The following is a 63,120-nucleotide window of genomic DNA, read 5'->3' as shown; positions in this document are numbered from 1 at the left end:
ATCAAACGGCACCCTTATGAAAATAGAATCACTATGTTAAAATATTTCTAAAAAATCAGTCGTTTTCCCAAAAGAGCTAGGACTTTTGGAATATATTCCTCTAATCGCTACTTGTTTGATGGTAAACACAGCATAGCTCTTCTTAAAAGTCCGTCACTCTGATGTTTCAAAAGTTTGTGTTAACAGGAAATTGCTGTATCTCAAAAAGTTTTATAGCAATCCAAGCCAAATTCGGAACAGTTATTTATCCTTTGATTATAGAAAAGACTGCCAAGTTTGACGTGAATCTATGCATGTTTGAGCATCTTATGGGGTTTTCAACTGCCGCAGTATATGGCATTCAAGTTTAAAGATTTTTCTTTCTTTAAATTATTTAATAAATCATCTAAAAAAAATCTAGGACATGCAAGATGTGTTCCTTGACATTTGTGATTTTTTCGGGATTTTATTGCAAACTATGGATTTTTAATGATTTTTTTTGTTTTGAGTAGGGTGTATTAACGCTAACCGTGGAGTTTGGCGGTGCTGTTTCTCCATCTTTTGAACATATACTTTTGACCCACCACCTGAGATGGCCGCAGCATCTATCTCACAGATGAGATTCATCCCAGATATTATATTTTATCCCTAGTTTAACCCTTCTTGACCAAAGCTGTGGTTTTCTCCGGCTGGTCCAGAGGTGAAGCATGGCGCCTTTTCTGCTGGCTGGGAAGGAGCAAGGGGATGGCAAACTTGTAACTTGCTGAGCTTCCACTTAAGACATAAGGCGTCAAAAGTAATCAAAAGATTTTTGCTGTGACAAACCATGTGGGAGTGGCCAAGCATCAAAATCAGACTTCTCGCCATTAGAGTATGACTAGACTGCCTCAGGCCCTGCTTTTATTAAGGATTATTAAATTTGTATAAACCAACAGGACGCACAAAAAAGTCAATTGGAGCCATGGTCCAAACCCAACAAGAACAACATTTTCTTTTTTTAAGTCATGACATATCTGAGTGAAGGGCTCTTGGTTTTTTTTTGAGTTAGAGAATTCAAATTAACTTTTCATGGACTATAGTCATAGCCGATTAAAAGTTATCAAAATTATTATTCTACATAAAAGCATGTGGGTGTGGCTATGCATCAAACTGTTAACTCCAGTCATACAAAGCCATGCTTTTATAACCTCAATATGGAAGCTCAACATAGTACCAGGAGGAGGAGGAGAAGGAGGAGAAGAATGAAGAGGATTAGAAACAGCAGAAGGAGTGGGAGAAGGAGACGCAGAGAGAGCAGCAGCAGGAGGAGGAGCCTGAGAAACAGCATTAGCAGGAGGATGAGGAAGATGAGGAGAAGCTACTGGAGGAGGAGGATGTGAAACAGTGGCAGCAGGGTGATGAAGAGGATCAGGAGAAGCCGCAGCAGGCATAGGCTGAAGAGCAGGAGCATAGGCTGGGAAGAAGCGTGGAGGTGGAGGTCGCTTGGTTCCAGCGATCGCAACATACCAGGCGGTGCGAGCTGCGAGGGCCGCTCAATGCCACTTGTGGCTTTAATTGAGTTTGAAATTGTTGTTGAAGCTCTAGTTCATGTTCTCCTTCTTGGGGGCCAGTGGTTAGAGAGGGTTTTAGAGTTTGGTAGTGTTCCTGATTTGCTGATCATGTTCTGTCTCTTATCCACTAAGTGTGCCCTGTTCCTGTCTTGGCTCAGCAGAGAGAGCAAGTTTTTAGCGTATCATAGTGTTCCTGTTGTCCTGACCTGTTCTGCCTCTCTTCTACTGAACTTGCCTGTTCCCATCTGAATGCTCTGCCTGAACTCTCTGTTGGACTCCTGGTCCCTGGACCAGCCTTTTCCTGTTCTGTTTTGAATCCCTGATTGGGCTTTGGACTCCTGGACCTCCTAGCCTTCCCGTTCTGATCTGTTTCTGTGACCTGGCTCAGGGTTGAGCTTGTCCTCCAGGACTGAAGCATTGGGAACACTCTAGGCAACGCCTGCTAGTTGGCAGCCCACCATGTAGATCAAACCACGTTAAATGGAGATTGACTGAACTGATAAACCAGGTAAGTGAGTCAAACGGATAATCATCTTCCGTCAGATTATTATTGTCACTTACTTATGTTTTTCTCCACCAGAGTTTCCAGTGATAAGCGGTGCTACTCAAGCCGCTGCAGATCCACAGCTCAGCGTCGGTGTCAATAAAGGCCTTTTAAGTAATCACTGTCTGTCTCACCGGGAATTCTGAGTCCTACGTTCTGAGATTTATAACAGCTTTTTATGTTGGATATTTGTTGGATTAATTGTACAAGTTATTCTACTTTAATCATATTATTATGCTTACACACTGGGATCATATAATTATGCTCACACATTTTGTTATCCTTATTTTACTTATATCATAAAGAGTGTTGAAGTATTTTACTTGCTTGTTCTGTACTAATGTTTTAAGTCTGTGCAGAAGGAGTGCTGAATGTGAGAGCTGGCTGCTCAAGGTCAGACGGTTCAAGGAGAGAACACAGGGAAATGCACGCACTAACACCGGAGAAAGGAGTGAAAGCTTTCCTTATCTCATGATACTGTATGATGTTATGCAGACTTCTGGTTCCGACTGGGTTTCACCCCCTCCTCCTCCCTTTTAGCAGTCGGAACCAACATTGTAGCTAGGGCGTTCCTTAATAAAGGCTTGGAGGGCAGAGCTGTTTCAGAGTGGTTTGGAGAATTGTAACTGAACAGTCTCTGATCACTCTCCTTGCAAGTAAATCATACTAAAATTCTCTGTGTCTTTATTTTTACAGGTTACTGCATAAAATGTTTGGTGTTTAAACCTAACATTATTATTTAAACAGAAAATTTAGAATACATTCATTTAGTTTCTTTCTGTAGTAATCAATAAACAAAGAAAATATACACAAGTATCTATAATTTTACGATCAGGTAATTTTCATGCATGGAAAACACTGGAATGTTCTGTTGCTACACTCACATTTAAAAAAGCTTTTTTTCCTCATAGCACTCACAGACTACCGCCTCCATATCTCCAACATCACTAGGAAAATATAATCTCTGTTGATAATCCGTTTAAGAAAGCTAATGCAATTTACCACAATAGAAAATACTGTGGCTCTATTACATATGTACATTTTTCTCTGTGCAGATTTCTTCTGCTTCCTCCATTCCTAACCAGCAGAAAATCAAATGCAGTGAGACATGGTACAGACAGGAGGGGAAATTACTTCTGGACTGATCACGTTCTGATCTGATTATTTTACACGCCAAACAAGGAACCAGTAAACCTGACTGCAACTGCCCTGAGCAGGAGAATACATAAAATAAAGCTAAATGTTAATATGAGCTTTAATGACAAAGCAAATTAAACACAGTTTTACTTTATGGTGTCACCAATCTCAGAATTGAATTGTAAGTGAAAAGTGAGAAAGATAACAATTTTCTGCGTTTTTAAAACTAATGTGACCAAATCATGTCGACCCTGTGGCAGTCCTTTAATCTAGCTAGAGCACTAGGGTGTCAGAATGAAAACCGCCACTAAGGGTTATTCTGCATACATTGCATTTCTAAATCCAATTATTTTAAAGCTCAAAAGCTCTTAGAAGGCTTGTAAATAGAAGCAGGGACTTTAAAAAATCTACTACTAGGGTACTGATGGTCTTTTACAATACGTGTTACCAAATTAAAAAAAATGCATTTGTAAACCAATTTCAGCTTTGTGTGTCTCTTATAGCAGATCACCAGCTGAAGCAGGCTATTGAATGCAAATAAATCCAATGCTAACGCCTGCCTATCAAATGCTAACACAAGCCTATCTTGACCTCCGATCTGATGAAGACCGTGGAACACCTCATCCTCGCACACCTCCACGCCGTGGTGAGCCCCACCCTGGACCCGCTGCAGCTTGCCTACTGGCCCAACATCAGAGTGGAGGATGCCATCATCTACCTGCTGCAGCGGGCGCCAATGGTTCATCCAGAAATGTTTCATAGGGGTGGCCAGATGGGGCCACAAAAACCTTGGAGTGGCACACTGAAACTAAAATCCCTAATTTAATGCTTTGAATCTACTATTGTGGTAAACCTGCCTGTAGAAGTAATAAAGACTTAAGTAAACGCCAACTCATATCTTGGTTTATTGTGTGATTTTTATTGTTACATTGCTGGCTGTGCATAATGGGATGAAATATTAAACAGATGGTAATACATTTACCACGGCCACCCTGGCCAATGCCCTGGCCACCCCCTGGTGGGGCAACTGGCGGGCGCTCACCCACCTGGAGACCACCTGCAATTGCTGTGCGAGTCATGTTCTTTGACTTCTCCAGCGCTTTCAAAACCATCAGACCAACACTGCTAAGGGGGTAGCTGGAAGACGCTGGAGTGGACAAACATCTGGCTGCCTGGACTATCAACTACCTCACCAAACGCCCTCAGTACGTGCAAATGCATGACTGCCATTTTACTTTTTACCTCACTGTGTTGTGACTGTCACTATGTGTAAACCTGCTGCTACACTGCAATTTCCCAGCATGGGATAAATCGTCTGTCTGTCTGTCTGTCTATATATCTACATGTATCTATCTATCTATAAACACAAATAAGGTCATTTATATTTTTTTTTAAATACACAACTAACCCCTAAATCATTAGTGCTCTTCTGTAGATTTAAGTTATCAACATGTTTTATTCCAGACACAGCAAACATGCTGTGTCTGGAATGATAATACTATGGACTGGCCCAATCAGAGTCCCTTCAATTTGACAATCAAACTGCAGCAAAAGCTGATGATTAGGTCAAAAGGTCCATTAGTTATATTTTTAGAAGACTTTATAAAAGCATTTAGATATACATAAAAAGTTAGATATGGTGTGTTCATTAAACAATATTACTAAAATTAACTAAAATGTCTGTTTTCTTAGTTTAATACAGATCACACCAGTTTTTAGTGCTTCTTTCATCAACCTTCTCTACATAACTGATGAAGAAACTGAACATTATGAAATTCAGGAAAATGACATTTTCTTAGTTTGGTATTGTCACCTGGGGTTCCTGGGATTCTTGTCAGCTTGACCAGATTCTCAGCCTTTCGAACCATCACTTTGATGCGCTGAGCCAGGCTCTGGTACTGCAGCAAAATTAAGAGTTGTCCTAACATCCGTGGAATGCCGACTGAGCTTTTCCTGCGTCCAACAGTCTCCCGATAGCTAAAATTCTGAAGACAAGGAACAGTGAGAATCTACAGGTTAAAATACTACATTTGGTAGAAGGGAAAGCTTAGTTTTTCACTTGATTTGATTTGGATGATGAAGTATGTATGAGATACTTAAAGGTAGAAGTCGTAACTTTTCACATATTTTTTGTTTTCATTTGACCACTAATGAATAGTAATAGATGTCTATGTTCTTTGTCACTTCAGATAAAAGCAACAGCTGATGTGTAACACTCCCGTTAATTTCCTGTCAACTTTCATCAGCTCAGACTGTGAAAGGTCCAGTGAGTCACATTCTGCCGTCGGCTGAATGAGTGTTAGTCCATCGGGGACTGATGGAAGTTAGAGATCCAAGGCTCATTTATTCAGCATGATTGTTTCAGTTCACTGCCGCTTTCAATACAGCTTCACCTTTAGACAATATTACTCAAATGTACAACACCTTTTTAAGTGATGGTTCCCACTGAGCAAGGAGGGGTTTCCTTTTTCTCTGTGAAAATAAATTATCTTTTAAGAGACATGATTAGCTGAGAGTTTGAAATAATTTTCCAGCAAATTGTCAAAATCATTTGCAGTGACAAAAAAAATAACAATAGCTGGGATAGTGAAAGTGCACAGGTAGATAAGATGATCTCCCAATAGAGTAGGTATTTTTGACCCTAAAGTAAAATAATTGGATAATATGGACCTTTAATATGAAAATTGTGTTTTTATTTTTTCTTATTTTTCAACATTACATTGCAAGTTCTTTCCCTTATTTCAAGTTCTTTCCCAGTTATTTGAAAAAAATGTTGATTTACAAATATTTTATGCTGATGAAGGTTCTCAGTCATCCAGGTCGTAGTCATTCCGTAAAAATTCAAAAAATATCCACTGGACTTGGTTTCCAAGATTTGAAGACGTTTCTCCACCTCTCCGGGAAGCTTTCTCAATTCAAATGTCTGGATCCGCAGTGAGTTTGAGTCTTATATGGACCGTCTATGTAAGACTCAAACTCAATGCCACCTGGCATTAGAACATTGTCACTCAAACAGTACTATGACTTTACGTGATATTTATTGTATATGTCTGCCTTTCAGCAGGTTTCTTAAAAAAAACAAAAAAGAAAAAAATACTTTTTTCTATCCTTGCTGACTGATGTTAACTTGATGTTTGTTCTGGATTATGGATGCTTCATATTAAATATATATTTTTTAAATTATCTATTTTTATTATTGCCTGCAGTGTCAGAGCCTTTCATTCCAACAAAATGTGTAAAGTACAGAAGATTTATTGTCAAAACGCCCACTGATGAAATCACACTGATTAGAAAGACTATGTCAGTCTGTACTGAAAACAATGGTAAATTAAAGCTGTAGCCTAAGGGTCCAGTCTCTGTAGAAACATTATTCTTCCTTTATATCCATGGATGCAGAGCATCCTTGCTTTCTCTGTCCAGCAGCTGCTCCCACTATGACTTTTTTAAGATGATGCTGTGGAATAGGAAGGAAAACCTGTAATTCGACACAAAAATGTCTTCCCCAACAAGAACAGTGCAGCTCGCAACTCAATAAAGTAAAATAAAACCTCTGGTTCACCTCCCTTCAAAAGGCTGTGATTAATGCCTTTTGGCAGAGTTGCAGCTGAGTCACAGAGAGCACCGCGTGGGCGATCATCCAATTTGTTTCACTCGGCCTGCTCGCTCTGCAGTCCCAGACAGCAGTGTGACTAACATCTCAAGAAAACTGGCTAATGGCATGGCTTATTAGACGCTCAATGTGATCATGGATTAAATATATGTTCTCTGAAAGGGTGCAGGAAAACTTTCCCGATTCATTAAATCAAATTATCAAGTCGTTGAGAAGTAACTATTTTAGCGAATCCGTCATGCATTCACTGACACAGAAAGCATATAAATGACAGAAAAACACAAATGAATGAGGTTTACATTTAAAGATGAAGGCATCATAACACATTTAAAAGCTTTGGTCTATATTGTTTTCAAACTGTGATAATTGTCTGGAACTTTAAAGGAAAAACAAGCATGGTAGAACAAAATAAAAAGTATAAAGACGAGAACCAAACTGAAATAAATTATATGTGCACTGGAACTGCAGATCTGAAAACTTTTTAGAGTATAAGTCTCCCTGTGAGCATCTTTTGTTGCTTTGAATGAAGGCTGGACTAAAATTATTTGTGTTTCATTCATTTGTTTGCTTTTGTAATTGGAAACCATAGTTATTATATTAAGAAGTCGGTTTAACATTTATATTTATGATTGTCTACAAAATGTGAGATTAAAGGAGCAACATTTGAAGATAATGTGATAAATATCAGATAAGCGGCCCTTAAAAACTGGTTTGCTAAACTTGTATACATTATGTGTGCATTCAATGTGTGAAACAGAACAGGAAGCAATTAATGGCATGATTTCCAAAAAATGTATGTGTATCAGGCCATCTTCACAATGCCAATAATTCGTACAGTACACATAATAGTAGCATAAAAATGTTCCAGATAAATCTTATTTGGTACTTGCTGAAAATATAAAAATCTTTAGTAGAGATATTCCTTTAGAAAAAATAAAGCATCTTATCCAGCTCTAATCCTCCTCTGCCAATAGAGATATCTTCATGATATTTGTAAACCAACCTCACCAGGTTTTAGGAAAGGAAACTCATGAAAATACTTTCTGAAACAAAAGGGTATGCATGGATTTACCCCAGTACTGACTCTGGATTACCACTAACCCTTCTTTGTGAAACAGGACCCCATTGATATTTAGTTTTGTTTCAGCATCTCTTAAAGAACATTAGTTCAAACTCTGGTTTGGTCTGAATTCAAGTCCTTGAGGTCTGTTTCATGATCTTGGGGCTGATGACTGGCTTAATTACTCATTTCATTCACCTGTTTAATTCCACCCAGTTTCTCATTACTGCTCATCATATCCACATGTTCCAGTTTTTATTTAAACTGCTTGCTCCCAGTCATCAGGGCCTGTTTATTTTTGAGCCTTTGGTGTGAGAGTTTTCTAGCGGTACTGATTGTGTTCGGATTGCCTGATCCTGACCCATTCTGTCTTCGGACCTTTGAACCTGCCTGTCCCTGTTCTGATCTGTTTGCCTGACCTGTTTTCGGACTCCTGTTGGATTGTTCTTGTGGAATGTACCTGGATCTGCCTCTTGACTTTGCCCTCTGAATTATTTTGCTTTTCTTTGTCTGCTTAGATCTGACATCCTGCCAGTTCTGTAGCTTTCAAGGCTTCAGCGTCTGGAACTCTCTGGGCAGCGTCCACTACGTCTTCCCCCCCTACTGGCTGGAATCCTACATGTTCTCTGGGCACAGACTGAACTGTTAGACCAGGTTAATTACTCACGCGTTCATAATCATCCTCCGTCAGATTATGGTCATGTTGAAACTGACTCTAGAGAGATTGCTGAACTTCCTGTACCTACAGCCACAGCAACATTACGGTATCAGCTTCAGCCTTAAAATCCCTCTAACCATCAATCTCTAGTTCACACTTCAGGTCTTGATGCTACATTGTTTTTGCATTGCTGTTCAGATTGTTTACACGTCACATAGCAGGACACTGGTTACAGAGATAAAAACAGATCTGTGTGTTATTGAACAATGTTGATGGTGTGTGAGTTTAACATTTTTGAACAATGTTAGCTGAAAATATCATGATCACTTTATAAAGAGACAGAGACAGGCACAAAAAAACTTAGTTAAAATGCTTCCAAGTTGTTTCTGTGAAGCAAAGATGGCTGCGCTGGAGAGCAAACTGTTTGAATGAGTAGTTAGAGCCTGGATGATGAAGTCAGACATAAGCGTTGAGACTGCAGACGCTTCAGAAACGATCTGACATGTATATCATTTAATACCACATACGGAAGTCGCCCAATTAAAATTTTTTGGGAGGTGAAAAGATCTGAATGTTCTGACTGCCATGTAAAAGTTCGCAAAAAAAATTTGGTTTTGACCAAGATTGTGAACGCACGCATTTTCAGTGCTGAAATTGGTACTGTAACTTTTAATCAACTTCTGTGTTAAACTTTAAAAAATAAAAAGTTTTTCTCACATCTACCTTTTTCAGCTGCAGGAGCTGCTTGGTGTAGGTAATGGTGGAGTCAGGCTCCCACTCTATCTCGTCACAGGCCAGCTCCACTTCCCCCAGAGCAGCCTCTCTTAGCCCTGAGAAATCCCTGCTGTAGACGGCCAGCCTCAGGGTACATGTGCAGAGCTCTTCCACAGAGCCCACCTCCAGAGAGAAGTTCTGGCTAATGAAGTCCTGATTGAAGCTGCGTCTGCGTGGGGCTGTCTGCTGGGGCACAGGGTGAAGTGGAGGAAGGCAGACACGAGCAAACACCCCCCATCCCCTTCTAGTGTCTCCAGACAGTCTCAGGATGTTGACCACCAAGGTGCCAGAGGCAGAGTTAAAGAGGAGGGAAAAGTGCAGAAGGGGAGCTGGCTTGAGTGAGACAGATAGGGAGTTGGAGCCATAATGGGGGAGGCATGGCTCCCCCTGCTGACTGTTAGCACCAGCAGTAAGGTGACTGTTCTCACTGGAAGCCAAACTTTCCCCACTAACAGTTCTGCGTCTCCCGATCACCCGGCTGGATATGGATACAAAGCTGAGCTTGGTGAGGGAAGGTAAAGAGCCCCTGCCATGAGTGGAAGCTTTACTGGGGGAGCAGGGGAGATCAGGAGTACTGAGGCGACGTATCGGGAAGGTAGGCCTGGATGACTGCAACGGCTCAGCCGGTCTGGAAGGACTGGGGTCGAACGGGAGATTGCTGAGGTCATCTTCAGATGGAGAAGAACTGCTTTTAAAAGAAAGGTACTCCAACACGTCCCCGTCCAGCTCTTCATACTGCTGCTCCCCAGGCTGAGCACACTGAGAATGAGTCAAGGTCACAGTCACGCTGTCAGCGGGACGAGGGAGCAGGAAAATGGTCTCTTTTTGCTCAGAGGAGTCTTTTTTCTGTTTGCGACAGCAAAAGATGCAGCAAAGAACCAGACAGTAGCAGAACACAGCCAGAACCACAGCCAGAAGAACCTGCAGGTGGACTAGAAATGAAAAAATCAGATTTACATAAGATGACGTAGGTGCTTCAGGTTTAGCAGTTTAAAGGTATTATTAACTAAAACAAAAACTAGAAAATTTACCTAAATTTACCTTCTACCTAAATTTACCTAAATTTACCTTCTCCGAAACACTTACAGAAAAATTCCATGTGATTCACATGTGCACAACAATTGAAGCACATGTAAAAGGACTTCAAATGTAATGGACATCTTTTTACATGTTAATACCGTAAATGAATCACATGATGCACATATTTTCATATTTGAATCACCTGTGAAATAAGAAACATATGAAACATGTGATTTAAACATGAAACCCTTAAAATAAAAACATATAAATGGACTATATGCGTCTTAAATGGGAATCACATGTGAAGCACATACATACATGTATGGATGGATTTTTGACTGTGATTCACATGTGAGATTTTTCCATATTTTCCCCATATTTTTCGCATGTGATATGTATGTGCCTCAAATGTGAATTATATGTAAATTCAAATGGGAATATGTGTATCACATGTGCTTTTAAATTTAAATGTTCCAAATTCACATATATACAACCATTTGCGCTTATACATGAAGATTTGATAACCAGTTTTTCAAGTGATCCCCATATTTTTCACATGTAATACACATCTGCTTTATATTAAAATGGGAATCACATGTAAAAATATGTCCATCACATGTGGGTTTAACATGAAATGTTCCAATTCATACGTACGTATTAGCGCTCAGATGTAAAACCTACGTGATACAGATTTTTCACATGTGATTTACATCTTTTTTATTTTATGTGGGAAACTGGAACCATGTGAAATTTGTGGGATTTTTTTTGTATTGGAAAGCCCACCACAGCAAACCTTAACTGTGTTTTGTAGGACTAATTGCTGCAGGAAAGGAAACACAAGCAAAAGGTTAATCAGAGACTGTCTAATGAAATCGTAGTTAGCGTTTGACTCCGAATGAAGATGAATTTATCAGAAAAAGGATCCTGCTGTAAACTGTTATCTTGTTTCTTCTGCAATCTGTGGGCTTGATGTAATTAACGAGGAAATGCTGAGATAATTGCAGAAATGATATAGCTAGAGTTACTCTGTCTTTCCAGTTTACACATTTAAAATAAAAGCTGTATTTTGTCATAAAACATGTTTTGCATCATGTTTCCTAACCCAGTGTTTATCATTTTTCACAGCTCTCTGAATTAGCATCTAGTTCTTGATGAGTTTTCAGAACAGAAATTGATCGGAGCCACAGTAGCTGTGGTGGAAGTGCAGGGATGACTCATCCACCATCATTTTTTATGTTAAATTAATAAAAGAAAATATGAGGAAGTCAACAAACTATTAAAATGTTTACTCTGTAAACATTAAAGTACATCTTCATCAAGAAGAAAAGATTGAGCACAAAGCTGGTGTGACCTGAAGGGTTTTGCTTCTATAAAAAGATCGCCTCATCAGAGCATAAAAGCTTTTAAGCATGAAACCCACCAAGATCCATAAAGATGAGATCAGTATTCATCAAGAGAGCTACAACACTCCCAGTACAGAGCCAGTACTCCCATCAGAGAGTAGCTGGGAGCTCTCCTCCATTAAGAGATGTATCTATCCAGAAGCAATATATTTAAAATGATTGGAAAATACAGAAGGAACAAAAATGGACATAAATTACATATTCTATTGTGGAAAATTTAAGCTATATTAATAGTTAAAGTTAAACATATTCTAAACCATTTTTGACATCAGTGTTAAAGTCAACTAAACCAGTCAAAGCTTGACATGAACATAAACATACCAGAATCACATTGATCACATTTTTTTTTTTTACTTATTTCCTATACTTTTTAAAAATACAACCTATTTATTACAGCGGATTATTTTGTTGTTTTATTTTTTTAACATAATTAAACTGGATTAATCTAACCCTTTTAAAAAATGAACTCCTGTGTTAAGTTCAGGTCAGGATAATGTCACAGAGGCTCTTATTATTTGCCTCGTGCAGCTTGGGCTCTCAGAGAACATTCTTAATGGAGTCATAGAATGAAAAACCGAGTTTACATTGTCATAGATGAATAATGGACATACAGAGAAGTTCAAACTCCATTGACACCTCCTTTCTCTGCAAATTTCACATTTCTAAACTTCCACCTTAAAGCGGGACGAAGCCCTGAGTTGACATAAACTCTGGGATGTTGCCTTATTTGGTTCTGGCCTGTACTTTTGTCCCCCGCTGGCTCCCTGCCCCACCGGGGTTCCTGAACCAGTCCCAGAGCTGATGGATCTCTTCAAGTGCCTTGCGTGTTTCGACTACGTGCTGCACTGTAGTCGACCAAAATCCCGGACGATTTTAAAATTCCCCCCGGACATTTTTTTTAGGTATGAAGAGTAGGACACGTCTGGGAAAAAGAGGACGTCTGGTCACCCTACCACATCAACACTTTGGTGTTTCAGTGAGTGAGTGCTTGTTGCTATGATGCGTCTTTGCTCAGCTTGTTGTAAACCAACCAATCAGTGCACAGCTTATCTAAATATTCATAAGCATACCATAAAAGGAAGAAAACCTGTTGTTTCATTCTAGGGCTTTTACCCAGGCTCACATTAGGGCTTATAGAACAGCAAATATGTCATTTTCAGCCCAACTAATGTTACACACCCTATTCAGAGACCTTAAGGACCAGATACCCTATAGAATCATTCTATGACCCCTTTAAAATAAGTACTCCTCAAAGTACATTTATTAGAGAGCCTGTTTGTGTTTGGTTAAATTTATTCTTCAGTGGTTTGCAAATACAAATGTCAGAGTCAATTTCCATATGTCTGAATTCTCCCTGTCAGATCATTTCTCTACTCTCAGTATAAATATCCTTCATTCTGGGTGAAAATAAGTCAGAATCTAAGCATCATCCAGCAAAGATGTTCACAAAAGTTGAAAGAAAAAAAAGACACTCAACCCTTTTTTATTTCAAATCTTTGAGTTAATTGTTTATCTTTGGTTCATTCAGATCAGGTTGTCCAGACTTGATCCCTTTTTTTTTCCTTTTAATCTTTTCTAAAACTTAAAATCATAATAATGTTACATTGAAAAATGCATTTTTTTTTCTTTTATGATTGACTAGTAAATGCATCATTGGCCAATTCCTTCTTTGCTCCAGCACGACAACCCTCTCCAACAAAAATCTTTATGTTTTCTTAACTTTGGTGCACATATTCGATCATTATACAGCTATAAAAAATAAACTATATGGCTCACTGCTGCCTGCCTGTAGAATCAGATTTGTTTACCATGTTTGTGCACAAACAAGGAATCTAATTGTTTCACACGCCCATAGCGTAGATATAAACTCTACTGTTCACAGGGATTATTTTTTTGCTGATTTTATTATTTCAACTATTTCTATATTTATAATCCTACAAATCACAATTTATATATACTTCTGAATGGTTGGTTAATTACTTAATAATGATTAGAAATCATTATAAAACTACTGCACTGGTCTGATGAAACAAGTATTGATTGGGAACACAATTTTGCTTTCTTTAATTTTGCTGTTGTAGACAGCAAAATTAAAATAATAAGTTAAAATAATAAAAATCTTTATTTTATGTAAATCTTTATTTACATGCAAAAGTATTTGTTTGTTTTTTTTATCAAAGAAATTGGCTAAGAGTCTGATTTCAATATTTTTAACTGAATACTTTTCTGAATAAAACGGATGATTAAATCCGACGATATGGCGTGAAAATATGAGTTAAAGTCAGGGAACATTTCCTACCTCCCAGATAAATTTGCGACATCTTTAGCGTCTGTTAAAAAACTGGATCAGTGAGAAGGAAACATCCCAGATGTGAGCAAACGATCTAACCTTCCAGAAGAAGCTTCATGTGCCTGGGGAGGGTTTGGATTTTAATCCCAGAATATGAGGCGTTGGAGGGATCCCCAAAAGCCCCGCCTTCTTCCTAACAGCTGCTACAGGCTGGCTGCTATGGAGTGAACTTTGGTCCATTATTTTTGAAAAACAAAGAACACCTTTTGTTAATGTAAATATTATTAAATACTATTTTAAATAAAAGACATACAAATTATATATATATTTTTTCATTTTTATTATCGAAAGTACAAAAAATAAAAATAACTAAGAAAAATCAAACACAATAATAAATCAGTCAAAATGACAAATGAAAAGAGAAATACAAAATAACTAATTGAGCACAAATTAACCTGCAAAAAGAAACCAGAACAAAGGATCAAGCAAAAATTTAGTAAATCAAGGAACACAAAAACCTGTAAAGGAAAGCAACAAACAAAACGCAAATCAACAATATAGACACAAACAATACAAACTAGAGCAGGAAAGTGATCTTCATAACGTTTGTAACCAGATACAATAGAAAACAGTGACCAATTAGAAATAAAAAAAACTTTCAAAATCAAAATCAGGCAAAAAGTTAACAAGCCTATAAATATTTCTTTTTACGAGACCTTTAAAAACCTTTGCAGTCTCTGGTTTATTTATTTCAAAATGGGAATAGTTTTTTCTAACAGCTATCCTGGCAATACTTAGAACAAAATCAAAGATTATACAGGTGTTATAATACTTTAAAATCATTTTTTCCTAATTTTCCTTTTTTTTTTTTTTATAGATTTTATATATTACTTTTTCCTCAAGGTTTAATTTTTATTTTATTTTAAAAAAATCAAATTTCACTTTTTTTTCCCTTTCATTATTTTCAAATTTCATTTGACAAATCACATTCTATTTTTATCTGTCTGTCTGTCTGTCAACCATCCAAGGTTATCAAAAGCATTTATATTATTTTGTAATTAATCTTATATAAGACCAGCTTTGCTACTAACATCAGTTGTGGACCACAAACCGTCTTTTTCAGGGTTGGTTTCATATTTCTGGCTATTTGATGCTGCACTGTTGTGTTTTGTTTTGTTTGTTTGTTTAGTTTTTTTTTATGGTTGCTCTTACCTTAGGAAGACAACAGATGGCACAAGTGTGCTTCCCACAAATTCATTAACAGCCTGTTGGCAGGACGAGGAGTTTTATTAAAGCGGTTTTATTGAAGTGGATTTATGAACGCCGCCTTGCTTTGGTACAAATGTTCTATATATGATCTCAGTTAAATATAACTCAGATTATTTCAGTTTTATCTTTGGTTCAACAAACAAAAAGGTGACAAAACACAGTGTCATGTTGGGGTCTAATCTTCTAACCCACATGCAGAAACACTCCAGAGACAGGGGAAAAGTTAAAAGGTTTATTGACAATGTTTTCAGAGAAATGTAAACGTCGTCTTGGTTCATCAGGCTGGTCACGGGAGGGAAGCAACTAGAGGAGGACAGATTGGTTAGAGAGGATCCAAGAAACTTGCTGTTTAACGGCGGTTTGGGTTAATACCTGCTATTCTGGGGGGGTATTCTGACCGGCAGGGGGGGGAACCTTGAGGGCCCAGAGGCTGATCGGTAGGCTGAGGGCTGAGGGCAGAGGCGGAGACAGAGGCTGAGGCGGAGGGCAGACAGTAGTGATGGGTCGGGCAACACCGATGCGTCGGCGCATGTGTCGGTCTCATAGAGCGAAACCTGTGTCGTCGTGTGTATCGCTACGGAAAAGTCACGTGACCGAAACAGTTCCTGTATCGGTCACATGACCGATGTTTCGAACTGATTGACAAGCCCTTATAAGGCAGCGCATCTGCCAACCAGATGCATCTGCCAAAACAATCTTGCGTGTTTTGCAAATATAAAATTCATCAAAAATTATGGAGCTTCCTCAAGGAAAAAGAAAGGTTTCTGCTGTGTGGGACCACTTTGATGTCATTTCCTCTGTTCCTCTCAGAGTTTCCACTTGATTTTCTGAGTAGAAATTCATTTCAAAGTGACCTTTAGTTTACTGTTCGTGTTATTTTCTGCAGGTTAAATGTCGCAATTGCTCAACAGAGCTTGCATATTTAAATAACAGCACCTCCTCAATGCTGAGGCATTATAAGGCCAAGCATGAGAGTGAAATCCATGATACACCCATGATGAACTCAGGTATACAGGTATTTTACAACTTACTGACTTTATTTTATTGATAATTCTGAATAATTTACACTTTCTCATTTTTAACCATCAAGCTTCCAGGAAGCAGATGCTTGATGAGGCTGTGCTTAATTTCATTGTAAAGGACTGCAAGCCCCTCGCTGTTGTGGAGAATGAAGGCTTCAGGGAGCTGGTTCAGCTCCTTGAGCCCTCATATGTTTTGCCAACCAGAAAGGTTTGTGTGGAAATTATCTAAAGTGGTAGTTTATTCATCAAATTTATTTTAAATATATTGATTTTCTTTTGGTTTGACTTGGTGTGGTTTTCAGACCATCAAACAACTGTTGGCCAAAAAGTGCGAGGAGGAACGGGAACGAGTGAAAATGGAAGTACAGCAGGCTGCGGACAGAATGTGCCTCAATAGCTGGAAGCTCAAATGAGCCCCAGCCGGGAACATCTTCACAACAGCTGTCTGCCCCCACTTCAGGCATGATATTGAGCATCATTTCTTTGTTGTTTGTAAATCATGTACTAAAATACTATTTTTTTTTTTTTTTTTTTTTTAGATGACCTTTGGGAACATTTTGATCTCGAAGTGGGGAGGCAGACCAAAAGTGCCACAGCTGATGCCATCCTTGAGGTGCAGAGATACATGGCAGAGGGCAATATTGCGAGGTCCCAGGATCCTCTCGTATATTGGAAAAACCAAAGGACAGTTTATCCAAACCTCTTCCGCCTGGCCTTAAAATTTTTGTGCACTCCAGCTTCATCTGTGCCGTGTGAGCGGGTGTTTTCCACAGCTGGAGAACTAATATAAAAAAAGCACAACAGACTGAATTTCAAAACGTTGCAACAACTTATTTTTTTGAATAAAAAATTTTTAAAAAAAATACCAGTGAACAAGCATCTTCATTTACTACATGTTTACTTAGAGATTATTACATTATGATGCAGGTTCTCATTATTCATTGACTGTGTCTAAAATATCAAATATGTTTTAATAATAATACAATGCATCATACAATGAATTGCATCATATTAGTGTATATAATAGGTCATCAAATCAGTGTCAGTTAACTCTGTCAACTAGGTTGCCTGTAGGGATTTTTAATGTCCAGCAGGTGTCAGTATTCAGTGACACAGTATCGACACAGTATCAATACAGTTTAGTAATGTGTCGAAACGTTTCATGACGCCTCATCAACCCATCACTAGCAGACAGGCAGGTTCCAGGCAGCGAGAGTTTTCTCCAGGAGTTGACTGATCACCAGATATGTCAGGATCTGAGAGGCAGAAGAACACAGAGTCAGAGAGGTTCTCAAAAAATCAGGAAAACAGATCAGAATTAGCTGGCTCAGGTTTGCTGGTACCATTACTGGCAAACACTCTGGCAGGGAAGTGTCAGCCTCCTCCTCCTTAAGAAAGCTTCCAGATGAGCAGATGGGAAACAGGTGTGCAGAAGTCAGCTCAGCCCTCAGGAGGAAGATCTCAGGCTCCCTCTGGTGGAGAAAGGTGACAAGCCTCCAGATTCCAACACTGATATAATTTTTTTCTTGGAAATACTGTAGTGGTATTTTATTAACTACTGAATAAACGTGATCACTAAAAATGTTAGACAAGCAAAGTTAAAGTTTGTTTACTTTTAGAGTTCCATAAGCCCTTTAACCCTACCATAGTCTTGTATGCACTCACAATCCTGCTCAAAGCTTTGGGATGTTTAATCATTTATACTTGGGTCACCAAATGCCCATTTTTGCTCATTGTTCCACTTTAACTGAGGAACATCTTAACTGGTGACTGTCATGCAAATGCTCCTGCTTTAGTCTCTAAAACAGAATAGCTTTTTTAAATAAATTATCCACTGAAAAAAATGATGTCTCATTTGGAGAAAATTTACTGCAGATGACTGCAAATTCCTCATGAGGTGCTCAGTGGAGCAGTGGGTAGCACTGCTGCCTTGCAGCAAGAAGGTTCCAGGTTGGATTCCCAGCCTGGGGTCCTTCTCTGTGAGCATGCATGGGTTCTCTCTGGGTACTCTGGCTTCCTCCCACACTCCAAAATCATGACTGTTAGGTTAATTGGCTTCTCTAAATTCTCCTTAGGTGCGAGTGTGTGCATGAATGGTTGTTTGTCCTGTTTGTCTCTGTGTTGCCCTGCGATGGACTGGCGACCTCTCCAGAGTGTCTCTCCCTTATAGACAGATGGAGATGGGCACCAGCACCCTGCTGGGGATAAGTGTGATGAAAAATGGATGGATAGTTTTCCTCATTATTTCTTTTTAGATTTTTTATTCTTTCTCTGAATTGGTGTCTTTGACAGATTTATTTTTCCTTATGAAACCATTATTTATGGCATGTAATTCATATTTGATAAAGCACACTCACTTGATCTCTAAAAGCCTGGCAGAAAATAACATTAAAACAAAGATTTTATTCAAGTGAAAAGTGTCACTTTTACCTCCCTGTAATGTATCTGGCTGCTGAGTTTCTGGTTAGAACATTTCCGTTCTTTGTTTGCTGGAGTTACTCATGGTGGGTAGAGCAGCCTGACATTTTATTCAGCTTAGAGTATCAGTACTTCTCAGTAATATGAGTAATAATTGTGTTTTTATGGACCTACTTGTGTATTTAATAAAGTGACAGTATCTATAACTGAAGTCAAACTAGTTTACAAAGGTAAGGTAAGAGTAATTATCCTCACCTGCTGTTTTATTATTCTATCCATTCAGAAGTACAGCCACGTATATCTTTCATCCGCCAGCAGATGGCGCTAGTGTTTCCATGATCAGACGTCAGATTTAAAGGTTTAAAGTGAATAGGTTTTACATTTCCTCTACACAGACTTAGTGACGGTTTTTGTTGGAAATTAGCTCAGTTGTAGAATAATTGTTATTTTGTTTTGTTTGTTAAACTCATCTTGGTTTTAAAACGCATAAAACTTCGCACATAGCCTACATGCTTGTATTTCATTGGTCTATTCAGGTCTAGGAAGTGTCAATGAGGCTACGTTCACACCGCAGCCTGAAGTGACCCAATTCCGATTTTTTTGCCCATATGTGACCTGTATCTGATCTTTTTATGACAGTCTGAACGACACAGATCGGATTTTTTCAAATGCGACCCAGGCCACTTGGATATGTGGTCCTGAATCCGATACGTACCTGATCTTTTCAAATGCGACCTGTGTCTGTACGGCCAGGTCGCATTCATCCGACCTACACGTCATTGATACTTGACAAATATTACTAAACGTTACTAATCTGCGTCCTACTAAGCGGAGGCGGGAAAAACTAACAACCATGGCGGAAGATAACACAGAGAGCAGTCAATGGAGAGAAAGTGAGGTTGCTGACTTAATTCATATTTAGAAAGCTCGATTCAGACCAAACTCGAAGGGTCTTACCGGAACCGGGGGAGGGTCTTTCTTTTTGATCTTCTTAAAAAGATTTCGTTCGTAATGTGCCTGCTCCTGTTGGAGAAGAACTTAAAGAACGCAATATACGCTGCGGTATTACGAGTCATGTTTACTTCCGCAAACACTGAGGACGCTTGCTACGTGTGACGTCATCGCGTCCTCGAGTGCGCATGCGGGACACTTCGGTTGGACGCATTCAGTTCACACAGTAGATCACATACAAGTCGCATATACTTGGAAGTGTGAACGGACACGCAAAAAAATCCGATTTCACAAAAAAATCGGAATTGAGCATTAAGGCCTGCAGTGTGAACGTAGCCTTAGAGGGAGGATAAGATCCACTGCATCTGTTCAGCGTCTGCATTGACAACATGCGGCCTTTAATGCTGCTGAATATATTTCATTTATTCGTTTATTGTTGGACTGAAGGGAACTTGCATTCTCCTAGGATGGTGTTTACAGCCAAAGGTAAGACTTCAGAACCTCCGTAGATTAAATTTGGGAGTATTTTTACTTTACAGTAATGAAACAGCAAGTTTATGTCTAAGTAATGAATAAAATGTTTCTTTTTGTTGTTGTTGCAAAAATGTATTATTTGTGTTCACATCAAACGGTTAATATTTACAACATACTCTAAATGTTTTAAACTCAAAATGTTCAATCGGGTTATTTGAACTAAACTGAAGTTACACTTATCAATCTTATTGTCATTGTCTTGGTTCTGTTGGGTTTTCTTTTGAGTGTTCAGTTTTACTTTGCCCCAAGTTTTCTAGTTTTATTTGTATTTTGTTGTGTTTTCTGGACATATTTGATTTCTTAGCGTTTTTTTTTTTTTTTGCTGCCCTCTGGTGTTTGTCCCCTCTAGAGTCCTCTTCACACCTGCTCCCAATCTGCTCGTTAGTCCACCTCTGATAGCAGTCACTACATACTACTTCTACAACATAAGCCCGAGTGTTGTAAAAACGCCAACATAAAACAATACAATTTAAAGGCAGACAGGCAGTTCTTCAAGAATGAATCCATAAAAGCTTAGTGGTGTGTAAACATTCACTGCGAGTCTAGCTGGCATGTGAGCAATTAAATGGACCCCATCATTCACAGCAACATATTTTTGCAAATATTCGAACATAAATTTGCCAAATATAAGAGGAACGTCGTGGTTTGGTTCAAAGAAAGAAATTTTGTTTTGTTTTAGTTTGTGTCAAGGATTTTACAGCTTGAAGAAATAGAAAATTACACCATAAGCCAACCGTCACAGGGATTTTCATTACAAGGAAGGGCTATACAGGTGCTGGTCATAAAATTAGAATATCATGAAAAAGTAGATTGATTTCAGTAATTCCATTTAAAAAGTGAAACTTGTATATTATATTCATACATTACATACAAACTCATATATTTCAGATGTTTATTTTGTTTAATTTTGATGATTACAAATGACAACAAATGAAAATCTCAAATTCATCATATCAGAAAATTAGAATATTGTGAAAAGGTTCAAAATTGATGGCCCCTGGTGCCACACTCTAATCAGCTAATTAACTCAAACCACCTGCAAAAGCCTTTAAATGGTCTTTCAGTCTAGTTCTATAGGCTACACAATCATGGGGAAGACTGCTGACTTGACAGTTGTCCAAAAGACGACCATCGACACCTTGCACAAGGAGGGCAAGACACAAAAGGTCATCGCTAAAGAGGCTGGCTGTTCACAGAGCTCAGTGTCCAAGCACATTAATAGAGAGGCGAAGGGAAGGAAAAGATGTGGTCGAAAAAAGTGTACAAGCAAGAGAGATAACCGCACCCTGGAGAGGATTGTGAAACAAAACCCATTCAAAAATGTGGGGGAGATTCACAAAGAGTGGACTGCAGCTGGAGTGAGTGCTTCAAGAACCACCACACACAGACGTATGAAAGACATGGGTTTCTGCTGTCGCATTCCTTGTGTCAAGCCACTCTTGAACCACAGACAGCGTCAGAAGCGTCTTGCCTGGGCTAAAGAGAAACAGGACTGGACTGCTGGTGAGTGGTCCAAAGTCATGTTCTCTGATGAAAGTAAATTTTGCATTTCCTTTGGAAATCAAGGTCCCAGAGTCTGGAGGAAAAGAAGAGAGGCACTTCATCCACGTTGCTTGAAGTCCAGTGTAAAGTTTCCACAGTCAGTGATGGTTTGGGGTGCCATGTCATCTGCTGGTGTTGGTCCATTGTGTTTTCTGAGGTCCAGGGTCAACGCAGCCACATACCAGGAAGTTTTAGAGCACTTCATGCTTCCTGCAGCTGACCAACTTTTTGGAGATGCAGATTTCATTTTCCAACAGGACTTGGCACCTGCACACAGTGCCAAAGCTACCAGTACCTGGTTGAAGGACCATGGTATCCCTGTTCTTAATTGGCCAGCAAACTCTCCTGACCTTAACCCCATAGAAAATCTATGGGGTATTGTGAAGAAGAAGATGCAATACACCAGACCCAACAATTCAGAAGAGCTAAAAGCCACTATTAGAGCAACCTGGGCTATCATAACACCTGAGCAGTGCCACAGACTGATCGACTCCATGCCACGCCGCATTGCTGCAGTAATACAGGCCAAAGGAGGCCCAACTAAATACTGAGTGCTGTACATGCTCATACTTTTCATGTTCATACTTTTCAGTTGGCCAACATTTCTATAAATCCTTTGTTTTTATTGGTCTTCAGTAATATTCTAATTTTCTGATATGATGAATTTGAGATTTTCATTTGTTGTCATTTGTAATCATCAAAATTAAACAAAATAAACATCTGAAATATATGAGTTTGTATGTAATGTATGAATATAATATACAAGTTTCACTTTTTAAATGGAATTACTGAAATCAATCTACTTTTTCATGATATTTTAATTTTATGACCAGCACCTGTATATACTGCATGCATCATTTCTTGAGCTCCTTGAGTTATTTACTGTCACAGGTAGGTGCTTCGGCCGGAGAGAAAGTGTCGGGACCGGTATGATTAAGAAGGGCCGGTACTCACGCTGAAATTAGGACCTGTCCACCAGGCAAATGCCCGGTACCACAGATTACCAGTCCGAGCCTCCATTGACCCAGTCATAATCAGAACTGTTTATTGCCAAGTAGGTTTGCACTTACAAGGAATTTGACTTGGTGTCGATGGTGGAGACAAAATAAATATATACACAGAATACAGAATCTTGGTATATACAATATAAAACATACTATATATTATTTATAATATGCAATACATAGCTGTATACTACATACACAATAGACTGTGCGTTAATGTAACGCAGAAGGTTTGGAGATGCTACACTGCTGTAGCTTGTAGGTCCTGAATTGGGGAGGGAGAGGCAGTGTCACGGTGGTCTCTGGGCCTTGTTGATAAGGCTGGTAGTGGAGGGGAAAAAACTGTTTTTGCGGCATAAGGCTTTGGTCCTGATGGACCCCAGCATCCTGCATGAGTTAAGTGTTTGAAATAGTTTTTGGCTGGGGTGTGAGGGATCAGCCACAATCTTCCCTGCACGCCTCAGTGTCCTGGAGGCACCTTTTGCTTGAGAGCACATACTTCTGAACCAGCTGCTTCATCGCTGAGCAAGTTTTTTTTTTTTTTCTCTGCTTCCCAATCCCAGCTTAATTTATCAAGGAACAATGAGTCTTTGCACTAGAGTTTTGTTATTAGCATTGGATTGTTGCGTAGCGGCTTTGCACGAATCAACAAAATTCGGCACAATCTACTTTCAGAAACATTCAAAACAAATAAGAAAAAAAATGCATCTAAAGTACAAACCGGAACTTAACATTTCTCACTATATAACATGTTCACCATGTTTTACCTATAACCTAAATAATAAGTTATGTAATGAAAGACCATGCTTGAAAAACAAAACCCAAAAAAGGTTTAAGCTAACCCAGAATTGTTTCCTTGTGGGCTCCACACACCCTAATCACTGTTAAATGGAGCATACAAAACAAACAGTAGTGGATTTAACCTGGTCCCTAATAGTTCTTTACATACCTTTCTGTGTCTTATAAAGATTAAATCAGGAAAACTGTTAGCGTACTTTAATCTAGAGTTTGTTTATTTATTTTTGTTGAATAATGTTTCTATTCTGTTGCCAAACAGCTTCGGTTTGTGGAAAGTTGTGGTTCAAAGAGGGACTGACTTTACACAGAATAAAATAACAGGTTGTTTTCTAAATTTTATACAAATGTGATGCTGCCATGTGAGCCAGGATGTGATGTTGTTTTCAGGCCAGTGGGGTTTTTCTTAGAATACCAAAAAATATGCTGTCAGGAGGATGCTTTGTGTTTGAGTACTAACCTTCGTTCATAAACATAGAGAAATATATTAGAATAATCTGACTCCTTAAACTTTTCACAATCGCTCCATCCATCTCCCACTTGTCAGACAGGGCTGGTGCCCACTGGCGTAACTTTCTGAAGGACTGGTGTAGACATGTCCCCACCAACTTTGACATGGGTGGGGACAGTCCCCACCAATCATTTGTACAGCTGTGTTCGGCTCATTTACTTTAGCAAACAACAGTGACCTCAGGACGCGCCCTGCTGTGTGTGTTCTGAGAGTTTTCAGTCAGCGTTTCTGTCTCGCTATCCCGCTGCTCCTGAGTCCCGCCTGCTGATATAACATCATTGGATCCTATGTCCATGGCTCCACGTCTGTCACTTTAAGATATAACATGATTGGCGGTCCCTATTCACCGCGTCAACAGTAGCTACGTGATTGGAGGAGAGACGACACAGAGCAGCACTCATTAATATTAACCAGCAGTTACTTTAGGTTTTATTTCGAATAAAAAAGTAGTAGACGGGTTGGTTAAAAAAAAAAAAAAAAAAAATGCCACCAAAAAAGTCTTCAGACATACGGGGCTTTTTTAACAAAAAAAAAAGCAACGGAGTGTAAGTAGCCTTAAAAATTAGTACTGTAATGCAATAAGTTTGACAAAAGCAGGTGTTTAAATAATGTGTTCTTTGCTAGTTTAAAAAAGCAAAACATCTCAGTTTTTTCCCCTGTTTTTGTTATTAATGTTGCTGATGTTTCTGAGCCGTTACAAAAGAGCCACTTAAACAGTGGCGGAGCTAGACTTTTTTTCAAGGGGTGGCCAAAGGGTGAGCAAGGCTTTATCATAGGGGTCCATATAAAAATGACGAACGAAAGGAAAAAAATATTTTCTCACACACGCTCAAGTTAAAATGGTTTATTTAACAAAGATTTGCCATGACCAAACAAGACATTAAACAGCACTATGGAACAGTGAAAATGGAAATGTAAACTCAGAGCCCAGAATATGACCAAAAACAAATTCTCAAAAATAAATAAATAAAACTGGCTCCAAATAGTAAACTGCAAGACAATACCACCAGAGCTGACCAGTATTACCCTGGTGGTATTTATAAAGGTTTGAGAAACACTGCTATGGTCAAATAAGTTTTGAATGGGAACAACATACTGCAAACTCAAAGCCAGGATACGTTCAACAGAGCATAATTCTCCGATTTTGGTGGGAAGAAGCAAAATGTTTTACAAAGTCATCCATGTTGAGGGCATGTGCCCTACTTGACTCAACACTGAGAATGCCAAGATGACTTAACCTGTCATCAGCCATAGTTGTTCTAAGGTGGTTTTTGATCAGTTTTAGAGCAGAAAAACTTCGCTCACAGGATGCAGTACTGACTGGGATAACAACTGAAATCTTACAAAGTCTAAACGGCTCATGAAAAACCTCTTTATAAGGTTCCAGGAACACAACAAAGTCAAGTAAAGTAGAGGGTCTCTCTAACCCACCTTTTTCTCTCCTCAGAAGAAGCCGTCTGGTTTGGTGAACCTCATGTTTAAGATCGTCTAGATCTGACTCAAATGTCTGTCCAAAAGCATACAGTGTTTCCTCTTTCAAGAATAATGGGCTTTTTGGGACCAGAGACTGAACCCCTAGCATTATCTCACAATTCTTCAGTGAAAAACGCCTCTCAAGCTCAGCTGTGAGACAGTCAAGTATCTGATAAAAGACACCTCTGTTAAAATCCTCATTACTTTGGTCACTGTGCCTCTGTCCTACAGTAGTCATTACCAGAGAGTCCAAAAACCTGGAACTGGCCTTAGGCTGTCTCTTGCTGAGTGGCAGGGTGCTTATTTTGCAGCGTTCTACTAGTTCTTGAGTGTCCCTCAGTAGTTCACCAAAGCAAGCTTCACTTCTGTAGCTTTTCAATGTGTCTGTCAGGGAACCAACTAAATATACGGCTTTTGATAAATCCAGGTTGCTAGATTGAAGCATGTCAGACAGGATTTTGATATCTCCAAGCACTTTACAAAAAGTAACTAAAAGTGCTATAAACTGAAAATCAATCTGAGCCAAAAGACCCTTTGCTTCCACTTTTCTATCCCCACTGTTATTTTCAAGAGAAATATCTTGCAGAAGCCTTGTATCTACATGCCCACCTAACATCTATTAGTCTCTGGAGCTCCCTAGGCTTCTCTTGTGGATATAGCTCTTTTTGGACAGCAAGCCACTTGGTGTGAACAGCAGAACCAGTTACAAATTTATAAATATTCTGAAGAAGAGAAAAAAAGTCTTCAGCTTCAGGCACTGACTTTACCACATCAACAAGAACGAGATTCAAACAGTGTGCGTTACAGTGTACATAAAATGCAAATTTGGCATCGTTTTTAATGCGTGCAGCAACACCTGAATGCTTCCCACTCATCACAGAGGCACCGTCATAACCCTGTCCTACTAGGTTGTTTCTGTAGTCCAGACCATGCTTCTCCAGACACCCCACTATCATTTTGGTCAGACCCTCAGCGTCCAAGCTTTCTGCCGACTGAAAGTGAAGGAAGCTTTCATGTATGGCACCACTGTAATAGTAACAAACTACTAAAGATATTTGTTCTTTCTTTTGTAAGTCTCTAGTCTCATCTGCCAACACACTGAACACCTCGCTTTGTTTAACTTCAGCTATGATTTCTTTTTGAACCATTTCAGCCAATCCCTGCAGAATCTCGTTTTGGATTTGGTGGCTAGTCTACTTTGTATTGCCATGTGCATCTAACCTTTTCTGCACAAAGGGGTCATGCTTTGCAATTTCATTCAAAATGGCTAAAAAATTGCCTTTATTGTCAGAGTCATCAGACTCCCTGTGACCCCTTTGTGCAATATTTTGAGTAGCTGTTAATAGTAACACCTCCGCAACTGTTTTAATGTATTTTTTATTTTCTTCAACTTTCTGTTTCCTACCCTCATTTAAGGCATCAAGAATAGATCTGTTTCACTCATTGACCCTTTTGTACTCATTTCAGGCATACATTGCATTTATGTGCTGCTCTGATTTTGAATGAACCTGAAACCCAGCATCCTTAAACAAGGCTTTTTTCCAGTTGAAAAAACCTGCTTCAGATGTGAAGGATGATTCTGTATAACTAGGGAGGGAGAAATGCCTGCATGCAAAAAAGTAACTGGCATTTTGAGATACAGAGTACTCAAGCCATGGATTGTCTTTGTACCAAGAGCTGTTGAAAGCCCTTGTTCTTGTTCCATGCTGAGTTCTTGGGAACTTTGACAGACATGGCTGAGCTGGACCTTCCGCTTTAGTTCTTGAGATGTCTGGAATAAATATTAGGTAATTATATTAAGTATTTTAAGAGTATTTTTGGGCAGACATCTCAATAAGTTAAGTTGTAATTAGTTAAGTTTCTGTAGCATAACATGGGAAGTGTGTGCCTACCTACTGGTCCTTTTGGTGTGCAATAGGTTGTGCTGGATGGGGGGAGTTCAGTGCCATTTCCTTCTGCTTCACTGTCTTCCTCCCCAGAGTCTGACTCTGAATCTATATCACCCTCATCTCTGTCTGGAACTTAATTGTGAAATGCATAAACAGACACAATAAAAAATGCAAAAAGCATCATGCTAACCTTTAGAATTAGGGCTTATTGGATTTTACTACTTAATAACTCTCTGTCACAGCCTCTAACCTGCTGGTGATACACTTGGGCCTGGTGTCTCCTGGCTGGCTTCTCCAGGTTGGTCACTGCTGCAGGGCTCTGTCTGGTCCTGGTCTGGCCCTGGTTTTTGTCTCTTTAAGAAGAACTGGGAGATCTTTCCTTTTCTCTTCATTTGGGCTCTACATGAAATAAGACAGCCTGGTATTTAAACTCCATGAGTGTTTGGCACAACACTATTTTAACTATCATTTAAACTATAGTTTTTATTTTTCTGTAGCTAGCTTAAATAATAAAAAAATAAAAATAGATTAATTAAATTAATTAATATAACTAGTTAGGTTATAATTCAAAGCTTTCATATGACATAGCCTACTTACATTTCAGTCACTATAAAACTTAACAATGGTTTTTCACATATTTTTACCACACACATTTCAAGCAAGAGCTGGGAGATATATCCTGGCCAAATGAATAAAACATTACAGGGCAGCATGTGCACTAAAACATATGTTAAAAGAATCTGTTTAAAACACAATCTATCAGCAGTAGTATAAACGAGGCACTACGGAGCGGTGCACAACCATTTTTCTTTTTCTTTTTAGAAATGTATGACAAGTGCCGCCTCTCATTAGGAAGGTAACACAGCGGTTACCGCTGAGCGGTAAAATGTTGTAAATACCTGCAAAACTCCTCAATAGTGTTCTCTAGAGCTGCGGGTGTGTTTTGGATCAAGCAGGAGCCACATCTCAGCTTAACCAATGAACAGCGTCAGTGAGCAGCATGTAGGCTGCTGCTGCATCGGACTGCCTTCAGGGACAGTCGGAAATTACGGTTTTCCTGGCAAATCTTTGCCGATCTCATAAGTATTATATTTAAAAATTACCGTTTCAAGTGGGGTGGCAGTAGGGGTGGCAAGGGCTCGGACCCTATCTCCAGTCACCATGGACATACAACCATGCACACACACTACTATCCAAGGGCAATATAAGGTGAGAAGGAACCAGAGTACCTGGAGAGAACCCACCCATGCACAGGGAATATGCCAACTCCTGGAATTTTTTTTCCGCAAGGCAACAGTGGTATAATCTACTAGTCTGCCCAGCCAGACTGACTTATTCCTGGGCCTTCGACCCATTTAACAGGCTGGGACACCTCCTGAGGGAGGCATCCAGGAGGCAAAAATATATTTCTAGCCACCTCAGCTGACTCTTTACGATGAGGAGAAGCAACTCTACTCCAAGCCTCTCCCAGATGTTCGAGATCCTCACTGTATCTCTAAAGAGTGCCCAACCACAATGCAGAGAAAGCAAATTTTAGTAGCTTGTATCCTGAATCGCCTTCCTTTGGTCATGATGCAGTATTCATGACCATAGGTGAGGGTAGGAATGTAGACTGACCGGTAAATCGAGAGCTTTGCATTTTCACTCAGATCTCTCTTCACCACAACAGACCGATGTAGCATCTGCTTTATAACAGCAGCCGCACTGATCCATCTATCAATCTCCCACTTTCCCCTCAACTGTGAATAGGAGACCAAGATATATGAACTCCACCACTTTAGGCAGGAAGCTTCAGGCTGGAGAAGAGACTAAGCAGCTTTTTCCATTTGAGAATCATGACCTCGACTTGGAGGAACTGATTCTCATTCTGACTGCTTCACACTCCTCTTACAGTAATTATCACTCTGTGAGTGGGTAGCTTGACAAGTCAATTGGTTGCATTGGATTTTAGTTAAGGTTATTGTATTTAAGGGGGCAGGATAAAAATGCACACATTTAGTAGCACTGACTGGACTTAAGATAATGAATCAGTTGTTTCTCTGTAATACAGAATGTTCTGACTTTAAACCAAAAAAACAAGGGTTTAAATTGAAGATTAACATTTCAACACCCTTCCAGGAGTCTTTGTCAATTCTCAAATCAGAGAAATCTCATGGAGGTATGGAGGTCAATCCTCCTTAGTACATTCTAGGCCAAATGCAAATCATAGACCTTGGTTCTTTAAGCCTTTTGTTGTGTATGGGTTTAGTGTTTGGCCATTTGAATCATGATGAGTGTTACCTTGCAAGCCAGAGGAATTGTTGTGAGATTTGTAAGTTGACAAATGCATCTTGCCAGAAGCCAACAGATTCATTCACCTCATGACAGGAATTGTTTGGACCAATGAAATGCAGTGATATGTATGACGTCAACGACATCAACCAAAATGAAGCAAAACAATCAGGACAGCACCATTTTTAGCTGAATACCGTCTGTTTCTTTTTTTTTTTTTTTTATGTTTTTGTTTTTGTGGATGTGAAGCTGGTTGTGTGTTCCTCACGACTGGACGGTAAGAGTTTGATTTATCAGTTAACTCAGTGAAACAAAAATGCGATATGTCTCAGCTGCTACTGCTGCTGTGATTGGCTAAAAACTCAACATAGGAGGCAGATACCCAATCAGCTGGAAGAAATATACTGAATGTCCCTCTTTTTGTAAACATTTTGTACAGGAGGCTCCCCAGATTGATACACGTAGTTCAATTTGTATTTTACACAGTATAAATCTGGTTTATGGCAGGTTATGTGTTTTCCTCTGTCATTAGAATTCGTTCCAGGAGCAAATGGTAGATTCTTGTAAGCTAAAACCGCAATCTTCCCACTTCTGTTTGTTGATGGTTTTTCCATTTTAACAAAAAAGGCTTCCTTCAAAATCGTAACAGTTTGGTCATCAAAAGTGTGTCCAAGTGTACAATTTAATCACTGCTGGCTCTCCTGTGCTGTGCCATGTTTGTATAGCTGTTTGGTTTCTCATTTATAGCCATCAATGCAGTACTTGCTGCGCTGGAAGGGGTAAACAATTCAAGTCTCCTGGATAGCTGCACAAACATGCTCAGAAAAATGAACAGAACCTGGTAGACTCTGCTTTAAGCCCGTTTTGGGCTTTCCATTACCAGAATGACTAAGAATGTACACAGGAAAATTTTTTTTTTGGTCAAACATAACTGGTGGGAAAAAAAACCAGATACTGTTTTTATTGATGTTTATTCAACACAATGTCCTGTAACAGATGTGTCACATTATTAAAAAACATTGTGGGAAGGTCACATGTTCTGTGGTAAAAGCTCGTGTCCCAAATTGACCCGATAAGATAAATACATGTATAAATGTTTTTTTTTAAGTTCAAATGGAAGCTCATGATCACTATTTGAAAGAGTCAGCAGATTTGAGGGATTATGTGACATAAACAAATTAAACAAAACTTAAAATGTTAGTAAATGCTCATATTAATTCCACATAAAAAGCCTTTTTTTTTTTTTGTATTTGTTAAAATAGAATAAAAGGAATGGCTGCAGATATGCATACGGCTAATTTTACCCCCTATCTGTCTTTAATTGCAGAGTCTGAGGTTAAAAACCTTTCGTTACCTGAACAACATTTGCCGGGTGTGATGCTCCTGGAAAGACAGCTGGATACTGTTGTGTCTTTTGGAAAGACTTCTGTGGATTTATACAAAATGGGCAAGACTGTGACATTGGTTAGGCTCAATTTAATCTAAATGAAACTGAGAACATTAAACAGCTCCAGAATTTTACTATCATTATAATCTAAGTAAAAGTCCTCTGTGTTTCTCTGCAGGTGAAAAAGGAGGTGGATTTGAAAGGATTGACTGGCGATGTGAGAATCACAGTAACATCAATACCATCTGTTGTCCTTTCCACTGTTCTTATTAAATTCTTTGATTTTTAGAACTCCCACATCATTTTGGTCCATCAGAGGGAAGAAGGGAAGCCACTGATTGTGTGTGGGAATGGAAGGAGTTGCTGTGAAATGGTAGGAATTCACAGATGTTTTAACAAGAACTGCTATTGTTTCACATCCAGGTGAAAAAAAGCAAATCATTTGCAGGAATGCTCTGTTCTCCAAAACCGAACTGAAATAAGTGCAGTTCCTCTGTTTTGTTCAGCGACTGTAGGCCTAAGGGATATAAACCACAATATTTTACAGAGTTGATTTGTTTTGTTTTTTTTTCTTGTTTTTTTTTTTTTTCACAGGATCTGTCAAACAATCCACTCACATGCATCTCTGATACTCGGATAAATTTAAATGGAAATGATTTAAAGGCAGATGAACATTCTGCTTTTGTTGGTGAGTTTTCTAATCATTTTTATTTGATTTTTGGTCTGTTCCTGCTTTTGTCATGGTGTGGACCCCATGCTGGTAGATTTAAAAGATCATAGGAACATTTCTTCTCCTGATTCTAAGAGTAGCTCTAAGTGTTCAACATCTGTTCCGTTTTTCTCGGCTTGGTTCTAATGGAGTTCACTTGTGCTGTGCTACTGTTCTATATATTATATATATAATATTTCTCAGTTAGTATTTAAGATTTAAATCAAACCTATTATGTACGTATTGTTTTTTTGGTTTTTTTTCTCAGAAACCGATAAAGGTCCACATCTATTTCTTACATTCTCTGGAGCTCAAGATCAAGCTGGCATCCACAAGTTTGGGAGTAAAAGAGTGAGACCAACCGGCCCTGATAAAGGTATTTATTTACACAATAGCAGCCCTTAAAATTAACATATTTTTGTGTGTTATTATGGACATTTTATAATCAGCAGAAAGTAGGTAACTATGATGCTTTAGCCATGATGCTTCCAACGGCCTTTAGAAGTAATTACTAAGTATTATAATTACCAGAAAGACTAATCTGACTTGTAATCTGATCTAATCTCAACATAATTGCAGCAATTCTGTAAAAATTAGAGGCGTTGGCCTAAAACAGTGCTATATACCCATTGTGCAACTGAAAGCCTCTTTGGGGCAAATTTTTATTTTTTTTTTTCTAACAATTATCTAAATATGTTGCTGCACTTTTAGCTTCAGTTGGTTCCCCCATGAAAAACACTGGCCCCAGCCTGGCCCCAGCCTGGCCCCAGCCTGGCCTCCAGATAAAACTTTGTATCAAAAACATTAATGCATTTTTTATATAGCACATTTCAATAACAAAACAACTTCAAGAAGGTTAAAGTAGGCTTAGGTTAAAAAACAACAACCTATTCCTACCATTAAAAATCTCATATAGCAGTTTACAGTTTAATGTCGTTTAACCCTTTTCATCCCGGTTAGATGATTTAGAACTAGCTCTCATTTACCAGGTCAGCCTCATTGGAAAATTAACCTGATATTTTATGACCCTTCCAAGACATTGCTGTGTTCAATTTGACTCACCTACAACCCCTTTAGAAACGTTTAACACTTTTACCACCCAGTCTGTTGGCTTAAAACAATAACTCAATGTGGATCCCCTTTAAACTCCAAAGAGACATTCCAATGTGTTTAAGCTGTCTAGTTGATTCCCAAGAGGTGTTATCCAGAAAATACTTAATGATAATAGCAAATAAGCAATATATTAGTGGCAGATTTCTTCAGGTGTGCTGCAATGCAAAATATGTTTCTCCAGGACCTGTGTGCTAGCTGCAAATCTCCCTTCCCCTCACATAGGCAATTGATTGTCCAGCCCTAATTATTACAAAAGTATTTTGTACCTCTAGATCAGGTACAGTTCTTATAAAACGTGTAGCAAAAATAGCAATTATAGAATGAGAAATTGTCCATCTTAAACAAAGTCTACATCCTTTGTGTTTCTGTCTGCAGAGCAGTACTACGTGGGACTGGTGGTCAGCAGGAGAGAGAATGAAACATTGCAGAACAAAGTTTATGCTTTTTATAAAGAGAAGAACAAAGACCAAGGACTGAGCAAAGACATGTGGCTCCCCTTTGTGAGCCAAGTTTGCACGGTAAGATCTTCAGAATGAGATGATGCTTCTGTTCAGTGCACAGCTCACAATAATCCTAATCTGGATTGATTAAGCATCGGGTGTTTTATTCCAGGCGGATGAAGGGGGTCCAAAGAACAACCTCCAGTTTAAGTGGACGTCACTGATGAATGCAAGGCTGTATTGTGGAAACCCAGACAGCAAACAGCATTTCTCTGAGCTGGTAGATGTAGCTATTGTGGACGCGCCACGGTGGCAGGATACCAGAGTTTATGGGCTTTTCAGAAATGAATGGTAAGACCTCAGTCTGCATTAAAAGGCAGTGGGATATAAATTGTAAGTCTTATGCTTTTATTGATCCATTGATCTATTATGTACAGTAAGATTTTAAGTGAAGTCTATTTAAATGAATGCTTAGACATGAGTGGCTTTTTAAAACTTAAGTTTTATTTTTCAAGGTACCGTGACAAAAACCAACAGTATAACCATAATGACTTGCCATATCTGCCTTATAATGAAATGGCATATATCATGCTCAGCCAAACAAAACACAACATTTTAATTGTTTTTTTAACTGAATTTAAAATGGCAAAGTTACCTCTGCACTGAAGAAAGAGGACATCAGCTCACCTGCTTCCTGTTTTATAAAGCTGTCAACATCCTGTTTGCTAAAACTTGTGACATTTGTGCAAAGTTGATATCTCAACCACTGCAGTCTTTTGTAACCTTTGTCTTTTTTCACAGCTGTGTGCCCCCCTAACTGTCTAATATTTTTTTGCAGGGGCATGAGTGCTGTGTGCATCTACACCATAGAAGACATTAACAACATTTTCATCACGTCCCCTTTTAACGGTTCAAAAGAGGATGATGCAGTGGACAAACGGAGAAAACAGGTATTCAAGAAAAAGTTACCTGTTTTAAGACATCTATTGTGCAGGTGCATCTCAGGAATTTGAAATAACATGAAAAAATTTATTTTGTTAAACTTAATTTTGTACAAAGTAACATTTTTCAAGTGCTTAATTGTACTTTTTTAGAAAAAAGAAAAGTGTGTGAGGAGACAGATGCTGATGCCCTTATTTGGAAAACTGCCTGTTTATAAGCGCAGCAGATGAGCATTGTTCAAAAAGATGACCATTAAAAGTGATGTAGTCTAGAATACTACTGTAATAGTAAACAGTTAAAATTAAATCTGCTAGAATAATGTGGAAATGAACGAGAACATCTTACATGGGCTACAGCTCTTTGTTTACTTCATCTCCTGATCTTAACACATCACACGTTTCTGGTTCTGACTTAGCAGAAAGATGATTGGGCTCTTCCGCAATTTTTTTGGCGATCAAGGTCACAGAGTATTGATAAAGAGTGGAAACGCCCAGTGTACTGCGCTTCTTCAGAATGTTTAATGTTTGTGAGCCAACTGGTTGTTTCTTTTATTGGGTAATGGAGTTTCCATCCTTTTTCTCTCCTTTCACCTTGACTGGTGCTGATGGTGTCCAAATAATCACAAAACAAAACTTCTCACATCTAAAACAGAGTTTTAGTTTTTTTTTAAGGACTGACAAAAAGGAATAGCATTGAACAAGAGAGCCTCCTTCCACTACTAGGCTGGTGACTAACGGTCAAAAAAGGCCACAGCTTCTGAGTTACTGTCACAAGAGGTAGAAAAAAAGGGTTTTTCTTCATCTCTAAGGCCTCTAATAGATTAATTAGATTCTTAGGTTTAAACAATTTCCTGCAAAGACTGTAAATTTAATACAAAACTCAAACTCATTCAAATATTTGTTTCCATATTAACTGTATAAATCATCATATTAAATATACTATCAGAAAAGTATAGAGAATAACTTTTAGTGAGTTACTCTGCAGTGACATTTATTTTGTTTACACTCACCACTGATAATGAGTTCTGGAAACTTGGCCACAATGAATGTGAGCTGTAAGCAATGTTACACGGTACTGAGCACGACAGTGCGGGACTGAGCACGACAGTGCGGGACTGAGCTATGCAGAGACAGTTTATATATTTATTGAAAAACACTAGTGCATTGTATTCACATCTTTTACTTTGCTGGATTCAGCAAACCATCTTTCTCGTGGGAAACTTAATTCATTTAGTGATGTAGCACACTGCCTGCTGTATTCACGTTTAGTATCACAGGATTGAGCACAATCCCATCATTCCAACAGGCTATCATCAACATTGTTTTTATACCTCCAGTGGGGGTTACACTTCTAGTTCAGCCTTATAGAGAAAAGTTTTCATCTGCTGCATCAGGGCTCTGCAGCCTGCTGCTCCAGAGCCACCAGTGGCTCTTTGACTCAATATAATAATATTTTTTGAATTTATTTAATAATTTTGAATTTCAGCAATTTTTAAGATTGTGAAACCTGATGAAGTTTAAGTAATTTGTCTAAATAATAAAATTCTTGGATCCTTTTATTATAACTTAATATTATTTCTCATTTTTTGTCAGTATTTAATATATTTACAATTCTAATAAAATAACCTCTTACAACCTTAGGAAGCTTCCGTCACTTTCTAGAAGTGAAGTTACTTTAGGCCAAGTGTCTCATTCTTACAGACGTCTGTCTGCTAGTTTTGCTTCACAGTCTTAAGTCGCCAGTCAGTGCAAACAGGCACACTTGGACTACTTTTATTCCTAGTTTCCATGGCGTCATTTTCAAATTTCTTATTACTTGAAATAGTTTGTTATATGTTATTTCAAAAGTGACAAAAACATCTATTTATTTTTTTTGATGGCGACTTGTTTGAAAATATAATCAGTCTGAAAAATTATCGTATCTTTGAGAACAAGAAGGAACAGCCGGTTTGTTTGATTTTTAAAAAGTGTGAACTTTGTTTCCTCAGTGTGTCCCGGACAGCACCAAGATAAGTTCAGATGTCCTGATGAGGATTGAAAAGGTGTCGGAGATGAAGGACTGGGTGCAGCCGCTGAACAAGATGGGTCCAGTTCTCGTTAAGCACCACAACTACACCCGGATCTATGTGGATTTTTCCCTGGAGACTCAACAATCTGTCATGTTTCTTTCTCTAAGTGAGTCGAAGTTTAATAAACTGTTTTCTGAAAAGAGAAAAACGCTTTTAACAACCCTAAAGAAAACTCAAATAAAAATTTATTAGTTTTTAAGTTTCAGTTCAGATTAATCCCATCAAAGACCACTGATTATTGGATAGACTTGAGTGTTTGTAAATGGTATACATTATTGATGATATATAATAAGGCTAATGGTTTCAGATGGCCAATGAGCTTAAATGATTCCTGCAAGTCAGAACGGCCTCCTACTCTGATTTTGAAGAAGAGAGAGAAGTTTGAAGTCAGAACTCTGCCCAAAGTCCAGATTTATACAGTAGGAACAATTTTATATAAGAAACACGGATGCAAACTACTTTCCACATGAATTTTTAACATTTTAAGCAGATTAAATACCATGAGGCCATGCTCCTTCTCTGCGCCTTTTTGCTTTCTGTGCTCCTGTAGATTCACTCCTACTAATGTGTGGACCTGTCTGTGATTGGCTACATTTCAGGACATCCTGCCTCTTGAGACAGTACTGTTTTCTTCCTGGCTGTGGCTAATAACATTAATAATAAATGAACTTTATTCATCTCCCATTGGAGAAATTTACCTCTGCATATAACCCATCAGCTTTGGAGCAGTGGGCTGCTGTTGTGCGGCGCCTGGAGAGCAGTCTGGGTCTAAGGGTCTTTTCGCTCTGGGACACAGAGTGGCATCTGTGGGAGTGGGACTCGAACTCAGAACCTAATGATTCCAAGCTCTAGGCCCTAACCACTAACCCCCCACTCCACCCAATTATCAAAGTTAACAAAGTATCTATAGGCTAAAAGCTAATCCCCTGAAGAGTAGAATCTTTAGAATATAAGACATGAAGTCACCAAAAAAAAAAAATGGATTTTTATTTTGTCTCCTTTGAATGCAACTGTGCTAATGCTAAAAGTTAATAGCTGGGATTTTTGTGTCTGTTTTATTTAAAGTATAAAAATGCAATTATAGAACACTGCAGAGTCGGAATAGGCATTGAAGATAAATAATGACTTCTGGAAAGTCACTTTCATTTCATAGACGTGATTAAATTACATTATATTACATTTTTTTTTTGTTGCATCTTGAAAGTTGTACTAGCCTAATTCCCCATTAAAGGTTTCAGGTTATTTTCTGAAAGCTGAAATAGATGATTTATCTTATGATACCAGTTAATGTTTTACTTCTGCTTACATGTCATTCTGTACGTGGGATTCTAACTTCGACCTCAATTACCCTTTTCAGAAGAACTGAAAAAGTTTATTTGACTGACTCTCACAGAGATTAATTTCTTTTGCTAAAACTGAGGGGAAAAGAAAATCCAAACCACTCCGTATTTTTCCAAGCTGCTTCACATGTCGAGAAACAGTCACAATTATTGAGGTCATAGTCATCTCACTTTTCTTTATTACTGAATATTTTAATAAACATTTGAGATTTTTTCTCACCAAGCTTTTTGGCCTGATGATTGGCCTAATGGTCGTTTTTATAAAAAGCTGGACGTTTTTTTGTTGTTTTTTTTTTACAGTACATAAGATCAGGAGAGACACATTCTATTAGCTGGGATCTAGGGGCTTTGTTTTACTTAACATATAGATCCGTTTGTTTTAAGTTAAGGTCTTTTCTTTCTGGATCTTTGATTCGCCGTCTGCTTTTATATTAGAATGAGCCTACTGTTGGAAAAAAAAAAAAAAGCTGGTCATTGTCAATTAGAAACTGTCAGCTAAAAAATGTTTTCTCCCTTTAGCGTAGATTTATCATTAGATCAGTGACACACAAGTGCACAAAAGTGAGCTTTAAATAGCCATTTTATTTATGTTGAACTGTTTATAAAATGTTCTGTGGAAGCTTATTGGTAGAATTCTCTTCCCCTGGCTGGGACAGGCCAAAAATGCCCTAAGACTGGAAACTGTTGACTACAGATTCCAGGCTTTTGTTAATGCCTCCCTAGCAGTAGATGAGGGGTAGAATAGAATGATTACTAATGTGCGTGCCGTGGCACGTACTAATGTACTAATGTGCCATGGCCTTTCAAAACAGAGTAGTATAAGACCTACTGACAACTGTGAAAGGAGGAGTTTGTGCTATGATAGGGGACTCCTGCTGCACTTTCATACCGGATGAGGATCAAGCTTATATAACAGACCCCATGAAGACCATCCATAATCTTAAAAAGGCAATGGCAATGGATGCCAGACCACAGAGTACTATTTTCGCCCTTTTGAAGGTTTTTGCCCACTCCAGAGTGCATTTATCAAAATATTTTATCCATGCTATGTGTTTATTGCTGTAAGAACACCCTCCCATTAATGCATAATGATGTTCTTGCTGAAAATCCATGTGAAGAAGTGAAGGACTGAAGCTTTTACATGCACAACAGGAGGGAAATGTAGGGTTTGTTCATCTCTATACATTGCTAAAGAGTTACTAACAGGTCAAAGAGAACATAATGTGCACATAAAAGCCACAGACATTGCATGCTTGCAAGACCAGCTAAACTACGGTGTAACTTCTGCTGTTAGAAACTGTTTAGAGAAGTGTTGTTGTCAAATATTCCCCTGAATATGGCCCTTTATTTATGATGATGGGCCTAATAGTCATTTTATAAAAAGCTTGAAGTTGAAGACATTATCAAGTCAACTACTAATCAGCTACATGGAAGGAGGGTAGAGATGAACATTTATGGTTCCTGAATCATCCCATTAGTAATACTAACTTTACTGGCTATGTCTATTGTATGACACAACTCCCAAAGATAACACGGGTTTTAAAGGTAATGATTCACTTTATCTTGTGAGAACAGATGCTAAGAGCTTTGTGAAATTTTTCAAAGAATTAGTCGAGTGAAAATCACTGATCTGTTTTAAGGTGTAAAAAGATAATTTCTGGTGTTGGGTTTACCAACATTTACTACCCATTTTAATACCTCTGCACGATTTTTACTATCGGAACAAAACCTTACACCGGCCTGTTTTGGGTGGAGCGTTAGATTCACAGTACGCACAAATGTATGATGATGGAAACGACCCACTTCTCACCCAGTCTGTGGGAGTGGAACTCGAACTCGGAACCTCTGGAGCCCATGTGCAATTCCTTAACCTACCTTTTACTGGCCTTAATTGGAGTTCCATTCATTTATTACATTTTACTACCTAGCAGAATACCTGTTTATTTAATAAAAGTATGGATGGATGGATGGATGGATGGATGGATGGATGGATGGATGGATGGATGGATGATAAAATGTAGGCTTGCCTAAGCTGTTTCTCAATACACGTACAGCACCTTGATTGCTTAAGGTTATTTCTCAAATTGCAAAATAAATGATGATGAAACTTGGGCGTATCCACAATTGTGTCTCATTTTACTGATAGTGAAGTGTTGCAGAACTATGAAGACAAAGTTTCAAATTAAGACCCTAAGGGAATGAAAACTAGTAGATGTGAAGGCACGTATGTGTCATCGTCTTTCGTCTGTCTTGTGCCCTTTGAACAGGTAAAGGTTTTATTCATAAGGTGGTGCAGAAGGAAAACCATTCTCTCATCATCGCTGAGTATCAACCTTCAAAACCCCCAGACCACATCTTCAGTTTCATCTTCAGTCCCTCCTCTGTGAGTAGTAAATTAACACTCAAATGAGGATGGTTTATGGAGGAGTATTATTTATCTGTTATAACAATTTAAACAAATTACTGACAGAAAAAAATCCTTTAAATGATCCTTTGTATAATAAGACACTGTGTGAAACTTTGTTACAGAAAACTCTGTATGTGAAATCAAAAAATGAGCTGATCCAAATTAATATGGCAAACTGTCATATGTATGGAAAAACCTGCCAGGATTGTGGGCTGTCCAGTGATCCATACTGTATTTGGAGGAACGAGCAGTGCAGCAGGTAAGACCTCTGGACCTCATTAACTTTATTTACACAACTAGATGTTTACTGTTCCTTAAGCCTCTCTGTCTTTAAGAGTGAAAATAAACCAAGATAAAGACTCATTTAAAATTCTGTGCACACACAAGGAAACAGTGAAACCAATTAAAATACTTCAACTATTTCTGTTAGCTTAAAGGTATAGTGGAGGATTTTCTTTTTCCAGGTGGATAATCAAAATAAGTGGTCTTCCTAATTGTCAATCATTCTGGTGATATTTTTACGTAAGGCTGTCCTGTGTTCATCCAGTTAGCTGTTATTTTGCGCATGTGCACTTTCAGGTATCTATGGTGAGCTCACCTTTGTCATCGCGGTTCTTTGAAAAGGGCCAAGGGTCATAAGAGAAAAAGTGTCTATTAAGCTTATGAAAAGGAAACAAAAGCCTAAAAAGAGGCATATATATCCCCGAATACTTTGCATGGAGAGCTCTCCAAGCAAAGCATTCTGGGATTTGCGGCTGTCGCCACCCGACAACTGCGACTCATAGCTAAGAGCATTACAAATATTATTATATCATTATACAAATCTATCAAGAGCATCACAAAGAATCATCTGGTTGTTAGCATCTTAAAGGGTTCATGACCAGGTGTTTTACACGTGCAATCCCTCTGAAAGTGTCCTTAAATCCATGTTTAATCGTTAGGAGGAAAATAAATAGAGCTTTGAATCCCCTTTTAAACCCCTTTTCTGTCTTGCGAGGGAATGCAGACTTTTACCTATGTATATGTGTGTTCATGTGGATGTAGCGTTAGCAACATGTCCCAGGCAATTACACAAAAGATAAAAAGTTATAGAAGCACCAACACTGCAGATGAGTCCCTGATTGGTGGAATGGATGGTAGCAGCGATAGCATAGCAGGCAAATGTTGGTATCCTTGAGAACTAACTGTACACATCTGCCTTTAAAGTTTTTTACATTTGTTTTTATTATTTTGCCTCTTTCCGTCTTGTTAGAAGCAATCACATTGTTTAATTTTTGTTAGTGTTTTGCTCATATTACAAGTAAAGTTAGGGCTAGGGGATAGTTGATACACCTCTGGTGTCAAGGGCGTAGGTTTGATTTCAACTTTGGTAGGGACACTATTCTTCAGTTTCACTGGTCCTTTGCAAAAATATGCATGCTCTTTTTTTATGCTTAATGTGAGCTTCAGGGCTCATTTTGTTTAAAGAGAACAGCAGCATTTCTTGCTACATTAATACAAATCTTATAAGCACTAGATGCTGTTTATCAATATTTAAAGCATAACTCTGATGAATGTGGAATTAAGACTTTTTCCACTTTGAAAAGGATTGCATTTAAATTTACCTGCGACTAAGACAGTGTCTGTTTAACCAAATATAGTCTATAATATGTGGATTTATCCTGTGTTTTCTTCTGAAGATATAGAATTGTGCAGAGGTAAAACCCACTCTTATTTTTTTTTATCTAATATGCTCTCTCTGGATCATGCAAAATAATACATTCAAGGGACGGAAAATAAATGTATTGTATTTACATGTGCACTGGAACTAGAAGAGGAACTGACACTGAGCATTTAAAGTATTAATATTAGAAGTTGTACATCTGGGCTGTAGTTACTCTGTGTAGCTAATTTCATGTATTTTATCTATGGCTGAAACAATCATATTAACAAATTATTTAAATAATCGTGACCTATGTAATTGATTAATCATTAACTGGAGTATAGGGCCACTAAAATGTGCCTTTAGCTGACAGAGCGACCCACTTAGAGCAGGAATTATACCAAGATTGTAAAAAAATATGTAAACATTTTGCATTTAAGAAGTAAAAAAAAAAAAAATAGTTTTTGTCTGTCAATATTCTCCATCCAGAACTCCTTCAAAGGAAACGTTTAAACGTTTCACCTGGTTTCATTTCATAAAAGATCTTCTTTAAGGAGCCTTTGGCTATCTGATTAAAAGATAAAATAAAAGAAATCCTAACGTTGTTAACTTGCATTTCTCAAGTTCAATTCAATTCAATTCAGTTTATTTATATAGCGCCAAATTCACAACACATGTCATCTCAAGGCACTTTACAGTTCAACCAGATCATCCAGTCAAATTGATACAAAGTTTTCTATCTAAGGAAAACCAGCTGATTGCATTGACTCATTGAGTCAAATACAATCCCTCACACTAAGCATGCTTGTAGCGACAGTGGAGAGGAAAAACTCCCTTTTAACAGGAAGAAACCTCCAGCAGAACCAGGCTCAGTGTGAGCGGCCATCTGCCGAGGCCGACTGGGGTTCAAGCAGACACAAGCAGAGATACAAAAAGCAGCTGTAAAAGGCTGCACCGTCCAGGAAACACACAGCCAGGCAGACGAGCTCCGAGCCAGCTCCCGTGCCAGAGGATGAAGAGAGCACATCCACCCAGCCACGGCCAGAGAAACAGGACCACACCTGAAGACAGGCCGATCTCCAACATCTTGAAAATTCCATAAATTAAAAAACTCTCTCCTGCTTCTTTACAGAACTCCAATCAGAAGCTTTCGCCTGTTTTAGCGTAGATAATATTTTTTTAAAATTTGGACTAGTTTCGTAGCCCAATATTAATTTATTTCAGCGTCTTTTTTTTTCGCGCTCCAAGCACCCGTGCGCGCACATACAGACTAGAAAACACGCAATCAGAAAGAGAGAAGGCGGAACTTAAGGCAGAATAATCAGAGTTAAACCGCGCAGCACAGTTGATGCGCTGCTATGTGAAAGGGACAGGAAAGAGCAGGCAGCTGCAGCTACCAGGCAGAGAAGCTGCGAGAGGAAAAGAAGCGGCTGCTGTATAGTAAATTATAAACATGTTGTTCACATCCAATTATTGTTAGGGACAAATAGGTCCGTCCAAAATTTTGGTAGGGACATGTCCCTATGGTCCCTATGCAAACCTACGCTCATGTCTGGTGTAAATTTTCACAGCTGGTTCTTGTGCTTTTACACTCTTTGCAGTGAGTCATAGCATTTCCTAACTCTGACTTATCGCATATTTCCTTATATTTTCTTTCAATGTAGGAAGCAGGTGGTTTCTCAATTGTCAGTGGAAGAACTGAGAACTACTCACCTATGGTTGACCGTTTTTTTCCAGTGTAGTAAAACACATAACTTGGAAAGTTGTTCACTTCTTGTATCAATACTGCATTATTTTTACGTCGCAGCACCTTTGTCTGTGGGGAAAACCCGCTTCCTGAAAAATCACCTTTATCATACTTTTCACCTACCCTAAACGTCTCATGGTCAATCACACCTCCTACGTGAAGAGGGTGATTTAAAAAAAGATTCACATGCTCACAACTGCCAGTTGAATTAGATGCCACCATATTTTCAATGGCTCTTGGTAAAAAGGAGTAGTTTAATATAAAGCCCACCAAACTGGATAGAAACATTGACTTTATAGGCGTCTTTGACTGTGATTATAGAGAAAATAAGCTTAGACTTTACAAAACTTCTTCTATTGCAAAATTCCCTCCTGTCATAAAAGTGTGGGCATTTTTCATCAAGCTTGGAGTTTTCCAAAAAAATTTGACTCTCTGTGACTCACATGCAAAGAATAAATAGATTGTTAAAAATTATTACACTCAGTAATTTTAATATGTGACATTTGATGTAGAATCAGACATCTGGTCCCCTTTGCTCTAAACAACTAGATGTGTGACAGCGATAACTAAACTAAAGCTGTGATCCAGTGGTGCAGTGAAGGGGAAATGTAGTCACTTCTGACTTTCACTTCTCTGCAAGCAGACCACCTAAAACCTTACTAGAATTACACGCACTCTGCACTCACTATATTTGGTGCAGCAAGTTGCAAGCTCTGGGGGTGCTTAGTATACAGATTTATCCTAGTTTTGTTTATAAATTTGAGTTGGTGTTATGCTTTTTTACCCTGTGACTAAAGATGATTAAAATATGACAGTATGGGACAGATGGTGACTAACAACACTGCAATAGTCTGTGTGTAAAGAAGTAGCCCCAAGATATATATTGAATATACTTTTCTGTAGTAAATATGCTAAGTAGTTCCTGTAACTCGTTTGACTGATATACTTCTTGTTTTGCAGTGTGACACCACATCATATGGTCATCCCGAGCCACGAGAATTGCCCAACACGCCAAGCTTATCAACAATCAGGTAAAGCTGCTGACACATTAAGGACAGTACTGATCTTTGCTATTTAACATTAAAAAGATTGACAAGTGTAAAAATGTAAGAAATGTTGTTGTCTTTTAATTAAAGTGGCATAGTCGTGTTATATGCCTACACCAAAAATACTAAATCTTGTTGATTATGATGTATTAGGGTTATATCCATCAAGTGTCCATTTTGAGCCTAAATAGAGTTCCAGCACTGGGCACGATGAGCAGGAATAAACAAACATAGCGACATCTGCTGGCAGAACCATAGATTTATTAGAAAGCCAGATGGTGTCTTCTAAATAAATCATTCTGCAAACCACAATGCAGAGCAAAAGCTTGCAATTGCTAAAGACTATAGGTGGGCGACAATACCAAATAAATACAGGGTCAGTATCGCAGATATCGATACGATACCAATACTCTTTACATTTAAAGTTTATGGATCATGGAACTGTTGACCTTTTGGTGTTTTGGGGATTTTTATTTTATTGTTACAATTGAATATAAATAATAATATTAATGTTATGCTCATTGTGTTGTTTTTTCCTAATCCACCTCTCATATCTTTCAATCTTTATATAATCTTGTTTGTATTGTGTGCACTTGGCTGTCGCTTTAATTCTATAAATGTCCTCGTCACGAGATAAATAAAGGATTAGTTATTGTTAGCCCACTTAGATAACATCTTTAAAGACTGGTCAATCTGCTGCAGTTAGTGCCTGTGGGAGGGAATGAAAAGTATCAATCTTGTTAAACGAATATTGTTTAAGATCAATACCAGGTGGTATCAATAGTATCGATCCGCCCACCTCTTCTGAAGACCAATTTATATTAATAAAATAAACCAATTTACAGTACATTTAATTTGCAGTAAATCCTCAGCATCAAGGCAGGAGCCAATCACTCACAAGGGCAATAAAATGAATAAACAAAATAAAACCTTTTTATGATTGTTTTAGAACTATAGATACTAAGAACAGCATTGATCACTATTATCAGTATTAAAGATGTTTACTCATAGCTTTCGCTTCAGTGAACAGCAATGTTCAGACTGCATTACCAGCTCTGTTCCAGTCTAATCCCTCCTGGAATCATTTTTATTATTTTTATCCCGTTTTATTTTGTATTTTTTTTTCAACACTGGATTATTTCCTATCTGCTGGGAGGTGATAACAGGCGGAGCTGCAAGGCTACCTCCCGGTTATCCATTTCACAGATGTATACAGTATTGCAACCCCTTTGTTTTTTATAAACAATGGCTTTTATTTAGTAAAAAAAAAACTTCTCAACCCTGCAGATCAGTTTGTACATGTAAGTAATGAAGTCAGTTCTCCAGGGGACAGACATTATAGGTATGAAGCATTGTAGGTGTTTCCTGTTTATTCCTGCTGAGCATCTTCATGCTGGACCTGTTTTGTTTTTTTATCAGCACTAGTGGCTTGTTTCTGTGACAGTAGGCTGACAGGAAAGGGGGTATGAGAGAGAGGGAGAGACATGCAGCAAAGGACCACAGGCCAGATTCGAACCCGGGTTCCTTGCGTCGAGAACTTAGGGTCCTGCATGGTCAAGCAGGTCAATACATCTGTCGTGCGCAGCGACTACTGGCTATGCTGCAAGGCGTCTTTCTAACAGCTCACCACATTCATGGTCTCTTGCATGTGGGCAGCTGTTAGAAAGCGCCTGTCTAGCAGCTCACCACATTCAAGTTCTTTTGATGCTACAAACTAGGTTAGCTGGGCTGGTCTCTGCAGCTCCTTCCTTGTTTTAAGTTAATCAACAGCTTCAATAACCTTCAAAGGGTCAAAAACATTTGGTAAAAAAAAAACATCACTTAATTGCAACATATGCAGCTAAAAATAAACACTGATATTTCTGGAGGAAATGGGATCACTGAGCTCATAGTTACTCATGAAATGAATATTTTTACCCTTGCTTTCAGCTTGGGGAGTTTATGATCATAGACTTAGTTAGCCACAGCGTCATCAGATTGTGGTCGTTTGCAGGACAGGATGTTTGAGTATCTTATCTTTTCTGTGAAACTAAAAAGGTTTTTAAAAAATGGGATTCTTTGAAAAATACAGAGATTGTTGGATGAATTTGACTGTTTATATAGCTAGAATTTTTCCTCATGTTCAAAACAATCTTTCTCCAAGTAATCTTTATCAGAAACATAACAACAGTGGTTCTTGTTTTCCTTTAATTATTGTTTATTATGGGAATTATGCAAACAGGTATTCTGTGGAAAAAATTAATGACCATAATGGCTATTTATATATTTATATAAAAACAATGACTATTTATATTTATATATTGCAGGCTTTGCTCTCAGCTTATCTAAAGTCCTCTAATTGTATGCAGTACTCCTGCACCCATACATTCCTCCCCTCAAACGGAGCGTGTGTTTTATACGAACTTTTTCATTCCCGCCTCCAACTATAGTTAAACAGATTCAACTGCAGTAAAAGACATTTATAAAATTAACTACAGATCCCAAAATGGCCTATTTTAAAGTGTAATTAAGATTAACTGTCTACTATAATCTGTAATTGGATTCAACATTGCCATCAAAATATATATTTTTTAAGAAACTCTCAACAATTGGTCATTAATCAATGCCCCTCCTACAGTAACATTAATCCCCTAAGAGGGTGAGGCCCCCACTTTGGGAACCATTAGGCCATTCCAATGTATGTAATGTTTCAAATGAAGAAGAGGAGGATGGAAATTATGGAGTGAATTCTGTTCCAAAAAACACATCTTGTGATTTGAAATAAAAAAAAAAAAAATAAAAAAAATCCATCTAAAAATGAAACAAAAAATAAAATAAAAGACATTTCAAATGTCCAATTGGAATGCAATAGTTTTGCTTATAAGAACCCAGTTCTTAATCAGATTCTTTTTTCACTTCCTGTTCTGCATTTCTAGTTCTCTACTATCCATTTCCGCCTCTTGCTGAGTCTATTTTATTTTCATTTTACCCAGAATAAAGAATTTTGGTCACCACATCAGCTGCAGGTTCCTTTAGATCACCACATTGTTTCTCAATTCTCAGCCAGTCCGATTCTACTTAATGACCACAAAAATGTTTGGCTTAGCAAATTTATATTACTGCTAGCAGACTTCTCAACGAGGAGAGTAAATAAAAACAGTTTAAAAAAATAAAGTTATTTGCAGAGGGCTTTAGCCAATCATGCAGTAAAAGTGAAAAGTGTTATGAAAGAAAATGTAGGGAAACAAAGTATGCAAGCTACGGGGATTTCTGGAGCCAACAAGATTGTAGAGAAAACCTTATCACTTGTTTATTAAAGATCAGGCGTGTCCTGGAGCTGGATTGATGCTCTAACAGCCAACATAAGCAGACATCTCCAGGACATGTGTCTTTAGTAAAGCCTCTCTGTAAACAGAAACATCGTTCTTGCCTTGGCTGCACACTTTCTATATAATGCACTGGTTCTTGTTCCTTACTTTAGATTAGATTAAATTATGCATTCCAGCATGGAATGAAGAGTAAGGATTAAGATTTTACTATGATGAACATTTGAGTTTGTGTTGTTTCCTCACAGTATCAACATCTGATTGAATGACCTATTTCACAGCATGGTCTCCTGACCTGAACCCCAAAGGATGATAGAGTATTTTTTAAGAATGATGAGACACCAGGTCCAACAATACAAATAAGCTAAAGGCTGCAGCCAATTTATTTAGCACCAGACTCAGGAGAAATGTCCACAGTGAGGGGAAACACGTTTTTTGTTTGTTTTTTGTTCTTCTTTGGTCATGTCAAATTATTTGCATGCTTTGATCATCCAAATGTGCAGAAATTTACTTTTGACAAAATCTTGAGATATGGCGAACATCTAAAAGGAGGCAGTGGGAAGCAGAACACTCAAAACATTCTCACACCAACCCAAGGGAACACAGTCAACTCACTGGTTTAATTATGTAGATATGATCAAAATCCACACCCAAGAAATTAAGGCATTCGCCAACCAAACCAACCCGGTGGACGGAGGTGTCAAGTTCTCTAGAGAGGATGCCAAGAATAACACATTGCCCTTTCTGGACTGTTATGCACATTCAGAACAATGAGAATCAGAATCCTGAGGTTTTCACTACACAAAGACCAAAACGTTCAATTTGACTCACCAACTGAAACACAAACTCGCTATTTTTAGAAATCTGACTTACCAGGATGACGATATCCTGTGAGTTTCAGGGGAGAACGAAACAACAGAAACATGTTGGAGAATCACTTGAGGCATGTGATGATTCGCACTGGGCATTCGTTAAGTCACACAAAACTGAGAGGGGTACAGAGGGGAAACCGAGAGATACAGTGACGAGCTAATTTCATGTGTGTGCCAGGAGTTTCTGAGGAAACTCAGACAGATTTTCTCTGAACAAAGCATAGCAGTGAAAATCAGGTTCATGTCCCTTTCCCATTGGCCAAAAAGTACATCACAACGTACATCAGAACATCGCTCCAGTTGCTTCTGATCTAACAAGCACAAAAAGCTTGCATTCGACAACCTGCAGCTCTGATGAAAGGGATTAGGACAGGTGCAAAACATTATTGCAAAACAATAAAGCACACTTGCTCTCCCATTATGTACTTTTCTGAATTCTGAAACACAGACACCTAGCCTGACGTAGTCCGACTCAATTCTAGTCAGAATCTGAGTCTGATGCTGCTCCATAGAGCTGTGATTATGGGGCGTGTTTCGAATGAACCAGGAAAAAAAATGCCTCTGCACTCAACTGGATAGACCTACAACCAATAAGAGCAACGGAGTGCGTGACGTATGTTAAGCCACGCATAGTTGTTATCAACAAAAATCAAAGCGTGCAGTTGCACGCCTAGAATAAGAAGATGAGCCTTGATGGCGTTTCTCTGTTCCTCTTTTAAAATTAATTTGCTGTCGATATCTTCTAGAACAGACCTAATAGCAGAATCTACTCACCTCAACTCTCCGGCGGCAGCCATTGTTGTCACCCAAGCGCGCTTTGGTGACGTGGTTGATTACGTTACTGTTGATCATCTGTCCATCATCGTATAAAGCCCGCCCTGACAATTTGATTGGATCGCCAGAGAGTGGGCGATCATACTCGCGCTACTATGGAGCAATGCCAGACCGAACTTCCCGACCTCAAACCTTGTGGGCGGGACTAAGTTTGGAATGGCACCCAGGCTAACAGATAACATCATTAGGCAATCACTATTTAATACCCTGTGCAATAATCCTGTTAAAAAAGAGACCTCAGCTGTTAGTTTTTTATATATATATATATATATATATATATATATATATACATACACACATACAAGGCCAAGCAGCTCACGAGCAGGGGTCAGAACCAGCTTATTGCCAAATGGGAAGGGAACCTAATGCTGTTTGTTAGCAGGTCAACGTGTCTTTGAAAAACCAGGGTTAACCTACTAATTTAGGTGGAAAGCAGCTAAAAACTGAACATCCAAACCAAAGCTAAGTAGCCTTGTTGATGTGATCCACTGTAGTGAGGACTGCTCTGACTCCTGTTTTGCAGAAACGCATGGTGCAGAACAAATTAAATAAAGCAAAGTTCAAAGATATTTGAATTTATGAGGCTGAAGTTATAGCAATAGCCCAGGGTGGAGGATGGCCCCAGTACTGGATGTTTGCTGTCCTGCATACAATCTGCTTAACCACAGCTGATTTACATGAGCTGTTCATTTACAGGGATTGCAGACATTAGAGGCTGGTTGAGGAAGTTCTTTAACCTCTCAAAATCCACTGGTTTTAAAGTATTTACAAATAACTCAGAGTGCATGAAAATGACACTGGTAAAATGTTTACCAATATAGACATGTTAGACATTGTTATCAAAGCTTAGATTCTCCATAATTTAACCGCCAGAACATTTTATGGACATAGCGAGCACCAAAGCACAGTCAACACAGATATAGCAGCGTGTCAAAAGGTACCATGACAAAGCAGCTACAACAGGCAAGCATGTCTTTAATACTGATGTTCAAAAAAGACCTTTTATTTTCGAGAATAAAAAAACTACTTTGAGACTTGTTTAAACTGATGCAGCTTGGGTGTTTTACTCACCCGATTTTCATGTATATATTCAGAAACTAGTAGGTATTAGCTTTCAAATAATGTATCACACATGTAATTTAGGCTTACAGTTCCTAAGTTATTTGATTTCCATTTGGGTATAAAAAAAGGCGAAGTTTCCCAAAATGAGGTGGATGTTAAGAGGTTATGTACCTTATTAGGTAAAACTTATGGAACCGAGGCTCCACGGCACTAAAGTTGCTTTCCTCTACTGCAGGAAGTAAAGCAGTAAATAAGAAAAACAACCAAAGAAAAATAACAATCTTGACGAGGCACTGACAATTAAAACCAAGACTGTAACAAAGTAAAACAGGGAAATATAGAACGGGGTTCATCTGTAAAATAGCTAAAAAAGGGGAAATAACGAAGACGTTTTGAAACTAAAGACATGCCAGCATAACTTTATAAGGTTTATTTGATAATGACTTGCACAGAACCCATGAAATTAGAGAACCAAAAAAAAGATGTAAAAACTGAGACTAAGCAGATGAACCATAGAAGGAAATGTCTTTGCTGTGGTGGGTGGGGTCTTATCAGTGAGACAACACTTATCTGTTGTCTGTTGCTCTTTGATTGGTCTAATTTCCGATTATCAACGTTGCCACAGTTTTCTCAGAAACTCAAGTTTGTGGTTTGTCTCATTTGAAGACTAAATTTAATCATTAAAAGAAACAACCCAGCACATTTTTCCAACCAAGCTGTGAAAAATATAAAGTCAGCTCAGATGCTGCAGCATCCATCAAGCAGAGGCACTGAGATGTGCAGCTTGGAACAAATGCTTGGCTGCACAAACTGCAGCACTTCATCGACCACCGGTGCATGATCTCTAGAGGGGAAATTATACGTGGGTTTTAATTTCCTTTACCAGCATGAAAAGATGGGGTTTGATTTCTACCACACCGACTAAATACTTTGTAGAGCAACCTTTACTGCAGTTACAGCTGCAAGTATTTTATGATTTATGCCTCTATTAATTTTGCACGTTAGGTGACAGAAGGGTGTTTTCTTCTTAAAAATACCTTAAATGTATACAGAATGGAGAGAATTTGTAGAAATGTATTTTTATACTTTCTTAGATTTAGGTCAAAGTCATTCTGACACAGGATCATGTTTTGATCCTTTGTCAATCTGGCTGCTTTTTTTAGATTTGTTCCTGAAATAAATAATCTTTTTATAGATATATGCAGGTGCCTATTGCCTGTTTCGCTCCGACTAAATCTTTTCTTGCCCAGCTTGTCAGCTGCACTGTAGTTTGCCATTATCTTTTTTTTTTTCTAGATCAAACTTAATCTACTCAACTTTACCGGCAATGTTTTTCATGTATTTCTTCATGATGTTGCATGTTCATTTATTTTCTCTAAGGCCTTCAGAGAATAGCTGGATTTATACGTGAATCACTGATAAGCTTTTCTTTCATTATGAGCTGACATCTGGATGCTTTTGTTTGCACTCCATTTAATCGTATGGGATCTGAATAATGGGGGTTAAAAAAATATGTACATGTCTCATTTTTAACTTCCTTGTAAAAATGGTGAAACTGCACAAAAATGTTATGAGTAACTTTTCGGAAGTCCTTTTTCCAATTTGTTTAGCATTTGTTCATATTTCTATTCCCCCCCCCCCCCCCCCCCCCCCCCCCCCAAGTAAAAAAACTCCTCTGGAGTTTTAAGCAAAAAATACATTTCTGTTGGTCTGCAATAATATTTTTACTGGTCAGGAGTGAACATTTGTCTTCAGCTTGAAGTGAAGAAAATGTGATCATTAAAACTCGATTTGAAAACAATTAAATTTTAAAACTAAATCTGAAAAAAAAAAATAGAAAATATTTAGTCAATAAAAGAATTTACAAATAAAAAGAAAAAAATATAAAGTAACAAAGGAAAAATATAAATTAACAAAAAATATATATCTGTGTATGTATGTATGTGTGTTTTTATATATATATATATATATATATATATATATATATATATATATATATACACTATATTGCCAAAAGTATTTGCTCACCCATCCAAATTATTGGAATCAGGTGTTCCAATCACTTCCATGGCCACAGGTGTATAAATTCAAGCACCTAGGCATGCAGACTGTTTTTACAAACATTTGTGAAAGAATGGGTCGCTCTCAGGAGCTCAGTGAATTCCAGCGTGGAACTGTGATAGGATGCCACCTGTGCAACAAATCCAGTCGTGAAATTTCCTCGCTCCTAAATATTCCACAGTCAACTGTCAGCTGTATTATAAGAAAATGGAAGTGTTTGGGAACGACAGCAACTCAGCCACGAAGTGGTAGGCCACGTAAACTGACGGAGCGGGGTCAGCGGATGCTGACGCGCATAGTGCGAAGAGGTCGCCAACTTTCTGCAGAGTCAATCACTACAGACCTCCAAACTTCATGTGGCCTTCAGATTAGCTCAAGAACAGTGCGCAGAGAGCTTCATGGAATGGGTTTCCATGGTCGAGCAGCTGCATCCAAGCCATACATCACCAAGTGCAATGCAAAGCGTCGGATGCGGTGGTGTAAAGCACGCCGCCACTGGACTCTAGAGCAGTGGAGACGCGTTCTCTGGAGTGACGAATCGCGCTTCTCCATCTGGCAATCTGATGGACGGGTCTGGGTTTGGCGGTTGCCAGGAGAACGGTACTTGTCTGACTGCATTGTGCCAAGTGTAAAGTTTGGTGGAGGGGGGATTATGGTGTGGGGTTGTTTTTCAGGAGCTGGGCTTGGCCCCTTAGTTCCAGTGAAAGGAACTCTGAATGCTTCAGCATACCAAGACATTTTGGACAATTCCATGCTCCCAACTTTGTGGGAACAGTTTGGAGCTGGCCCCTTCCTCTTCCAACATGACTGTGCACCAGTGCACAAAGCAAGGTCCATAAAGACATGGATGACAGAGTCTGGTGTGGATGAACTTGACTGGCCTGCACAGAGTCCTGACCTCAACCCGATAGAACACCTTTGGGATGAATTAGAGCGGAGACTGAGAGCCAGGCCTTCTCGTCCAACATCAGTGTGCGACCTCACAAATGCGCTTCTGGAAGAATGGTCAAAAATTCCCATAAACACACTCCTAAACCTTGTGGACAGCCTTCCCAGAAGAGTTGAAGCTGTTCTAGCTGCAAAGGGTGGACCGACGTCATATTGAACCCTATGGATTAGGAACGGGATGTCACTTAAGCTCATATGTGAGTCAAGGCAGGTGAGCAAATACTTTTGGCAATATAGTGTATATATATATATATATATATATAATTACACACTACCGTTCAAAAGTTTGGGGTCACATTGAAATGTCCTTATTTTTTAAGAAAAAGCACTGTACTTTTCAATGAACTGTATATAAAATGTGACAAATGAAAAAATACCTGTGCAAAGTTCCTTTCAAAACCATTTTTGAAATTAAGAAATAGAACTTTATGAAATGTTTTAGAGATAATCTCTGGGTTGCATTTTTTACTGTATTTAAAATGGTTATGTTTTTTTCTTGCAACAATAATGGAACAAAATTGACTCCATAAAAATGCAGGATAGAAAGAGTAGAAATGAAACAGAGCAGCTGTGGAGACACTCTTAGGTCAACATTGTTATTTCCTCTGTTTGTCCTCTCCACCCTTGAACAGGATTTATTAAAAAAACAGCAGGATATGCTCCAAGTTAAATAATAGATCACATGTCTTATTATTACTGATCATGTTTTTTTATTTCCTTTTCAGGTGCTGCAGGACCTAAAGTCAACAATGTGTCCCTTATCACAGTTCCCTTTCTGTCAAGACACTTCCTACAATGCCCAGTGTCATCCCATCATGCCAATTACATCTGGCGCGGTCCTGAAGGATCCAAACCCTGCAACCTAAATGAGGGGCTGTGCCTTTACCTGATCTACAGCATGACTCCCAAGCAGGAGGGAAATTATGCATGTGAGTCCGAGGAAAAGGGCTATTCGAAGGTTCTAGCTCAGTACCAGCTGAGAAGCACAGCTGCAGGGCAGACATTTGGTCCAAGAGTCTGGCTCTGGCTTTTCCTGGGTTTAGTTTTGAACATAATTCATTAGAACTTTCCTACAAATACTGAGCTTTGTTTTCATTTTTGTTTTTCTTATAGTTTTATAATGAGGAAAACAAAACACAACAAAAACTTTGTGAAAAGTTGTAAAATAGCTCAGTGGTCAATTTGGTTGCACCTATGTTCTTTTTATTTTTTAGAAAGGCTGTTATGCTTTGAGCCATATATATTTAATAATGTGTCATACACCTTTATACAAAATGAAAACATTAGTAATGATGAGATAAAAGCCACAGAACAAGCAGGAGGAATAAACAGAAAATACAGAAAACCTCTATGGATCTCTGGAGGAGTATCCCACCAGAACTCAGATGATGGATGCATTTCAAATTTTCTGCATGTTTCTCCAGTTAGCACATCTAGGTTAGGGTGGATGTTTTGTTCTGCTATTGCAGCTGCATCTTGTGACACACGCACCACCAAATGATCTGCCTTGACCCAGCTGCTTGTGTTAGTGATGTAAGGGGAGACGCATGACTTTCAGACTCAGAATTAAAGAACTTAAGTCTGTTAGTCCATAGGATGGATTCAAAGAGGGCTCCTCACTGCTAGATCAATGCAAGAATATATTAATGTATGTATAGTTTCTAGTGAATCTATTCTAAGCTATTTGTTGTTGTTTTTTCTACATGAGTTACTACGTAATAGCGCTAAACATCAGGTTTTTATGTAACAGAGGAGCCACAAAAAAAACACAAAGTTGTTTAAATGAGATGAAAGGTTAAAAGGTTCAAATTGTAAGCACTTTGCAAGCCATTGCGATTTCAGTTCCTCTGACACAATGCTGTTTTTATAAACAACATGCAGTCTGTGCTCTGTATCAGGACTTTCGTCTTGAGATTTTACGGAAAAGAAAGATCCTTGATGTTTTTAGAACTGAGCGTCAGGCTAAATAAAACAGATATGCAGAACAGGAACTATAGATACGCTTATTCGTCCTCAAAGGTCACATTTAGTCATTTTTTTTGTACAGATTTTTTGAGTCAGTAGACTAAGGTTATTCCAGTGGTATTACTCTAACAACTTCAGTCTGTTATCATAAGAACTTTTATTTATCAAATAGGGAAAGGTCGCCACTCAGTAAAAGCAGAGAAAGATCAAACTTTGTCTTTGCAAATTAATTCAAAGGCCTTAAATAAATAGAGCAGGCCAAAAGGGGGCAAACGACCTCAAAGGGAGGGTGTGCACACATGTATACACCAGAGAGGAAGGATGCATACTTTCTAGAGACAGTAAGTTGTTTCTAGCCTTAACCAGGCTCTCTTTGGCAGAACTAGATTATAAACCTCCTTCAATTCTAACTCCTTCAACACAATCAGTTGAAAAAGATTTAAAAATGATCCTAAAGGGCAGAATCCTCCTCCTCTTACGACAGAATATGAATAATGCAAAAGGTCTCAATTAAAACAGGGTAAAAATGATAATAGAGGAAAAATTTCAACCATAGTATCTTGATTTTTTTGTCTGAAAGTACCAGGGTGGTGGATATAAATCCAGCTGTTTAGAAATTAATCTGCTGTGAATCTGACTGGAACAGATTGGAGGGGATCAAAGAGCAGCTTTCTCAGATGTCATGATTGATCATTTATCATTTCTATTGTTTTGCTGTTGTTTGTATGACTTTGAGATGCGTATGTAAAGTGCACTGTAAATAAGTTTGTATTAGCATTAGTATGGATTATTTTATATTATTATTGTCCTCCTCATATCCATGCTTTAATGGAGCCAAACAGAACCAGTTCTGCACAACTTTTAAGTTACGTAAGCATATGTTGCAGATCACCCTACAGTTTGCTAATTTATGTTTTTTCACTAGATTTAGCGCTCCCCATTAGGATTCGCTGAAGATCAGATCTAGTATATCTACAGATGTTTGTTAAAATAATATCTTTATAAAGAGAAAAAGTTACGTCAGCAAGCTCTGAAACCAACCACATTCAGTCCACCTGGGGTCCGTTTTACGAAGCAGCTTTAATAAACTTAGATCCAAATCCTCAACTCTAAATTGATCTAGCCTAATGTTGAGAAGGCTGAGTTTTCGGGTTTCACAACGGCTGCTATGAATTAGTTCAATCAACTCCAAGTACAACCACTCAGAGCTTAGCATGTGTCTAACAAGCCCCGATTCGACGAGTCACCATGTCAACAGGGAACAGGAAGTGCTTAATTCACACCACTGGAACTAAAGTTTTAATGCAGAAATTAATAAATAAATAAGTAAAGGAGAATGTGTTTAAAAGACAGAAACTGCACTACAGCAACAAAGGAGAGGAAGATGGAAAAGGAGAAGATTGTTGCTTCAGTTAATGCATAAGTGTATATCAAGTTGGCTATGGCAGGCCATTTCTACATTTATTAAACGTACTCTCTGTTGTTCCATTTATAAATCACTAAAATAAGATTCTTCCTGATCAAAATCACACTCCTAGATCTAACTGTAATAATATATTTTCTAAATTACATTTTTGTAGCAGAAAATGAATTTTAGAAAATAAAAAAAACAAAATTGTACTATTAAGAATTAGGTTTTTTATATCTAGAAATGTTTAAAAAAACATTTTTCATAGTTAAAAAAAATACAAAAGCTGATTAGTAATATTAGGAATATGGAGATCTGAAATTAATATAAGACATCCAGAATGTTTATTCTAGATATGGAGAAAATGACAAAGAAAAATGTTTTTTCTGCTATCAGGAATACATATTCAGTAAAACCAGTAAATATCGAAATTGCTTGCCAAAGTGTGTTTTAACCGCGTTAATATTAAGCGATATCTGGAAGAGTAGTAGATTAATGTATCCTTTTAGATAAAAATCTTCTGGCAGCAGGTCAGGATGAAGAAAAAAAATATTGTTCTAATATATAGAACCTATGGATCATCTCATGCGTCCCTCCTGTTGATACAATCTTTTAAACAGTAAATCATTGTCTGTTTGCAGCCGTAGTAACATTCAGAGGTGAATGAAACTGAGTTTTTTGTAAAACTGCTTCGTGAAACGGACACCTGGACAGTCTAAATGTATTTTAGGAAAATGAAAAAATCTTCCTATGACCTATGCTTTTGCTTTTAGGTCATATTAGTTTTGAATATTTCATTTTAATCAGTCATTTGCAATATTACACACAAACCGTAATTAGGCAAAATTTATCCAATTGAAATGTTTATTACTCTCCTGTAAAATTAAATTACCCTCTCTGGGAGCCGAACTTAATGAGCCATCTACAAATTCTGTGCAACATTATTGAGTTTCTGTAGAGTTAAAAAAGTGGGCGTGGCCAAAGACCTCCACAGTGACTTCCAGTAGGTATAAAGGTATAAAGTTGACATTAACATTTAGAGCAAAAATAGAAACCAGCAAAGACGTCTCTTGGAGGAAGCTACTAAACCAACAGGAAGTCGCCATTTAGGGTCATTTTATAGGGTTGTTGAGGTTTCATTCATGTCTAACTTTGATTGAATCCTCCAAGGGCTTTAAAGGGTTTCAAATTTAGCCAGTGTCGTCCTTTCAGGCTTCAGGAAAGTTATTAAAACTGGGAGATTTTGAGCATGTCTGGAGGCCTCTTTCCCTTTTCGCTAAGTCTGCTTAGAAACAGACTGGAAAAAGGACTCATGCAAGAAGTGTAGGTTCTGAGTCACGCTCCTCTGTGTTGTCAGAAATAATATTTATACCAAACTTACAGTGTTATTGTTTAATCAATATCATGGCAGCGTTAAAGATTCTGCTTGTTCTGTAAACAGCAGTGACATTTGATGCTACTGTTTCTTTCTGCACAACTTTTATTCTAGATTTTCTTTGATATCAAATCAATGTTATTTAAATTTATAGCATCTTAATCAGTTCAAATTTTAAAAATGTTAGCTTAAGAAAAAACATTTCTAAACATATACAGATATTTTTTTTTACATTTAAAAAGTTTAACAAACAGAAAATAGGTTCTCTTTGGCTGCAAGCGACTGTCGTATATTTTTTTTGTATTTATTTCTGCGTCGTTGGTTTGGGAAACCTTTAAATACAAGAGCAGGAAGGAGGGGGGCAGGTAAAGAGTTTTTGATTTTTTGATATTTTCCAACATATGATTTATTTAATGAAATTCTACAAGATCATCAACAGTCAGACTCACTATCAGGGTTTCTGTACCTGCAGTGGGTCAATTAGGACTGTTAAAGAACCAGGATCCATTAACAACCAAACAGCTCATGAAATCAGGCCATTAGTTTGGAAAACATTTATCAAATACAGGAATGTTACTTCAATAAAGGTTTCCCCCAGAACTTTACCAACATCTGGTTCGATCCATTCGGTTCTATTCAGTATTGAATAATAGTGTCAAATATGCATCTTTTTGTCCTTAAAAAAGTTATTTTTTATGTTGTGCTTCATTAATAAAAGGATAAATATGCACCTAGGCATCAACTACCTCTTCTGTGATGATCTTTGATTTCCCTATAGAGCCGTCGTCTATAATAAAACCTTCATTAAAGGTTCCTTTTGTTTTTTAATTTCTTTCTCACTTATAATGTTCATGCAATGTGTAAGATATCAGAGCTGTAAATAACTGAAGTTTTCAGCAAGTTGATTTGTTTCTGTGTCTTTATTTTTAAGAGGTGATTATATTTTTTTATGTGCAAAAAAAAATTATTCTCTGACAAAATAAAATAAAGGAAAATACATTTTTTATGCTTATCATTTCTATTTTCTCTTATTTTCAGTAAATAAAAGTAGAGAAATGTTCAGAATATCAATGGCTAATAAATCTGTTCATATTTATACACTATATTGCCAAAAGTATTTGCTCACCCATCCAAATTATTGGAATCAGGTGTTCCAATCACTTCCATGGCCACAGGTGTATAAATTCAAGCACCTAGGCATGCAGACTGTTTTTACAAACATTTGTGAAAGAATGGGTCGCTCTCAGGAGCTCAGTGAATTCCAGCGTGGAACTGTGATAGGATGCCACCTGTGCAACAAATCCAGTCGTGAAATTTCCTCGCTCCTAAATATTCCACAGTCAACTGTCAGCTGTATTATAAGAAAATGGAAGTGTTTGGGAACGACAGCAACTCAGCCACGAAGTGGTAGGCCACGTAAACTGACGGAGCGGGGTTAGCGGATGCTGACGCGCATAGTGCGAAGAGGTCGCCAACTTTCTGCAGAGTCAATCACTACAGACCTCCAAACTTCATGTAGCCTTCAGATTAGCTCAAGAACAGTGCGCAGAGAGCTTCATGGAATGGGTTTCCATGGTCGAGCAGCTGCATCCAAGCCATACATCACCAAGTGCAATGCAAAGCGTCGGATGCGGTGGTGTAAAGCACGCCGCCACTGGACTCTAGAGCAGTGGAGACGCGTTCTCTGGAGTGACGAATCGCGCTTCTCCATCTGGCAATCTGATGGACGGGTCTGGGTTTGGCGGTTGCCAGGAGAACGGTACTTGTCTGACTGCATTGTGCCAAGTGTAAAGTTTGGTGGAGGGGGGATTATGGTGTGGGGTTGTTTTTCAGGAGCTGGGCTTGGCCCCTTAGTTCCAGTGAAAGGAACTCTGAATGCTTCAGCATACCAAGACATTTTGGACAATTCCATGCTCCCAACTTTGTGGGAACAGTTTGGAGCTGGCCCCTTCCTCTTCCAACATGACTGTGCACCAGTGCACAAAGCAAGGTCCATAAAGACATGGATGACAGAGTCTGGTGTGGATGAACTTGACTGGCCTGCACAGAGTCCTGACCTCAACCCGATAGAACACCTTTGGGATGAATTAGAGCGGAGACTGAGAGCCAGGCCTTCTCGTCCAACATCAGTGTGCGACCTCACAAATGCGCTTCTGGAAGAATGGTCAAAAATTCCCATAAACACACTCCTAAACCTTGTGGACAGCCTTCCCAGAAGAGTTGAAGCTGTTCTAGCTGCAAAGGGTGGACCGACGTCATATTGAACCCTATGGATTAGGAACGGGATGTCACTTAAGCTCATATGTGAGTCAAGGCAGGTGAGCAAATACTTTTGGCAATATAGTGTATTTGCCCAGGTCACCCTGTCACGTCTCCCTTGTCTCTAACGCTGTCCTCAGGGACCTGTTATCAACAGCTTTCACCTCAAATGACTTCTTCAGATGTTAACTTATTAGATGAGAGATCAAAATCTTTTAAGAGCAGGAATAAGGCGCCTTGGTGCATTTCCAGTGAAAGCTAAAAGAAACTGGCTAATTATGTGTTATGACTAAGATTTAAAGTAATACATTTTGCTTTCAGAGTCAGAATTGACAGATCCAAAGTCATATGAGAAATAATTATCACGTTGAGTTTGAAAGTAAGAATAATGGCTTGGGTGCACAGTTTTTTGGCCTTGCAGCACGAAGGTCCCGGGTTCGATTCCCAGCCCGAAGTCTCTCTGTATGCAGTTTGCATGTTTAAGTCCAGTTAGTCCAGTTTTAATGTAAATGAATGTGTCAGTGTCAACAGATATCAGATGTCCTGACATCATTGTTTATGAACAGGATAGTCTAGCAGCCTCGCTGTGTTTTCATTAGGAAAGTTAACTCTCCAAACATCTTTCAATTCAGATCTTGCACAACTATAAGCAATGCTGTGTAAATAATCAACTGGGTCATTACAACCTGTTACAACCTGTTTACCTGTTCACTCAAAGCTACTGCTGGCTTTAGTTTAGAGTCCTCGCCCTCAAAAAATAAATGATCTAATTTTGCAGACAGACATTTTACTTTCCAGGACATGTGACCAGGATCATCCCTCTTTGTTTCTAGTCTGAGGACTTGATAATCCTAAGAGTTTGCAGCGAAAAGATATACTGTATGTTAGTCCTGTGAACCTGAGTACAGTCTAGACCAGGGGTCTTCAACGTTTTTTAAAGCCAAGGACCCCCAAACTGATGGTGAGATGGAGCGGAGACCCCCTAATTATATATATTGTATGAAACTGTGTTCTATCAAACTGGTCCTATAGTCACTCTATTACAGATGGAGTAATGTAACTAAAGTAATCCCTCCCTGGGATTATTAAAGTATTTCTGAATCTGATTCCTGGTTGATGGGACAGGTGTTGTGAATGAAACGGTGCCCAGCTTGAAAGAGCTCCTGTGTGTCGCTGAATGTGAGCATTGATGACTGAAAGACATCTTCTGCCTCCATTTATCTGTTTACTACAGTCTGTTGAATTCATGTTAATGTGGATTTAAAGACATTTTAATTAGTGCAAAAAAATTGCAGGAGGGAATATTAAAAAAAAGTAATCAACCAAGACTTTCGCGACCCCCATGCAGTACCTCCGCGGACCCCCTAGGGGTCACGGATCCCCTGTTGAAGACCTCTGGTCTAGACCAGTGGTGCTCAAGTCCAGTCAAGAGCTACTATCCTACAACTTTTGGATCGCCCCAGTTTTAAGACACCTGAATCAAATGAGTGGCTTTTTAACCAAGCCTCTGCTGAGCAAAACGAGGTGAGGAGCCTTTAGATTCAGGCGTGTTAGAGAAGAGATACATCTAAATATTACAGGATGGTAGCTCTTGAGCACAGCTGGTCTTATTCATATCTGATTATATTTTCTAGTACAGCCTAATCCAATGAAAAAACATAAAATGGAAGTATTTAAACATATGAACATGTATTTCCTAGCTGAACAGATTATCCAGATGAACCCTGATCTGTAGGAACAGACCTGCTTATATGATCAATCTGGTGGATGTACAGTATGTGTCAAATAGTTAGATAATATAGGCTGTTTGTAAGAAAATACAAAAAAGACATAAATAATCAAGAAACAGGCAACAGACCTGCGAACAGTTAAAAAAAGAACTAAGGAGACAAAGAGAAATACATAAAAAGACTGATGCATTTAAAGGCCATAAAACCAAACCTTTAGCCGACAGGAACAAACTGAATGAGTAAACAAAAGCTAAGCTAAAACTAAAATATGAGTAATATTTAAGTGAGATTTTTTAAGGTCATTAGCACTAAGGCAAGGTGGTGTTCATAAATTCACTTCCAGAAAACGTCTCGTCCTGCAAACCTGCTGTTTGCACTGATCTCTGTTTATTCACCAGATTGCTGATGGGCCATAAAAAGTGAAGCCATGGGCCGCCATATTGTACTCACTTCCACTTCCACGGAGACGCGCCATAGAAATGCCTACATGTGTATGCACAATTTGCAAATAGGAAAATACTATAGCATTAACAGGTATAGCATTAGCAGACGTTAGCAGAAGTTCTTAGTAGTACAAATTTGATTCGAGAGTACCGGTACTTAAAATTTTATTTCTGCTAGTAGAAATGTAACTGGTGATATCTAAAATACAATAGTGACTAGGAGTATTGTAATTGTGACTAGATAGAATGTTTTAGTGCTATCTATAATAGAAATGTGACTAGTCAGTTGGCTTATTTGTTTTTAAAACTGAGC

General features: G+C 38.4%; 2 protein-coding genes and 1 long non-coding RNA gene across 3 annotated transcripts; 2 read left to right on the top strand and 1 right to left on the bottom strand.

Annotated features, from left to right (window-relative positions):
• Nucleotides 1-3,801: 3,801 nt before the first annotated feature.
• Nucleotides 3,802-14,150, bottom strand: LOC119797365 (the record flags this gene model as incomplete). The annotated part of the gene is made up of 5 exons (XM_038306421.1): nucleotides 14,035-14,150; nucleotides 9,262-10,244; nucleotides 5,000-5,195; nucleotides 4,257-4,357; nucleotides 3,802-3,928 (listed from the first exon to the last, which is right to left on the bottom strand). Coding segments are annotated over exons 1-5 (1,429 nt in total), but the record flags the coding sequence as incomplete, so codon positions are not given.
• A 5,881-nt stretch (nucleotides 14,151-20,031) lies between these two features.
• Nucleotides 20,032-31,170, top strand: LOC119797384. Its single transcript, XR_005282580.1, has 2 exons — nucleotides 20,032-20,171; nucleotides 31,032-31,170. It is a non-coding gene; the product is annotated as an uncharacterized LOC119797384 (long non-coding RNA).
• A 272-nt stretch (nucleotides 31,171-31,442) lies between these two features.
• LOC119797362 (semaphorin-7A-like) lies at nucleotides 31,443-54,713 on the top strand. The gene is made up of 11 exons (XM_038306420.1): nucleotides 31,443-31,464; nucleotides 31,686-31,779; nucleotides 32,069-32,176; nucleotides 33,289-33,431; nucleotides 33,526-33,704; nucleotides 34,192-34,303; nucleotides 36,283-36,469; nucleotides 39,971-40,086; nucleotides 40,233-40,369; nucleotides 44,460-44,530; nucleotides 54,353-54,713. The coding sequence occupies exons 1-11, from the start codon at nucleotides 31,462-31,464 to the stop codon at nucleotides 54,688-54,690; spliced, it is 1,488 nt and encodes a 495-aa protein (XP_038162348.1). The 5' UTR covers nucleotides 31,443-31,461; the 3' UTR covers nucleotides 54,691-54,713.
• The last annotated feature ends 8,407 nt before the right edge of the window (nucleotides 54,714-63,120 follow it).

The sequence above is a fragment of the Cyprinodon tularosa genome, unplaced genomic scaffold, assembly GCF_016077235.1.
Source record: "Cyprinodon tularosa strain WSP-4 unplaced genomic scaffold, ASM1607723v1 ctg580, whole genome shotgun sequence".
Taxonomy (NCBI): domain Eukaryota; kingdom Metazoa; phylum Chordata; class Actinopteri; order Cyprinodontiformes; family Cyprinodontidae; genus Cyprinodon; species Cyprinodon tularosa.
This window is presented reverse-complemented; position numbering and strand designations above follow the sequence as displayed.

Coding starts and splice junctions, on each gene's coding strand:
- LOC119797362 (XM_038306420.1), top strand. Junction 32,177..33,288: donor ACCAACCGGCCCTGATAAAG/GTATTTATTTAC, acceptor TTCTGTCTGCAG/AGCAGTACTACGTGGGACTG. Junction 40,087..40,232: donor TCATCTTCAGTCCCTCCTCT/GTGAGTAGTAAA, acceptor ACTTTGTTACAG/AAAACTCTGTATGTGAAATC.